Source organism: Passer montanus, unplaced genomic scaffold (genome assembly GCF_014805655.1).
Source record: "Passer montanus isolate IOZ18808 unplaced genomic scaffold, ASM1480565v1 scaffold14, whole genome shotgun sequence".
NCBI lineage: Eukaryota > Metazoa > Chordata > Aves > Passeriformes > Passeridae > Passer > Passer montanus.
The window spans coordinates 2579247-2651335 of record NW_024360941.1 but is presented as its reverse complement, the minus strand read 5'-3'; the positions used below and the strand labels follow the sequence as shown (position 1 = coordinate 2651335).

Genomic DNA, 72089 nt, shown 5'->3' with positions numbered 1-72089 from the left:
GTTTGTTCTGTTCTCCATTTTGGTGCATGAAGGAATTTTTGCTGATGAGAACGTTAAATGAGTGTTTGTTCATAATAATTGTTTTGATTGATTTAAGGCTAGACTGAGGAACATCCCTACTAAATTGTTTCTCCTTGCCCCATAACTTCCAGCTGTGCACTGGAATCTCAACGTGTTCCCTCATATCATAATTTGGCTGAAGAAAAGTACATTAGTTATTTTCTTTATATTTTTCACAACATACAGATTTGCAGAACACAGATGAAACAAGGGGGTTGCAAAACCACCAAACATACTGCTTTTCCTCCACTTACTGTCTCCTTAAACACTTTTACATTCTCTTAAATTAGGGTCTGATATAGAAAGAAGACCAAGATGCTGATGCCTGGACAGGGCTTATCATTGTGTGCCTAGGCAGCTCTTAGAATATTCCATGAGATATATTGAATCCAGAGAATCCAGTGTCACTGAATCACATACCCAAAAAAAATCCAAGTGCCAATAACCACACTGTTTTTGAATTTATTTTTTTTTCTGAAGACTTCTACTGTCTTTTTTTCACTGTTCATAGTCTTATGTGAAAGCCTTAAACATACACTATTCTGAAGCCTTGAATCTGTTACAGTAAGGTGTATACCCCACATATCACATTAGTCACTCAGCAACACAAAAAGGAAAGTACAAACATTCTGAAAAGAAACTGTTGTTGTGACAACTTACTGAAAGCCTTTGAGGCCCAGTAGGCAAACTATTAAAGCCAGCTTTGTAACATATTGCATGCTGCACAATCCAGGACCATTCAAATCCTGCATATAAGCCTGCCAGTCAAGCATTTATCACAGTTGTCACCATAGCTCACAGTTTTTTGGGGACATTCTTCTGCCCCCTTAATAAAAAACACACAGTAACCTTGGGCTAGGTTTAAACCACTTTGTCTGTCAACCTCCCTTTCCAGTGACTACTTTTATCCTAAATCAAATTTTAATATTATCAGATTAACAGAAGTGAAGACTGTACAAAGCATGCAATTTTCATCTCTCCAAAAAAAAAGCCAGAGGTGCATCCACGATGTGCAAAGTTGAAGAACCCAGCCCACATCCACGGATGCTGCACTGGGTGCCAAAGCTTCTGTGCACCAAAAAAGCTAAACTCTTTCAAATTGGAAATTATACTGTTTTCTCAATTTATCTTAAATTCAATCTGAAATTTAGGGAAACTTAAGAACTAAGAGTATCAGCAGTACTCACACCAAAAAAAAAAAAAAAAAAAAAAAAAAAAAAAAAAAAAAAAAGGCAATTAAATGAATTCAAGTGAATTTGATTTCAAAGCAGAAAAATTTTCATAAAAATATGCAGCTCAGAAAAGCATCTTACTTTAGAACTTTGCAGGTCTATTTTTTGTTAATATTGATTCTTCTTGGACAGAACTTAGAGGGTTGAAAGGCATATTTGCAACCTTTTCTACAATATGGCTCTATTTGCTTAAGTGTCATAATCCATCTGCAGTCTCAGTATTTAACTGTAAGTGGATGGTATTTATTCAGCTAGTACATTTTTTCTGACATTTATATTACCTCAAAGGACAACACTGCCTTTGGAAATTCTATTTCAGATTGAGCTAATTGAAGTTTTGAAGGCATGGTAATCATGTCATGAATCAGCAGCATGGGTTATGACTTTGAAGAGGTGACGTATCACAGAAATTGATTTTTTTTTCAGCCTCAGTGAAAGGAATCAAGTTACATAAGAAAATAAATTAACTTTAAGTGAACCAGACTGCTAGAGATACAACCTCTAAATGCCCCCCTCCCACAATGTATGTACACACAGATTTTGCAGATGGCTTGTCTTTATGAAAAGAACTAAAGTTATTCTAAATATAGGCTTAATGCTTTTATTGAGTATCTTAGGCTAAAAGTCAGAGTACCTGAAGAACAAAATATATTACAATGCATGCATTATACATTCACACTAAATAATTTACTCCAAAGTAATCATTAGCCCTGAACCTCCTCTACTGAAAAAAAAATCTGTGGAATTTAAACCAAATTACTTGTAATTGATCAAGTTTCTTATTTAGAGATCATTAACCTAAATCCAGATCATTTGAAGCAGCAAACAAAAACTAAATTCAGTTTTCTATCTAAATTGGTATTCCCAGAGGGGAACCATGAAGATGCAACAATTCTGCTTCTTCTACAGGTAATACTATGTCTGTTCTATAAATAATCCAAGGTATGTCCTAACTATCTCTAAAAAAATCCACAGTACATGAAGACAAGAAAGTTCTTATGCTGCATAGCACTATTGATGTGAATTTTCTAAAGAGGTCCACAGAGTAAAAAAAATTGAATTGATCTAGAGTAACAACTGTCTACCAGATTTTCATAAGCGATTTTGACAGGAAAGGAAGAACTTTAGTTACTGCAACAGCCCAAAATGTCTCAACCTTTTGGAGAGGGAACACAGGCAGGGGAAGAAAAGTTGAAAGGACACCTGTTCTGAAAATTGGATTTGTGCTTTCCATAAAATATCTGTCCATTTTAAATTGACTTTGTCTTGAAGAATGAGTTGAAGAGCAGACCTCTTCAGAATTTCAAAATCCCTTTAGACAGTTTTGCTTGCTTTTTTCCTGCTCAAACAATAAATTGCTTTTTCATGGCATAATGGAACAGTTTCAATAAAAGAATGGCAAGTGCCTCCAAACAAATTAGCAAAAGCCTCCAGCTCTAAAATTCACCTATATGGAAAAAGTAGGGTAAAATCCCTCACACTTGAAAGACAGCAGATCTCAGACTGCCGTACCTTTGCAAAATGGAGATACAATATTGAGCTAAGGGAATTCAAGAACATGCTTGTGGCATATCGAAGAGGCTGATTAAATGTAGCCTCTCTCAGTAAACTCTTGAAGGACCCTTTTGTGAGGATCTGGAGCAGACTTGAGCACAAAACACGTACCAGGTGAACCAACTGTGATAAAACAGAGGCAAACTCTCTGTACGTGCCTAAATGCCCAGAAAATTTTAACTGAAGGCAAGTTAGGCAGCACCATGTCAGGAAGTAATTCCATTTGGGAACTCCATTCCATAGCTGAGACCCAAGGACTTTTGAGGCTCTGGATCTAAGAAAATATGCTATTCCACTGTATATTAACAGAGATTAAACTTTCCATGGCTTGCAGCAATAATACTCACATGTTCTAACTTTACTACAAGAAAAGATTGCTTTGAAACTATTTGAGATAAAATATACAAATGTCTGCTGGGACTAAGTCCTGATTCCTAACATTTCAGGGAGAATAGCCAAAGCACAAATAATTATAAATTAAAATTCTAATTTTATGTCTCAGCCAGGTATATGAATCTATCTTTTACATTTGCTAGAAAGGCATGCATTACTAGAGGTAAATAATGTATTTTCATCAAAGATGGACATTCTGTGTAAAACAAATCTGAAACTTATATCATCAGGAGCAACCTAGGGGAAAACAAACAGAAAATCTGAAATCAATTACTACATAAACAATGAAAAGAAACTTTAAAATGTACCACAGTTTGAGTAGAAAACTTTACATTATATCCTGTTTACCAGTACATAAACCAATTCTTAATTATTTCTAGTAATCCATAATTATATAACAAGTATGACCGATTCTGTAACACATAGTTAATTTAGGATGGCAAAAATATGGAAAATCAATATGCTTTCACCACAAAGAGACATCACTCTGCAATTAACAGGTTTCTGGGAAGATATACTTGCAAGTCTAAATACAGGGTATTTCCTAGAATTTAATTGAAGCATAAGCTAACAATACTATCAAAGGGTAGGGAATAAACCACACAAAATGAAGCAGGGAAATCTACCTCTATATTAAATAAATAAACATAATCTAATCTGTACTTAAATATTTTCCTTGGTTTATCTTGAATGCCAGAGGTCAATTTAAATAAAATTTCAGGAAATTTACTTTAACATCATATATAAATGTCCATTCATTTACTGGAAACATCTGTGAGAGTAAAAAAAAACAAAAAAACAACCAAAGCCATTCTCCAAGTAAGAGAAGGAGAGGAGGCAAGCAGAGGTCATGTTTGTGACTGAAGAAATCTTATCTTTAAAATCTTCTAATTTCTTAAGCCTTTCTTGTAGGTAGAAATAAAGTTCTGTGTTCTTGCAAAGAATATTTTCTTTCCAATATTTTTGGTTACCCTTGCTTTTATGTTTAAATGGAAATTTAAAAAGATAATTAGAGTCATAGTGCATATCATATGAATATCTTTGAGTCAAAAATTATTTCCTCCTAGCTAAAATCCAAAGAAGTGATTGGATACAAAATTACAGACAAGCTCCTTATTGGTTCCGCTGTAAATACAATCTCAATTTCTGCTGCTGATCTCAGAATGGACTCCACTACTCTGAGGGAAATGTTTACTTTAGGAAAAGAAAAATGAAATAAAATCCTCTCTAAACCCCTAGTGCTAGCAGAATAAGTATTGTTTTCTATTAAATCAAGCTTTTGAAAGTTCTTTTCACAAAAAGAGAAATGAGATCATCTTGTCAACAGCAGAGCCTTTAGCAGAACAAGTTTTCACAGAAAACTATTACAAGTGAAAAACTGCAGTGCCATCATTTAAATTGGGATGCTGTATGCAATGATTCTGATATTTTCTTTTCAAAAAATCTACAACCAATACTATTCTATTTTTAGTGGACATAGAAAAGCATGCATGCTAGTTTCGCACAATATAATCCTTGCGAAGAAATCACCTATAATGTCCTGCATAGGATGAAGGTGGAAAAGAGCTACTTAATAAGCTCAGAGTATGGAAGAAAAGGTGATGGATCCTTAGTTTTCTCCTTCCTAATGGTAGAGGAGGCTTTGTCAGTTTTCTGGAGCAACTTCTTCTGAACAGCTCAATCCCTTTCTAGGTAGAAAAACCACCATCCCTTTTCCCTTAATGTTCTAATTAGCCTCCATCATCAACTCTTGCAAACTACATGGAGAGAATTTACCAAAAAGATTTCTCAGTAATTTTCTGTTTAGAGCTAATTGTCTGGGTCTAGAACATACATGTTTCCTTATCTTTAAAATTTGACTTGTTTTTTACTGAAAAATAAGAAAGAATTTCCAATAGGCTTAAGACATTCATACTCCTCCAGGGGACCTCTAGCTGGCTGCCTCATATTTAGATGTCTCTTCTAAAATATACCATCATGAAGCCTCTGTAAGAAATCCAAGGGAAGACCCTGGTGAACAACAAGATTATCTGACTGCTGACATTGGTGTGTAAGAATAGGAGAATGAAACACTTATGTTGATTTTCCAATATTTACTGAGGAAAAGGATCATAAATGGAAGATTCCATTTTAATAGTCTAAAAAAAGAAATTGAAAATCTTATTAGATTCTTCATTATTTTTAAAATACATGCCTTTATTTTGATGAAATTTTTGATAGGTGTTATCAGTAAGAGTGTTGTTTTAATCAAGAAAAAAACAAACCAGAACATAAGTGAAGCTGATTGACATTTAAGAATGTAAAAGATTTTATTGTGACATCCTACATTCCATGCAGCTAAAGTTTGTCTCAAACTCTGCCACTCCATAACTTCCTGGGGTGAGAAATTTCAGAATTTCTACATTCTGCATAAAAACATACCTATTTCATACTGATCTCATAGTGGTTTCAGGGACTGCCCCTTAACTCGAGAACCATAGAATTTTGTGAGTAACATTTCTGCTTGTCATCACTTTCCTCCTAAGCTATTACTTTTTAGACCTTGATCATATATATTTTTAAGCCTTTTCCTACCAAAATAGAGTCACCCTCATATGGGTTAGTATTCTTCCTCTCCTGAATATTTCAAGATTAAATAGCTTTATCATACTACTTTTTTTATCCCCAGCACTTGAAAACCTCATGAATTTCTGAAATATCGTCAGGTTATGTTTTAAGCAATAAACCAGGGGGATTGTTAAACTCTTGCCACTTTAATTGTATTGTGGACTTTATGATCCCAGCCAATGTTACAAAATCTGCCAGTAAACAGATATACCATATGAAATTAAATTCTGCATGTGCCTAATGAGCAAAGGTGATTCGTTTCCCCCTACACAATTTGCTCGAGTGAAAGGTATCATATATTAATAAATTTCCAGTTTGAAATGTAGTTGGACCTGCTTTTAAAATAAGTGTAACAGTGATAGACACTCAAATCATTCTGCATGTGCCAAATGAGCAAAAGTGATTCGTTTCCCCCTACACAGAGAAGAAAATTTGCTCGAGTGAAAGGTATCATATAGTAATAAATTTCCAGTTTAAAATGTAGTTGGACCTGCTTTTAAAATAAGTGTAACAGTGATAGACACTCAAATCACCAGAGATCACTTCCTCCTTGAAGTAAAATATAGGAAGTGCTTATATCCTTGTTATGCACTCTGGTTCTGTATGAATCATTGATGCAACATCTACAAAATTAGGTATTTCAATTACTTTAGGGGAGTGAGAGAATACAGCAGTTAGATGATAGAAGACAATCTTCTTTACACAGTCTTTAAACAGACTTTCAGATACCACATATGTTCATCTGAAGGAGTTTAGACAGATCTTTCCATTCATTCCATACCATAAAAGTAACTACCTCCCCTCAGAATGAATTTTAGTAGAAACTAAATTATGTAAGTATTTGAGAAGAGTTGCACTAACAGCCTGCCTATTCAGCATGCAGCATATGAATTTACAGCACATTCAGCACAACAATGAAGGACTGATACATTTTCCTAAAAGAGTAAAAGTTGCCAAACACACTGTCATAAACTGTCATTAAGACCTACAATTTTTTTTATAGTTTGTAAACAAAGAAAGCCTAAAGCTGCCAAGTAAGGCTGAAAAGGGGCTGCAAAAGCAAGATGGGGGCTGCAGAAAATTATTTTTATAGGTCTTGGGTTAAGGATCAGATGAAGACATAGAATTAAGGTTAAGAAAACCACACACCCTAGAGCTGCAGTATAAGTAAGGATAAAAGACCTGCCAAAGAAGAAGGCTGACAGAAGAAATTTCCCCTGAAACCTTTCTCTGTAAGTTATGGCTGTTGGTCCATTGTAAAAACTCATCCAATCATCTAGTTAAGGCTGTCTGGGAGAGATTTCCAAAGAGAACCCAGAGCTACAATATGCATAAATCCAGAAAAAGTCTGCCAAAGGGGATTGCCAAAGGAAATTTCCCTGACAGCTCCTTCCTCTGGGAAATGCCTGCTGGTCCCAGGTTAAGGTTCCACAAACAGTACTTATGCCACTACCTCTGTTCAAAATTCTGTTGTTAGTTTTCCAATAAGCTGTGCAGTCATAGATACTTCTGAAAGAGAATGGTCTTACCATCATGAAGGTCTTCTATAACCCATGGCACTAATCTCAGTTCTGGCAGAATTCACGGGATTTTTCTGTTGTTTCCTTCAGTCTGCAGTGCTATCTCCGTTTTGATAAAAGACCCTTCCACATGAAAATATTAAGGCCATTCATACCTGAGGGAGGGATAACCTCAGAACCACTCTCACCTTTGAAACCTCATTGTTCTCAATCCCACAGATTCTTTTTATTCCTAGAGATTTATATTTGGCCACATTCTAAGCTCAGAAAGAAAAAGAGCCCTCCAGTGAATCTGAATCAGCTGCCAATTATATAGATATATATATATATATAATTATCCAAAAGACGACGATTCTTTCAAAAGAGGATTACAGTACTATTTTTCTTTCCCTTACATCTCTGTAGACCAGGAATAATTCCCAGAGAATATGGAACTCAGATCAGGCTGAAAATAAAAGAAGCTTCTATTATACTCACATCAAGGCTAAAAACACAGAGGACAAATGAGATGAGGAAAGCAGTGCCCTGCCAGCTGGAATTTTACCCAACATGTACAGAGGGTAGCAACCTCCTTCTTGCTCATTCTTGTACCTTTTACAAGTAATTAGATTTCAAAAAAGGAATTGTAATTAGACTCATAATCAACATAAGTTTCCTCTACAGAGATTTTGATGGATCAGAGCAGACCAATGAAGCCAGTAAAATCTCTCTTATTTCCTGTAACATCTGGGCTGTCAATACCGGAAAAAGTCTTGGTAGTTCACATTTCTCATTTTCTCACAGACTTCTGTTAATTATTAAAAATACTTCTGACATTTTTAAACGCTTAAGGAAATGCTTCTTCTGGTGGGGCAGAATATTTACAGTGCATCTGCAGAGATAGGCCTAGATTCTGGACTTAGAAGGTATATTTCTTAAAATGTATGGCTATCTGATAAGAACAATAGTCCTCCTACACCTGCCTGCCTGAGCAGGCTTTTGTTTTAGATATTTATTGCAAGGCCCAATTTAGAATCTGTACAAAAAACAGATGAGAAATGTTTTGTCCATCAACCCTTCTCCATAAATTACAGTAACATAATAACTATACATATCATTCATGTTTACTCTTAGTCTGAGTGTTTATCAGACTTTTAAGCATTTTTTATGAACAGAAATTTCTAGTTTCTCCTGGCAGAAGGCTTTATTTTCATTAAAGGCCCTTTCAGCAATTGAGGAAGGATAAAATAACCTCTACTCAGGGTTAATGGCAACCATAAAGGTTCTTTACTAGCATGCTACTGAAAAATTACAGCAAATAATTTTCATGAAAATAACCTTGTTCATGTTGTGATCTATTACATATTGTCCTGTCTTCCATGATAAAAATCATACCAAAAGATTAAACTGAATCATGACCCAGAATAAGGTCACATTCTCTCAGTAAATAACATGGAAAGGGGGAGTTGCAGGGAAACACACATCAAAACTCTCATTAAAAGAACAGCACTCAGTGGCTCAATGAACAAAGTACAAAAATGTATTTTTTAAAAAACTGATTATTCAAAGTGAATGACAGATTCAACATAACATAGTTTTAATTCCTCAGAAAAACCAAGCAAACAAATAAAAAACCTGTATTCATGATCTAGCTGAACTTTCTTACTAATAAAAAAAAAATTCATTACAATCATGCCTGCTTACTTTACTGTAATTTTTCTTATAAGGTCTTACTCACAGGAGTTTAATTTTCATTTTTAGTAATGTCTGATTTTGAATAAAGGGCTTGGATTTGGGTCATTTAAACCACATCATTTTAAGATATATAAGCAGGCAGCATGTGTCATATGTTTCAAAGTCATCTACTTTTATGGGGGCAAATTTGTCCATTCATCTCGATAGGAGCCTTTCTTTTACACTCATCCCTATGCCCATGACTTCCTCTGCTCAAGTTTGCCAGTTTTCTGCCTTTGAAAAAAAAAGTTTTGCTATGGGCTCTGTGCAGTTAGTTTTTTATAGGAAGAGAGGGTTATCCTCACAGAAGTAGTGATCCCTGTATACCTGGCCACTGCACTAGAGATCTAGACTGATGGAACAGCCACTGAGCTCTTCATTTACCACTAGAAGAACTTGAATACACTTAATTTATGGTTGGCAAGGTAACAGGTGCTCTGGGGCCATCTCAACAAATCTTCTGAAGAGAAGTGGCAAAACCAATTCAGAGACTAGCCTTGCTATTTTTTTTCAAGTTCCTTCTCCCTGTTTCCCTGGAAAGAGATTGTGCAAAAAACCAGTATCTTGAGAAAAGACAGCATAGCAGAGGGAATGGATCTAATAAAGTACCAGTGGTCACATCAGTTAAGCATTTGGGGGGTTTGTTTTATTTTAAGAGAACATAGTTTCTTCTTTCATGAGGAAAAATAAAGATCAGTGTATGCATTTGTAGTCTTGAATGCTACAGATGATTTCTGCTCCATAATCCAATATGTAAGTACAAATACATACTTTTTTTTTTTTATTTCTGGTATCTCTTGCTAATAGCTATGGACTGACAGGACACTTCTGTTTCTCTAACAATGTAATTGTAACCTTGGAATTTAGCCAGAAGTTAGCAAGAAACAGCATGGGGCTGGGGGGAAATAGGTACTAAGATGACAACTAGGGCTCTTCTTTCTGGTTCATTTCAGGTACCTTTGAAATGTAAAGAGTGATATAATACAAAATTCAATTATTAAAAAGACCAGAATAAAATAATTATCTGGATCTGAGAACAATTTTATATTACTTGAATTACCTTTTTACAGCTTATTTTTTAACAGTCTTTTTTCTCCATGAGTTAAAAATCAAGCCTTAAGGCTGCTCAAATGTTTATTATTAATGATGGATCATTAGACATAACTCTACGAAGTCATAAGTTTAGTCCTAAAGAAGTTAAAGAACTTCAAATACTATTTTGTATTGTAACATCGATGTGGCAGAGGATTATGCAAACCATAATCACCCTTTTCCTTGTTCAAATACATTCATTTGTACAGAAAAAAATAGAGGCTCTCAAATTTTCAACTTCTAGCCCAATTTTTTACACACAAAAAAAAAGTAATTTCAAGAACCATATAAGCCACTCATTCTCATTCTTTAAATCTTGAGGAGAGAACCAAATAAAAACAATTAATATAAGCAAGCATTGTGTGATGAACGTCTGACTACAATACCCAAACAGCTTGGTAACTGAAAACCCTGTTGACTTGGTAATTTATCTGGCTTTGTTCAGAAGTATGTTTTTGTGGGTTTTTTGTGTATTAGCTCCAGAATTCATTGCACTCTTGAAACGGACTGGTGAAATCAAAAGCCAACTAAATATGTTAAAGCTAAAATTGGCAAGACACATAAAAAGTGGAGTTACAGTTGTGAAAATGCATTCTTAGGAATATGCCCCACAGGCAGCATTTCAGGGTCTTGTAAGATATATTAGGCACAGTAACAACATTGCCACCAGCCTGTAACTCCTATATTCTTCAGTTATTTCATTTAACTGCATAATGGGCAAACTCCACTGTCCAAAATGGGATGGGAGAATTCATACTCAATCAAAATATAGAATCATGATATAAACACTTCTCATTAAGCATCTACAAAATATGGTTTATACACTCTATTTTCTATGAAATATAAATTCTTTCTATAAACTGGAAGCATTTTTATTGGTGTAATAAAACTTAGCTCATTAACTACATGTTAATGAATGAAGGTTGACTCCAGGAGTCACTTTTTTATCACAGTTATCACTACTATACTACACTACATTAGAAATAATCTTATTTTTGGTTAGTTGTTCTTTAATGCATCCAACAAATACAATTTTCAGCTAGAGTGAAAAATAAACACTTAAGCACTTCTGGTTACATAGAATTGATTTGGCAGCTACAATAGATCTACTATATTTAAACCTTCTATGTCCCACATTTTTTTCAGATTTTATTTAGACTAATTTAACATTTATGGAATATTTAAATCAAATGGAAAAGAAATAGACTTATTAAAGTTCTTGTGCTGAATAATTTCTCTATTCAAGATTGCCTCAGCATTTACCACAGATCATTCCTTTACCTTCTTTCTCATTTCTGACAATAGCTAACAGAATCCATTGCCAAATAGGTCTTAAAATTAATTTATTTTCATTAATTCCTTCCTTAAACATATTTAAAAAATTAGTTCTACCTATGGGCCACATATCTCAGACAGTCAGGCTGTAAAGTACATCAACATTCAGCTCTGGAGTGGGTGTCTGTCCCATTTGAGACATGAGGCCTGAACAATCTGACTAGAAAACAGAATATGTCACTGTTGGAGTTTGGGTCTAGTCATGTCATATCATGTCATGTTGGCCTGTGTCATAAAACCACAAGGAATAGGAAAGAATGTGACATTCAAAATAGGATAGTGAAAGTTTTGTACTGTTAAGCAACTCTAATATTTCCTCTAATATAAACTTACTGACAGCTGATTAAATGGAGATACTCACTGAAGTACTGCTACATTTACAGTCAACGGCTTCTTGCTTAACAGCAAAGAAGGTTCGCACTTTTAGATAGGCTTATCAGTTGCACAACCATGAATTTCTTAAAATATCCATTATTTTTACTGCAGTACCAAGTAAAATATTTTCAGCGGCTCAGAGACATTTCAGAATGACAAAACACTGACAGAAATTTTAGAACTAACTACAAAAAAAAAAAAGTATTCACATTCTGAAGTAAGAAAAAAAATACTATAAAATTTTTTTTCACTTTCCCTTGTGCCCAGGACTTTATACAGCAGAAGCAGAAATTAAATGCAAAGACATGGAGAAACTATGAATCTCAGATAAAGGATACAAGGTCAATAGTACCCACCAGACCTTTAAAATGTTTCCATTTGTGTTTCCAACGCACACCAAGGTTCCTCTGAAATTACTCGCTAGGATAATGGCTTAACAAATCTGTCACATTTCATGCACTTGAGAAGTTATTTAGCCTTCATATTGCTTAGTACGTGCCAAGCTTGGTGATTGAGAAGAGCCAGCATGGATTTACTAAGGATAAATCATGCCTGACCAGCCTGATGTTTTTTCCCTGTAACAGGCTGCCCAAAGGGGCTGTGCAGTTTCCAGCCTTGGAGGTTTTCAGGATCCAGCTGGATCAAGCCCTGAGCAGCCCAGGCTGACCTGAGGACTGACCCTGCTTTGAACAGTGGGTTGTACTAGAAACCTCCTGAGACCCCTTCCAAACGGAATTCCCCACAATTCTGTTAAATCAACATTCAGTGGATCATTTGTATGCATTTTCCACTGCATGGGACAGCATATAAAATGACCTATAGGTAAATATGAATAAATTATCTGTATGAATATAAACCAGGAATCAATACTACTAGGAATAACAGACACAAAACACACCTCAGAACACTTCACATTTTTTAGATTCTATCATGAAAAAGAACAAGAGAAACCAGAAAAGAGACTGCCAAAGGGTGAATTTTTCCAACTCCTGCCTTTCCATATCCATTCATTTCTAATGAGTCACTGTGAAAAATTAAAAAAGGTGCTTAAATTTTATATTCTACATTCTACTGTTTAATGAAATGAATTTTCCCCTTTTTAACTGGAAAATAAAGGTTGATAGCTACTATAAAAACTTAGTTTTGTAATCTAACCATATACCGTTATAATACACTAAATGCCTGATGGGAAGTACTAGACTATCCAAGAGACTGAAACAATCACAAGTCAGCTTGGCCCTCCTTCCTGTACTCCTTCCCCACCAAATCATTATCCACACATCACTGAAGGATTCTCCAAGAGATTAGTTAAACTTTTTTCTTAAATAAAGGCTATTGGGGTAGCATGGAAGGTCTCACATGCTGGGTCTTTTTGCAAATACCTGACACAGGAGCTCAATGCCATACTTCAGATAGGGAATGCAGGATATCCACAGGAGCCTTCCTCCAGGAAAAGTCCATAAACTCAAAGCTGTTTGATGAGAAAATAATTTTTTTCTGAAATAGCAATATAACCAGTATATCCCATAACAAAAACACACAGAAGACTCCTACAGATCTCATCATCAGTATGACAATTCTGTATCAATTGTTTTTCTTATCAGTTTTAGCTGGATTAATATAGTAGTAGCAACCTGTAGAGATTTTTAAAGTTCTGTATTTATACAACATACAAAAGGCATTTACTTGAATTATGTTAAAGGGACATATCCCCTAATAACAAAAAAAAAATTAAAAAATGAACAAAGAAAATATTAAATTGAAGAAAACTTTGCAAAAAAATACATTCTCCAAAACAATATCATGATCAAGGCAAATCTTTCTTGTTAATTACAAAAACAGAACCTCAACCAAATTAACTGAGGCTTCTTTGCACATTACTAAAATGGGACTGTTTGCATTTTAAAGCTCTTACCTTGACAGAAGCTCCAGACCACACAGAGGTGAAATCCACCCTGTAGAAGGTGGATGAAGAGTCAGGTTCCTGCTGATCCGTTGTCATTCTGCTAAATCACACTGCAAGGACACAAATATGCATAGAACACTTACGTACTCTTGGTTACAAGTCAACCAGGTTCTGTACATACAAAAAAACAAAAACAAAACAAAACAAAAACCCTCAAAGGTGGTTACATTTCATAGAGCTTGAAGAGAACTGGCTTTCATGACTCGTCACGCCTATTTAGAATGTAAGAACTTCCTACATTGTTCCATAATGGACCTAAGACATTTTGAGATTTTCATGCAGAAAACAAAAAGAGCAGACAGACAGAAACAACTCCTCATCAGTCTCTCTGTCCATTTCAGTCTCATTTATAAAAATAACTGTCAAGGTAACTGCCTAGACAGGCTACCTTATTTTGACTTTCAGATACTTCTTACAGGTCATTTATGTGAGAAATTAACCTTGAATAGGTCAACATGATTCCTGAGTTGGAATAATATTTCCAGATAAATTTTTACAGGCTGCTCTATTTCCCCACAAGTTCTGTGCATTTTTGAGTTTAAAAAAAAAAATCAAAACCACACCTTTAGCAGTTCAAATAATTTATTATCTGGTGCATAGAAAGGGTAAGTGAAGCTTAAAGAACAAAATAGGTATATAAAATAAAAAAAAAAATATCTAAGACCCCTAATTTTATATTCTGCAAGGATTGAGAATACAATGGATTCATTCTCTAGAAATATAAAAGAAAAGGTAAAGAATGACCAAATGAAAATGACCTTTAACTACTGACTTAGAAAACTCTTTTACCTTTAATACAAAGTTCTTATGTGATGCTTTGAAAATCATTTATATATTCTTTGTGTTGCACCACTGCCTGTGAAGTACAATGCCATAAAAATTATAACAACTGTAATAGTTTTAAGATTTGCATATGACTCAACTCTTTTTTTTTTAGTTTTAGAACAAAAGAGGACAAAAATAAGTACATTTTCAGTCACATAATTTCAGTAATTTCAGTCTATCACATAAAGAAAATAATGTAAAGAATTCCTTCCAATTAAGTATTTGAGAAAAATATTGAACAACATTTTAGAGGGCAAAATCTATATCACCTGGACAGCCATATGGAGCTCACTCTGTGGTCCACACGCAAACTCTGAGCTTAACAGAATTTGCCTACAGGATAAGCAACCATATTCTCAGTAACTTATAAAAGGCATTCCCAAAAAGATCTGAGGATTTGTTTTTGCAAGCCTGTGCAAAATTACGGTAATGAAAGGTATGTCTCCACATGCTAGCTGAAATGTCAAGATTTCCAATACTTGACTGCTGCATTTCCATTAAGACTCATCTAAGAACTTGATGGAAATTTTCCCATTTCAGTGGTATTGATTCAGACCTTCAAGTTTTTATTTGCCTTTACTCATCCTGTGCTCATCATAAACTTGAATAAATTATTGCATGCTCACTATTCTTCACCAGATATACAGGGTGAACTTCTACCAAGCTGCACAAGTGATACCTGAATTGCCCATACTATTTTCTCTTACACATAAGCCTTCAAAATTTTTAACGAAATAATTTTTACACTGCAAATTATACCAAATTATAGCAAAATTATACCAAGTGAGGTAAAATAAAGTTACTGTTATTGACACCAGCAGAAATAAAACAGGACACAACACAAGAAGGATGAATTAGTGAGTCAGCCTCAATGAAATCACGGAGTAAAACATGAAATATGCCAATATATCTTTGAAGAAAAAACCTCTACCACAACATATCATTCAAAATAGTAATAAACCATTCAAAAACAGTAATAAATTATGGTACAATTAATAATTTGAAAAATGGGATGAAAAAGTAATCATTTATGATAAAACACATTCAAGGTATTAAGGTTGGCATACATTCACTGCAATAAAGTAATAAAGATTCCTAAACCTTATAAAATATACAGTGCATTACAATTTCAAAAAATGTGGAAACACAGATTAAATCCTTATGGCCAAGGATTCTCCCTCCCTGCTGTAAAAACTATACATCTCCCTAAGAGAACATACTTATCTATTCTTTTATGTAGATATTTCTCAAAAAAATCAAGATTATACCTATACCCCTGGTAGAGAATGTTTTCAAGAAAAGAGAAAGAATGTGTGAATATTGACACCCATTTTCTCCTACTGAACAACAGCAAGCAAAAAAGTCTGTATTTAGTAAAAGAAATTTTTAAAAAAGTAAAAAGAAAGCCAAAGCAAAGTTTTATATTTGATGCCACATCACAATTAAAAGTTGTTGAAATAAAGCAAAACTAATTACCTGAAAACTGGGAGTGGTACTCTCAGAATGACATCCTAAATTAAGGCAGTAAATGCTGCAAAATTTAAATACCAATGTTCAAATTCATAATTGAATAATAATTAAGAAAGTTTTAAAAAATAAAAATTTATCACAGAAATATTTATGGACACATATATGGAATTACTCTATTTTCTCAGCAAACTCGAGGAATTATAAATAACTGTTGTTCATTCAAACAACATTTTTATGACTTCTTATACAATATTGGTTTAAAAAAAACCCAAACCAACAAAATTAGAAGTATCCTTTGTCACTAAATTATTTCAGAGTATATTCAGTCGATGTATCTTGAATAGTTAACAGCACCTCCATGCATATTGTTCATTCTATAACCCCTGCAACATTTCTATTTCATAAAAGCTCGTATGACTAGAACTAGATGCATATGTTTTCACTTGATGTCTGGTGGAGCTATCAGCTCATTACCATCACTACTTCCCTTAAATCATTCTTTTAGGAATAAAACCTATCAGACTTATTACCATTCAAAACTGCAAGTAATATAAGTCACAGTTCTAGAAATCCTTGAAAGGAGAGAGGGAGCTTGCCTTTAATCTGTAATTGTAGCAAGGACTGTGAATATGAACTATGAGACACTTGGAAGGAATACTGCCTTATAGATATCAATTCTTAGTGTTACTGGCTGCAGGAAACAAAAGTTCAGCATTCCAGGGAAGGAGTAGGAGGTAGGCTGGGGAGTTAAACATGCAAGAGTTTCTTCTCCATGGTACTCTGGACAACAATAAAGTTTGCAGTTTATTTACAACAAAACACGTGATTTTCAATCCTTATGTATACAAAGTTTGACTTCATATTAAGGTAAGGTGAATAGGCCGCAAAACACACCTTAAAAACATATTTCCTGTAAAGTCTGCCAATGCTTAAACACTACAACAAAACAGAAACTCCTAATTGCACAGCTTAAGGAAAATACATTGTGTTTTGGCAGATTTATCTTTGAATGCTTGAAAGATTATATGATGCTCAACCCACTGAAGTATTGAGGCACTTTATTCATATGTCGAAAATTTATCTCAACACTTTCAATTAGATTTTCTACATATGAATAATCTCATGCTTATTCTACAGAGCTTGTGAGTTCTCACAAATAAAATATTGAAAAATGCTTAATTCTATGAATTTGAACTTTGGGACTGCAAACAAGATAGTGTGTCTTGTATGCCCAAATGGCACTGAACCTTTTCCCAAATAATTAGTATTACTACCCCAAATAATTAGTAGAGAATCACAAAGGTTTGGGTTGGAAGACACCTTAATGATCACCTAGCTCCAAACCCCTGCTGTGGGCAGGGATGCAACTCACTAGACCCAGCTATTCAGAGCCTTGAACACTTCCAGGGATTGGTATCCCAAACTTCTCTGGGCAACATGTTACAGTATCTCATGGCAATCAATACAATATCTCATTTTTTTACCCTCATGGTAAAAAAATTTCTTCCTGACATCTGACTAAAGCTGTCCCCTTTCAGTTTAAAACCACTGTCCCTTGTCCTGTCACTGGGTATCCCTAACTTCTCTGGGCAACATGTTACAATATCTCAATAACCTCATGGTAAAAAAATTTCTCCGTAACATCTGACTAAACCTGTCCCCTTTCAGTTTAAAACCACTGTCCCTTGTCCTGTCACTATCTGCCTGCATACAAATGCCCTCTCTCTTTCCCTTTTATAAGCCCCCTCAAGACACTGCAAGACTGCTGCAAGGTCTCCCAAAGCTAATTCTTTGTGCAGCTGAAAAACCCCAGGTCTTTCATCCTGTCTTCAAGGAGAGGTACTCCATACCTCTCGCCATCTCCATGCCCTCCTCCATGGACCTCCTCTAACAGGTCCAGGTGGCTCTTGTGTTGAAGACCCCATACCTGGGCACAGTAATGCAGGTGGGGTTTCACGAGGGAGTTTCGTCCAATCTGTATAGCCCTACAGTCACTAAAAGGGCCACAGACACAGGTCACATGCAGAAGTCGCCATTTGCTGTGGCCTTTGTCAGGGGAGTCAGAGCACTGGGAAATCACTGAGAGCACAAAAGCAGTCCTAGGAGTGACCGGAGTGGCAGCTTAGGTGAACATGAGAGACATGTCTGCATGTCAGACATGCTGCAAAGACAGCATATCACTAAGAACAGACTTGAGAAACATGCCAGAAGACTTACAGTCACATACTTAGAATTCTAAAATGCAAAGGTGATATTTTGCAATGGTTTTACAAACTTGCTCTAAGCTTTGTACTGACACTTTATATGATCATTGCACTTGACACGGGTACAACCATCTTTACTAGATTTCCCTGACAGGTAAAAAAAGATAAATGACTAAAAATACGCATTACAGAGAGGCATCAGGCCAGCACGTGCTTGAAAAATCCAGGGCTAGTTGGGCTGCTGTAACCTCTGCTTTCAGTTTTAAGGTAAGATACAAATACACACGTACTATGTAAACAAGTCTTTATCTTGATCCATATTAACACTTACCAGATGCAAGGAGATCAAGAAAACTTTCTAAGGCTACTGCTGTGGCCAAGTCTAATCTCCCAAGAGACTGCCTGGAAAATCAAATACTTATGTTCATAAAACAAGTGAGCATGTGTGAACCTGTTCCTGGCAGATGAGGAACGTAACTGCTGTGCAACTCTGAGCCACTCATACTACAACTACTGAGTAGTTGCAACACCTTTAATTTTCACCCTTAAGACAATATGCACTTTTTCCTATGGCTACTTAAATTAAAAAACATATACGTTTGGCATATTTATGATGCATTAATGTATTTACTAAGAATAATAGAACAATATAGCGTTTTCTGAATGTTTATTTCCCCTGTTTCAGAAGTCTCTGCAGTGAGATAAAAAAAAAAAAAAAAGAAAACAACACCAAAATCCCCACCACTCTCCAATTTTCAAACCTCCACTGACTTCCACACCAGTTCCATAAGCCAGCATTGACACACAGACTTAACCAGAGTCACATGCTCTGGCTTGCCTGGCGGCCAACAGAGAACAACATGCCAGTATTCAGGGCATTGAAACTCATCCTGTTCAAATAAGGGATAAAAGCTAACCAATGTTCTTGAGGCCCTGTAAATTGTAAACCATGAAAACAAGGAGACTGATGCATTAGAGGCCTGACACTTGTCATGCCATAATATGAACTAAAGGGCACAATTCCTCCCTATCAGTTCAATTCATGTTTTATTTCTTAGCTACACTGCTGCAGCTGTCCTATCAAATACCTTTGAAACGTTCTATTTCAATACAGAATTATTTTACACTTAATGTACTTTACTGGATAATAAAGCAGAATTCTGAACTTCCATCAAAAAGAGAAAATCATGCACTAGAATGATTATCCAGGACTCCCACTGCAGAAGACCAGCCACTGAATAGAAAACCAGCACTTTCCTGATGCAGCCTTCTGGCTTCTCAGCATGCCTGTTTATAATAGCAATTGGCAGACAAAAGTCAGAGGTTTTTTCTGTGCAGATTTGATCATGGAACTTTCATTTGAGGTTTGTTCCAGCGGGTCTGGATTTACAGGAGAAAATAGCAATAGCACATCTAGTTCATTTACTGAGGAATTTTGTGCCCACTGCACACATAGAATATTTTCCCAGAGAGTAAACAATAATGACCAATAAACTGCCTATATGCTGATATATTGGATGACCACGAAAAAGGAGAAAGTAGTGGCCTAAGGATAAAAAAACCTCATTTCCAGAGGAAAAAAAAAGACCCAAAAACAAAAAAATCAGGCCGGTGTGATTCATGTGATGAATAAATGCACAATTATAGATCAAGTATTATTCATGGGTGTCTGTGTTGTCCTGATCTGTGCAAAGATCCTAATGACAAAATAAATTGAGGACATTTTTCACTTGAAGGAATAAATAACGAAAATTAACTGCTTACCCCTTAATTGCATATCTTGCCATAAAAGCCTATTTTTTAATTTTCAATACACCAAGAGAAGAATGAAAATATACTAATCCCCAGATAGGTCAGAACAAAACAATTTACCATTGAAACAAAGATGCTTTTCACAAATATCCAAAAATCTCAGAGGCTAGATTCCACAAAGCAAAACTAAGAAAAAGAAATAAAATTCACCCTGAAAGGCACAAGCATTTCTGCATGAACAGCTGGATAAGAGAGTTTAAAGGAACAGAGATAATACAGAGATCCTAAATAGTCCCATAATCTCACAACATCAGAGTAAATTGGGGAGACTCTGTAATTAAAACAGACATGATATTTAAGTGATACGTTAAGCCTCTCCAATTTGCAGATTGCAGTTAGGATGTTTGAGCTCCAAAACTCCAAACAAATGCAAATGTTCCCTGCAATCAGATTCACCAGCAAGTATACTAATCGAAATCAGGAACTGTGGATGGTTTTTAGAATAATCAGTATGTGTACATTAGTCTGTGTAAGACATTGCCCAGCATGATAATGAACCATTTCTGTTCTATTAAATTTACTGTAAGAAGGAGGATATATACACTGGAAGAAATTTAGTAAGGCACGAAACGACATTTTAAGTTAAATCTTTTTTTCTCTTTAATCTTACTTCCCAAGAAATGGAAATATCTTCCACATTTTTGTATAAATTTCTGAGCTTTTCTCAGTCAAAAACACTTACATTTACTTAGAAAAAGAGGTCAGTCAATCAGAAAATATAGTTTTAATAGGACTGCAGAAGCATCTGAGACTCCAGTTGAGACCAGCACGGCAGTGTTTATTCAACAGAACAATGCCAATTCCACAGATCCTGTAGGAGATCTTCTTCTCATACAGTTCAAACCTAAACATTAGAAGCTTTGCAGGCAGCTTATTGAGCATTTCTTGTTTGTAGACCTATATCCTCAGGACGGCATTTTTCACCCTATATCCTTCAGGTTTGGCCTAGGAACTTAACTTTATCGATCAAAAACCAGCAATCCACCTGGCTAGTCTTTCATCCCACTGTTGATCCTTTCCTTACGTATTATTCTGCAGAGAACCATTGCCAGAATTTAGTTCTAAACCAACAATCCCCCACCCCTTCCTCCCAAAAGCAGACTGTTATTCACAGGTGCTGAGACAGTCATGCTCAGTGGCTCCAAATGCACTGAAACCTCAGATCTCGACTTGTCTCCCTCTGCTGCCCCAGGTTTCTTTTCTCCCTTCCCAATGAAGACTCACACCTACCAGTATCAGTTCCCTGCTTTTTTTCCTGATTTTATTCCCTTTTTCTCCAAACATATTTCCATATTTGAGATGCTTACTGCAACATTTTAAAAGCTTCCACCACTGCTTCCAAATTATTGATCTTGCCTGAAATCTGAAACACAATTATATTTTGCTAAAGTGCACTCTTAGAAGAAATCCACAATGCATCATTATGTAGGAAAGTAGAAAAATACTGCTCATAACTATTTCACATGAAATCATAAAGATACTATTACAGAAAGATTTCTTTCTATATTACAAAACAGCTGTATGCAGAAATCATTCCCAGTGAGTGTATAGAAGTGACCACAGAAAAGTAGTACATATAAAAAAGTCCAAGTCCTGATATTTTGAAACCATTTTTCCTGTAATTTAAAAATGGTGGATACCATTTTTGGGGTTTTTTTCTTTTCTTTTTTTTTTTTTTCTTCTCTTTTTAAAGCAGATAGATTCTTTCAGCACACCATAACAGACCAATAATGCATGTTGCATTGGCATGAAGCTCTGAGCCAGAGTAAGAAATGTTTAGGTGGCTTAAGGCTAGTAAGGGATTAGATGGAAGTTTGGCCTCTGGAACACCATCTCTGCACTCCATCAAGAGAGTTTACTGCCATCTTTGAAGATGAGAAGGCTGTAAACTGAAATCTAAGACCATGCTAACAGGACATGTTTCTGGCTGGAGAGCAAACACTCTGCTAGGGGGCCAGGAGCTGTCACATCAGCAGTGGTTGAACAGTGCACTGCCACGAGTATGAATTCTGAGGAATTGTCACTGTGAGCCCTGACATAGCCAATCACCACACATCCTATGGCAGCCCACTGCAATCGGATGCAGAGAATGACCAACCTCTTCCTGTTCACTTTTGTGCTTTCCAGGCTGTTCTTAGATTCACAGATATATCACACTGCTTCCACCTGCATTTAACAGTACCAGATAAAGCCTTTCCACACAAGATATTCAAGCACCAGAAATGATCATTACCTGACATGAAACCAACAGTGAAGAGTTAAAAAAGAATCTCACTGACCAAACAAAATGTATCCAATTCTAAGTTTTGACTGTAACACTGGGTGAACCAGCAAAATCAGGACAACACAAAAATTAGCAAAAAACATTACTTAGCAACAAGCCAAATCATAACCAGCAAGCCAAAACCTCAGCTACAGCCAAGGTACACAAATGTCCCAGTTCAGTGTACGGTTTCAAACAAGGAGCCCAGACACAGCCACCATGAGGGAAGAATCCCTAGGAAAGGCATCCCGAGGGAAGGTGTGCCCTAGTTCTCCTACAGGTTTCCTATGGCTCTGAAAGTTAATTAAATAAAAAATAATGTCCAATTTTCATAGGACTATCTTTATCACAAAATAGCCTAGTCTTAAAAAAATGTATTAAATTAGCTTAGAAATACTCATTGACCACTTGACTTAAAAACTCATTTCTTCTGCTTTTGGGATCTCATTATTTGGGTGTATAACAAAGCACAGCCCAGCCTAGCACACATCTGCAGAACTAAAACAGACCTGTGGAACTTATGTCAATGACAGACCTATCAATGCAACTTAAAAAAATAGACAATTGAGACAACATGTGCCAGGCATACCCGAAGAAAGAAAACGTGCAGCTCTAAAGTCCTGCATGGAATATCTGCAGTCATTGTTAAGTGGTCTCCGTGTTCACGAAGGAGAGAAGATGGGGCACCACCACCTGAAAGTTCTTGATTTATAATGCACTACTGTTCACAGCTTTGCACAAAGGAGATGTTTTCTCTTTCAGACAAACATCACTTCCATATCCTCCTTTGGTCAGGAGCGTTTGAGTGGTACATTCTTTTTATCAGAATCTTTTACAAAGTTATGCTCGTAACTCTGCCTGTAAATACTGAATTCCAGGAATCTATGACTGGCTATGTACAACTCTTTTCTAACCTGACCTTGAGGCAAAGTTTCGAAGTCACAAAAGCAGCAGAGTAATAACAAACAAAAAAATCATAATTTACAGGTATGAATTGCTAGTTTACATTTAAATTTCAAAATCTTGCATTTAGAACTCTTACACAAGAATTCTGCCTAAGAGATATGTTTCTGAAATGCTACCACAAAGATTTTTTTTCCATTTTAGCTGATAACTGCTTAAGAGAAAAAATAAATATTTCATACTATGGGTTGCTCAGAAATGGAAATATTAGATATCTTTAGAGTCACATTAAAATCTTCTTACTTTCCTTGCAGCATTTTTGTGAGATTTCATAAGGCAGCCATTTTTTATATTTAGAGCCTTTAATTTTGGGTGACAGTAGTCAATTTTTTCTAAAACTTATGAAAGCAGAAGCTTCAGTTTTGAAATGTGTCTGTGCAAGTGGAGAGAGGGGAATGGAGATAAATTGCAAACTTCTGGTGGGTCCCTGTCCTCTGAATTGAGAGAATAAATTATTCTTGCACTTTTTATTTTCTTCAAGCAAATAGAAAAATACAGTGTAATACAGTACAGAGAAAAATACAAGTGAGAAAAATAAAAGGGCAAACATGAAAAGCCATACACTTTTGCATAGAAACAGAAGCCTTGATCCTGAAAATGCAGAGTACCCTACCTGCAATTGAAGAGATGAGAGGTAGACAGAGTAGAAACAGTGACCAGTCACAGCCCACTACAGGACACTCACATCAAGCATGTTCTGCTGCAGTTGTGACTCACTGCACTTCTTTAATAACTCCCTACATGCTTAAACTTGAATGACAAAAAGGATTTCAAACGGTGGAGCATAAAAATCTGTGCTAATATCTGAGTCTTTACATATATATATATATATATATATATATATAAAATATCTAACAGACAGTTTTCTATAACTATTTCTGTTTCTAGAGTTCATTTCTTACAGTGATTCCACATATTTTAAGTTTCACACCCCTGAACATCAAGCCTTCTGCTCCCCAGCTGTGGAAAAGCAGGTCCTTGCACTGCTGGGCTGTGCTGCCAGGCAGCAGCAAGTTCACACACAGGCAGCTGCCTTTTCCCACTTAAAACCTAACCCTGCACAGGCACTGCAGAGTGTATCTGCCCTTGCCTAGGCTGTGTAGAATATGGTCACCACAGCAAAGCTAACAGGGGCAGGAAAGGCCTGTGGAGAGCCCCAGAAGCCAGAGCTCTGAGCACTCACTGACACCTCTGAATATGCAGAGTATTTCAGATTAATTTGACTAGTCCCATAGTTCTTGAGTTATTGAAAAGGAAAATATTAAACCAATTTGTCTCAGAGCTTGAAAGGTTAGGTCCAATAAGTAAAACAGAGCACAGATGATGAATAGCAAAGGATATATAAGATACCAGAGATATTATTTTTATAATAAATAGGTTTGTCAACCTCTTTTATAATAGCCTCTGTCCTAAATCAAATTTAGACAAAGGAATGCAAATCAGAGAATGTTCTTAATCAGTTCTTTAACTACAAGATTAATGATTCATTTAAAACAAATGTCTACTTTGATAAAATAAAATCTCATTATTTTAAGAAACTGCCTTAGTCTACTTGATTACTCCATCTAATAGGAACGTAAATTAAATAACAAAACATAAATTCCATTTCTCTTATAATTTTTACATTTAAAATAATCTTTTTGTAAGCTGCTGCTGAGTAAACTAGTAATAAAACAGCAACACAACAGTTCCAGTTAAAAATCAGCAGCAACTTGGTTTACAACAAAAAAAGATAACAAAATACGGCTTGCATATCAATTGCATTTTTCAGAAAATCACACAAATATTAAAATGCTGGCCAGGATTACAACACTGGATTGAAACCTTTCTAGTCATAAGAGACAGGCCAGTGGAGTCATTTAATGCAGCAACCATGGTATTTTATCACTGCATGAACACCCGACTGCAAGAAGTAACACCAGTGCTTTCCCTCGAACAGCAGCTTTTTGCACATATGAAAATACTTGTACAAAGGCTTTTGCCAATTTAGCTAATATTTCAGCGGGAAAGGAAATTACATTCTTAATGATGTTGCCATTACAGAAATTTCAGTTCACTGAAAAGCAGGCTGGGGAGTCAATGGAAGGTCAAACCAGTTAGAAGTCAAGTTCCTTCAAAGAAAGGGTTCTGAAGTTGAATTGTTTTCAGGGAGAAGCCTGCTGATATGTCAATAGCTTGAGTTTTATAGCTGACAACATTCATGGAAAAAAATAACTTCCAAGGCTGAAATCGCTATGGACCACTGAACAACAAGATTGGGGAAAAAAGTAGCTCTACAAGTCACAATGTATTTAAGCTCCCCATTTACCAGCTTTTTAAAGAATGCTACTTGCATGACTGATAAGTAAAGCTGGGTAATGTATGTCTCAGAATCTGCTGAAATACAAAACAAAAATACAATGTTTTACAAGCCAATATAGAAATCTTAAGATCATATAAAAGTTGCTTGATGTTCTAAGAGATCACAACATTTCTTAAGTTGAAAAGATTTTAAAGACCATCTAACTTCTTTGCCATGGACAGGGACATCATTCATTTGCAATTTACCAGTCCAACTATTAACACAGAATTAAAAATTAGGAGAAAGACAAGAAAACAGCAAGTGGAATTTTCAGATTTCAGACTCATCCATATGGATTCTTTAAATGCTAGCAAAACTTACAGCAATTAGGAAGCAAGAATTATTTCCAGTGTTATAAACTCGGTGATCTTCTCTGGAATATGTGAGCCTATGTGGGCACCTCCACATAACATCCACAAAAATTCTTCTTTTCCCTAAGGAAAGTGAAAGACAGAAATGGGAAAAATCTTTGAAAGTGCTCTGAAAGTATTGAAAGTATTCATACCATTCACTTGCTCCTCAGTAAGTGATAAGACTCTTGCAGATAAAGTTTAAAAATAAAAATTGGGAAGTGGAGTTGGAGTGAGTCCACAGCCAATTTTTACTTTCTCAACTATCTTCCACATATGAATAAATTAGCAAGTCCTTTCAAAGTACTAATGAAAAAACCCTGTTTCCTCCACTTTCACAATCATAGGAGATATATTAATAACTTTTCACTCCAACTGAGTAGGGCTCCCCATCTGCAGCTTCACAGCCCTTGATTGAATTCACAAGGTATTATTTGTGTATTCAGATCAGAAATCTGATTGCCATCTGTATGCACTGATTAGTTAGTGATCAAATAAGGTGCAAAATATATTCAAGTATGCAAATCAACTCTTTGCCCAAATACCAAAGGCTCAGTTATGCATGGCCACCTGAAATGTGTCCTTTTATATTCCAAAATTTGCATAGCTTTAATATTAGTTTTCATCATCATCTCAGGGAACTGCACTACTAGTACAAAGTTACACACTGATGTTGGAAAAACACTGCACTAGCTTTGTTAGAACCCAAAAAGGGCTGTTATTAGCAAAATAAGACATTTTAGCTGTTTTAGGTTTCCATGCAACAGTCTGGCTAGAGGTAGGTTTGCCTTAAATTTCTTCCTTCTCACAGAGGCAGAAAACTGCAGCAGACAAACTCAGAAAATAAGAAAAACCAGGCAAGAAATGAATACTGAAGTCAACAATATTGCACCAGATAGAGCCTCTGCTTGATTTCTATACCTGATTCTACAAAATCAGGCAAAACTCACTGCTGAAACTGCCAAATGTTTTAGTGATATGGGAAAGTGTGTTTGTGGGAACTGAGAGGGACTAAGAACACTCTAAGAGTCTATTTTCTGTGTTATGGCCATTACATCACCAGGATGACAACTTTTTTTCCAGGTCTTTCTAAAAACATCTGACTTGGCCTCACTTTTGAGAGCACAAAATATCCACAAGCATGAGAAGTGACTGTGCATCAACAGAAGTCACGCATGGCAACCTCCTGCCAGGCCTTAAGTGCAGTTAGCTCAGAAAGCATTCTAAGTCAAAGCTATATACATCCCTGACCTTTCCTGCTCCTGCAAACCAAGCTAAATTCATTCTACCATAAAGTGGATGTTCGAATAAAAACAAAACTTTATGCACAGAAGCACAGCATTTGATCTATCATTTTCTCCCTTCTCCTCCTCTGCTGCTAGTGCTGACATAAAGTCAGAAATTTCTCAGTGGGCTGGTTTAAGGAAAACACTTATTAACCAATTGTTTCTTTTTTTTTCTTTTTAACCTTCATCTGTTATTTTGAGAAATACTATACAAATTGGTGTAATATTAGATACAATCAGAAATTACCTGAAGGCAATTCAGAATGTGAAATGTATGTCTATAAAATACACTAATTAATCATTGACAACTAATATTGATTTTGATGTAAAAAGTGAAAAACAGCAAGGCTGAAAATGATGTAAGTTCCTTAATATTGGCACAGTCACAGAGCTCAAAACAATCCATCAATTTTTTATTTCTTTAATAAATACATATAAGTTTGTACAGTTCCCTTCTTTTAACTAAGCAAAAAAGAAGCAGAGTTTTAGGCAGACATTATAAGCTATATACCTTGCTATTTTTTTTCACTAATAACTTTACTACAGGAAGAGGGAAAGCAACCTATTCCTCTGAATAAATGCTGCCTTCCCTTGTGTGCTGGGTCTGGCTGGGATGGAATTAATCCTGGAGCACAGCCCATATCACGGTGTATTTTGGACTTGTGATTAAACCAGTGTTATAAACACACCAGTGTTGTGACTTTCATAGCACCATTTTTTTTTTTCACTACTCTGCCCATCTCAGCAAGTAGGCCAGAGGTGTGACATGAGGTTGGAAGGGGATACAAGTGGGTCACTGTTAGGACAGTGGACCCAAACTGACCAAAGGAACATTTCCTACAATGCATATGCCATTATACTCTGCAATAAAAGCTCAGGGAAAGGAGGAGAATGACAGGTTATGGCTTTCATTTTCCCAAACAACAATTGTGCATGCTTGCTTTTCAGGAATTGGATGGACATTGGCCTGCCAACAGGAAATAGTGAATATATTTCTGATTTTCTGTTCTGCTTGCACATGCAGCAGCTTTGCTGCTTCATCTCAGCCCAGAGGTTGCCAGCCTTTGTTCTTCTGTGAGTGGCTGGGTGGGTGCTCAGCTGCTGGCTATTTAACCCATGGCACCTGGGCACACTCAAAGACACTGTTCTCACCTCCCTTCTACTCACATTTGAGAATTCTGAATAAAGAAGACAGATTGTGACATTTCTATTCCTTTTAATCTAACATACTCATTGCTGTTTAAAGGGCATGGATGCAAATCCAATTTAGAATCTGCAAAAACCAGATAAATATCTCTAGGAACCATGAAACGTTGATAACGCCTACTCTTAGCAACTTAAAGGCAACACTGTAAAGTAATCGTGCCCAACAACTGATTAAGATTGCTGATGGAAATCATCTAGTGCAGATAGTATGAATACCTCTGAGGCATACAGTCCTTTATACATTATGAAACCTTTAGGATTTAACTGAATTATTAACAAACAACTGAGAAAAAATGAATTTAGGTAAGTGATGAGTTACAAAACCAGGCCTAAGACTGTGAAGCTGTGATCTAAAGCTTCCTACGTGTTTGACAAATATTGTAGAAAATACTAAAGCAAAAGCAAGATATATATATATATATATATATAAATATTTTTTGCATCCCTTGTTGAAGCAGGGGTTATCTGGTAGCTACATAGACACATAACTGGGGACAGAGGCAGCACCCAAGTATAAAACAGGCTCTTAGTGAAACCATGCAAGGAAACAAACAAATACAACAGGAGGGCGGAGTCACTAGAACAACACACAATTCATATATAACAATTCTACAGCTGTCCAAACAGCTCAAATTGAAAAGTTCCCCTTTAATAAAAATTACTTTCTCTTTTTCTGTCAAAACAAACAAGGACAAACAGAATAAAGTACCATCTTGATCACGACAAATTGTTCATTACATCAGATCATACAGTGATAACCTGTTCACTAAAACAAGTTGAATTATTCTGCTAAGATAAGTTAACGACTTTTGTCCCTTTTCACATTTAGTTTTCCTCATCTTTACTGGATCTCCCATGTACAAATGATATGGACATGACTCTCATCTCTATCACTAATACCGCTACTTTTGACTCTCCTCAGAAAATTATGTAAGCAAATAACTAGGTAAAAAAAATCCGTGCCCTGATTTTTACTGGTGTAAAAAAATAAACAATCCAGATGATTTAATCTCTATAGCCTTAAACAACAATTTAAATAATCCTGTTATTGTCAAAATTACATGGATTATTATTCAGATGAGCATTAAAAAATATCACATTTACTTTGTATGCAAGAAATTCATTACTTTAAGATAGGAACCAGGTATTTTTTTCATTGAGACTGGGGTCTTCACCAAAAGTGGCACCAGCATAAAAGCTCTCCTTTCCTTTGAGAAGCAGCAGTAATCAAGAGGAGAAGCTTCTGATGGGCTCAAGCACAGTGTCCATGTGAAACATGACAGTTTTTACCATAAGCCTATGTGTATTATGCACCTCTTGGTGAATAAATCCACAGAAAGTGTGATTTTCTTCTGTTCTTGCCAGTCTTAAAAGGACAAATAACCCACATATTCCAATTCAAACCCTATATTTTAATGCACATAATGGAAAAAAGGTTTCAAGAACTCTACTTTTTTTCAAGTGCTCCTAATACCTTATTACCTAAAAAAAGCCCCCCTAAAAAACCCAACAAAACACTAACAAATAAAACAGCTTACTTAATGGAAGAGACTATAATAAATTTTAGGGCAAAACATAGCAATAAAATTCAATTGCTCTGTACTACAGTATACCTAGTATAAAATGTCAGCTTCAACACAAGGGCAAGTGAACCCACTTAGTTCTGGTGAAAGCTGAAGTTTGAAGGCATACACTGAGATGTACAGTAGACCTCTCTAATATATCCATTGGTGGAAAGTCATTATCTTTTAGCTGTCTGGAGAGAGACAGAGCTGTTGGCTCAAACAACAGTGACTGAACATTTTTTCACTCTAGTGCACTCTGCTAAATAAAGGCTACATTCAACTGAGGCAGGAATGAGCTTCCACAATCAGTACCTCAGTTTGCTTTGAAATATTCCCTTTCAAACTCAAGGCAAACCTTTTGTTGAATAATATCTATGCGTAAAATTTTCTACCACTTCTGGCAGACTACAAAATAAGAATCAGAAATAAGAATCAGAATAAGAACAGATTGAAAAGCTCTCATGAGATCTGAATATCTCTGAAGGTGGAGATTACACAATCACTCAGATTTAATGTCTGACCATCCTCACGGTAAAATTTTTTTCTACTAACTAATTGTATTTACCTCATTGCAACTTCTCTCTGATGCCTCTTGTTCTGTCATTTTGCACCTTCCAGAAGTGTTTGGCTTCATCTTCCCTGTAACTACCCACCAGACAGTTTAGGACAGCAACAACCACTTTTCTTCTTTAAGCTAAACCATGTCAGCTCTCTCAGCCTCTCCTTGTATATGATTTGTTCTAGCATCCCAGTGGCCTTTCTCTGGACTCACTCCAGTATAGCTACGTATTTTTTGTACTGGGGAGCCCAGGGCTGAACACAGTATTTCAGATGCAGCCTCACAAACACCAAACAGAGGAAAATAATCACTTCCCTCCACCTGCTCTCCATGCCCTTGCTTTTAGTCTAGTATGCAGTTGGCCTTCTTTATTGAGAGGATACATCACTTTCACATGTTCAGCTTGTCCACAGGGTCACCTAAATTATTTTCTGCAGTTCCACGTCTCCAGACTGGACTGTTATAGCTTGATTCCTGTAGATAGTAAACTCATCTTCATTGCTTATGTTTTTAAGAGCATCTGGGCTACAATATCTCATCTTTGAGCACTTCACACTGTCATAACTCTTCACAGCAAACCAGACAAGCTCTGTTTATTGCTCTACTCCAGCATAGCATGTAAGCACTAAAGGGAAACAAAACCTTTTCATTAGCCAAAAAAGAACTTGGATTTTCAACCAAGGCCAAGACAGCGCTGGCAAAAAGCAAAGTTATTGCGTATCACCTCATAAATCCTGGACTCGGCTCACATTCATCTGGAGCTAGGAAAAGGCTGCTATGAGTCATCTCTCAAATGCTGTAAGGTTACACCAACCTGAGTGTCCCCATAGCATCCCCTTACAGACACAAAATAAGTATTTAGGACTTTGTGAACATACTATCATTTACTTCCTCTTCATTGTCTTGGTCCTTTGATATGTGATGTACAGAAAGCAGTATTTCTTAGTTTTCATTTGGCTCAGAAAAACAATCTCTGTCATGCCACTGGGTGTCTGACCACTAAATTATGTCATTCATTCTGTGGAGGAGGGGTTGGAAGTAGTACTTCATTATGAGCAGACACCAAATCTCAGTCTCATTTTCTTTGCATTGTTTACCTCAATATAAAGATCAATGGATTTGTAAGCAGAAGTTAGAATGATATATAACATCATGTACTGAAAATTTTGCTTTGGAAAAACAAATGTAAGCTGCAAAGCATTTGATGTTGTGATTTCCTGGTGTAGCTTACCAGGAGCAGAATGATCTTACCAGCCCAGTATCAAAACTGAATGCCTAATTCTTTACTCCTTTACAGCCTGTGTTCCTATACATTTGTAAACAATTTGAGTAAAATGCTACCATTTTAGCTAGACATGTTTTCTGCTTTTAGCAAAGAGTGAAATCTGTCAAACATCCCAAAGAGATTTTGCCAAGATCACAATCTCTATTCATTGCACCCCTTACACCTGAAACAGATTTTTACTGCTAAAACACAACTTTTGAGACCATAGTTGAGCTTCCATAAAAATTTAGTAAAATAATCCTAAGGCAGCACTGAGGAATAATTGCTACAATTAAGTATGGACACATCAGCTATCAAAAAATAATGGAATGGTCATAGAGTGCTGATTCCTACTTCTTACCTCCTCTTCTACTAATGCATTTAAAAAGGAAAAAAATATATGCCTCTCTTTCTTGCCATCTTATAGACAAGTGCATGAGTCAACAAAAGTTGTCTATTATGATATGTCCTAGAGTCACAAATAGGACAGCAGAATACCCCTGCATTGAATACTATGAAATGTATTACAGACTGGTGATAATATAAAAGGATTTGAGAAGACAAGAGATCCAGAAGAAAATTCAACAGTTTGCACATGTAGAACTATAGAATATCCTGAGTTGGATTGTGCACACACTATTTTAAAAATTATGTAACACCTACCTAATGTCAGCTGTTCCTAGTTCAATATCTGCTTTAGCTAACAGGATTCTACAGATTTCAAAGAAATAAAATACTTGTAATCTCCATGGTTTTCTTGCTATTTTCACATTTTGTTAACTTACTTAGCTATTTCAGAACACTCTAAATATGTATTTCTATACCAACGGCAAGAACACTTAATGAGGTTATGGCAGTGGTTAAGGCACCCATTACCATGATGTTGACTTAATAAAAGGAATCCATTTTAAGAACTGCAGCATTGTAATGATAATGTTACAGTAATGTAATGAAATTTTTTTTTTTTTTGGCGCTGCAGTACTGTCAGCCTGAGACAGTTGCCCCTATACCTGTCAGGCAGGTATGGAATCAGGAATTCTCTTCACAGCCTCATTAGAACAGGAAAGACTGAATGAAACAGAAGAATACAGAAAGGGATAAGAGAGCAGCACATGAGACATAATACTACAGCCTGTGGAGCCAGGAGAGCCTTCATTCTCCTGACCCACACAGAACTCTGTGCTCTGTGCATCAGCAGGGGGCACAGGGAATAACAAAAGCAGAAGTCACAGCTGAAAGCTCTTGGGACACAGCAGATAAAGAAGCCACAATGTTAGATGAATCTCTGAAGTAACCATGCTTACCTGCAAAAGGAAGTGCAACTGGAAATGGTACCTTCTGGACATTCTTGGCCTGTACATCTTTGCAGGTGCAGCACTCTCTTTGAAATCTATACCTATTTCACAGGGAGGAAAATTTCAGTTGCCACTCTTAATATGTTTCTTCTTGAAACAGGTATAATGTAGACTTGGGATGGAAAAGAACAAGCCATTTTAGTTAAATCTGAAATTCAGATATGAAGCATGACACAACAGAAGAAACACTGTAACAAAAGCTCACTTCCTGATCACAAAAAGTGGATAAAATCAACTTTTGAAGCATTGAGGGGAGAAAAGATAACTGCACAGGATCAGAATAAAATAAAAACCAAAACTTGGGGGTTTAGTGTGTTTGTGGATTATTTGTTTCTTTTTGGTTTTTTTCTGATTACCCAAGCAAAGCTTTTAAAACAAATACATTTTCAGTGTGTAAAAGTAGCCTACAAGAAAGCTAGAGAGGGACTTTTTACAAGGCTATGTAGGGATAGGACAAAAAAAGAGGTTTGCTTTAGACTAAAAATAAGGCACAGAAACCCTGACTGGTTTTGCTTTCTGGTTAGGCAGCTTTTTATTCAGGGAAGCTAGCATGTAACAGCACAAGAATAACAAAACCTTTTTGTTGATGTTTTCACAGCTACCCATTGTAACCACCCTTTAAATGGCTACATTCTCACACAGTGCATCAAATTATCATTGAAGAAAAAGTACTGGGAAATAATACTTATATACTATGTATAATACTACTATTCCCTGATATTAAATAATGTTTGAGTGCAATTGATTCTCTGTCACAGCAGCTGCACAGAGATGTATTTCAACCAGCACCTCTATCCTGCATACCATATTCCAGAATATGATTTTCATCCCTGCTACTGCCTGAGTGAATACACAGGCATATACATCAGACCAGACATACTTTCAAATGGTAATATGGTACAAGACTGAGGTTTAAACTAACCCCTGAAACTCTAAGAGCAGATACATGTCACTGTGGTACAGTTTATTCAATATCTTTTATTGATGCATTTTGTGTCTGACTTCCTGTTCTGTACAAAAAGACCACTTGACTCTTGCTGTGAAATACACTTAGAAATAGTTTGCAGACAACCAAAAAGTTCATATCACCTCTATCACCTCACTTGATTGTGATATTATATTCCAGCTACAGACTTTTAAAAAATGTGCTCACATGTTGCACATTTTAAAAAATATTGCTCACCTACACTGCACTGAGATATTTTTAGGCATTCATTCTTTTCCCCACAGACTGACAGGGTTTGACAGATAAAACCAGGATGCCACAAAAAGCCATGCACCCTTTTAAATACTTTTACAGCCAGTGGTGGTTCTGCTATTAAAATAATGGGTACTCAGTGAAAATTGATTATGACCCTCTCCGTTTTGGTAAATGCAAGCTGGAAAATGTACATCTTTACCACCAGAACCCAGAATCTCTTGGGAAAAAAAACCTGTCATCTGTTGAAAGACACTCTGAATAATATTTAACTAAAATACTTTCTTTTTTAAATAACTGTGAAAATAATTGTATTGTTTAAAAACATTTCAATTGCTACATTTAAACTGTTAAATGCCCTTTTTATAAATAATATGCACCTCAAACTTACATTAATTCAAGCATATAACTTTACACAACATAGTTTTGTAAACAAAGTAGGTTTGTATTCTATAATAAAAAAAAATCATTTGTTTTTAAGACTGCACTGTGTTAATTACATACAGGTATACATTTCTTCGATTACTACATTATTATTATCATCATAATCATCAAATTGTCTGTAATTAGTTTACATTTTAGATTGTGAATGGAATATCATGGAGCCAGGATAAGCTGGCATGGATCAGGCTGAAGGAGGAATGACAGCATCTCAACCATGCCCTCTCCTCTGTCTCTGTCTTTCCTGGAAGAGTCCTCTCCTTGCTCACAGCAGGAACACACAGGGATGTCTCCACAATACCCCAAATACCACGCTATTAGCTGGGGCACCTCAGTTTTGCTACAGTTTAATGAGAATTAGCTGAGAGTTGATGAAATATATTGTTCAGGTCCTTTACTTTTGATCCTTCTGGGTTTATAGTTAATCAATAGTAAACTAACTCCACAGTAAAGCATTAGTTGGATTTAGTGTTTAGAAAAGGTGTGAGAGGCTTCAGGACTAGAAATTGGTGATAGAGGTTCTCCACAGGCTTTATACCATTAAAGGAAAAATTGGAAAAAAAATAACTATTTAACACAAGGAAACTTGTGCTTTAAATTCCTGACTATTGCTAAGTACTTCCAGCGCAGAAAAGTAAAACTTCTTAGAGTATTTTCAAAGGTGGTAACCTAAATACTATATATAGTTCTTTAAATATCTTTTATTCAGATTAAAACTATTCAGCAAATGAATGCCTTTTGTCCATAACTCATTGAATCAAAAGTATCAATTGTTTGTCTTCCTGAAATAATATCACAAGAAAGTTGAACTTAAGTCATGGCCTAAGACCTCAAAGAGTGAGGAGAAGATAAATCACTTACAGACAGCATTTATATTATCAGTACTAGTGAGGCTTCTTTGTTTATTGAAAGACTGTTAGAAAATGTATTAATAACTTTTAATTTGATAGACTGAACTTGCCCAAAATAAATCTAAGCCATTTTTAGACCACCACAATTCATCACTTTAACTTATTACATGGGGAAAAATTCTTAATTGCCTCCAGAGTAATTTATTTTAAATGAAAGTGAAAAGAATTCATAAATTAATCATCGTTTTCAATTATTCTTTCCCAAAGCAGTGGGACCACTTATTTTCAAGAATATTTTTCCTACTCACAGAACATAAGACTGCTCAGTAAAACTCACTGAGCACCCAATTTTGAGCTGCATTTTGGTTAGTGACACAGCGGCTGCCCTGCATTTTCACTTTTCAGAGTGGTTACAAGAATAAAAGGGAAGCAGGCAAGGACTAAGTTGAAGTCAAAATTGGAGCAATCTCTGATGACTAATCAGTATTTAAGAGCTAAACTTGTGTTTAAAACAGTTTATCTTCTCTACAATTACCAACCAAACTTCAATATGGAGTTTGGTATTTCAATGAATCAAGTGCATTGGTAGGGATATTTCATTTGGCAAGCCATGGACAAAATTCTTTAGATTTTTATCATGTTATAACACTCTCTTCCTAGTCCCCAGAGGTGGTAACTCAATAACTGCAGGATAAGTCCAGACAAAAAAGCAGTCACAGGCTAAAATCCACTTGAGAGCTTTTCAATAAATTTAAGGAAGGCTAATCAGGCATGCCAGAGGGGTGTGAAACTTACCAATGACCTATCACGTTTTCATGGTGCAGCACTTCCTGCAATTCTAGTTAGGCATTATATCTACACTTTAGGAGAGAACTATGCTTGTATTAATAGCAGACAGAGCAACTGCTGATCTTTGTCTTCTTTCTTATTTTGATTTGCAAAAGGTTGGAAAACAATCTTCACTTTCCAAGAGGATTAGACTAAAGGAGTGATCAAAACAATACAGTCTGATGGGATACTCTTCTGCCTAACAAGGAAAAGACAGTGCATGGCATACTTGGCTTTCAAATGAGATGTCATAGACTCAAGTCTTAATTTTGTGGTCCTTGAAATGGTCAACACCTTTATCAAAAGGAAAATGAGACAGTACCAGCCATTTGTCCCAACATCCAAATAAGACAATGAGTGTCTCCATTTGTGTCTGCATGTCACCTGGTATCTTGAGCATGGGATGGCTGCACCAGCTGCTCACCAGGAACATGGGTGGCTGCCAAGCCTGCAGTCAGCCCTGGCTGCTGCAGGATATAACTGGGAATCTTGGAGGGGACCCATTCTCACTGTGAAGGCAGAAGTTGCTCTCTCTCCAATATACTTGACTCCAACAAGAATGTATTTTTTAATACTATGAAAGGGTAAAGTCACCCCACCCTAGTGGGTTTACTTCCTTTCCTGAAATGCACTGAAAACACAGCCAGGCCAGGCCTATCTGCAAATCATCACTCTCTGGTCATTTCCCTGGTGGTGCTTTCCTGTACTGCCTCCCAGCTGGCTACTTGTGCTGCTCTCTATCTGCTGCACAACCCAGAGGATACCTTCGACTGGGCAGAACCACACTCAATGGAACACAAGAATGAGAAATATTAAATTCCCTTTAATAAAATTCTAACAAAGGAGCAAAATTAACTCAAGTCTATTCATATTCAAAACAAAGGATCTCTGAGTAGAGTCTTCCCACAGCTATAAGACCAGTCTTAAGGAAAAGTGCACTCCCAGCACTTGCTTCCCTGATAAGCACATTATTTCTGCAAAGATGAGTTCACAGGCTGCAGCTAGTGCAGGATGGTTGCACACTCCAAAGAAATATACTCTTTATAAAGAAAAAGTCCTGTGGTAATTCAAGCTCAGCACTGTTTAAGGCAGCCTGCCCATGTAATTAGCAAGGGCAGACTGTAATATGGCAGGCCTGCTGGGGAAAATGAGTTCCTGAAAGCTCTGGAAGCTGGGCTTAGGTAAACACCTCTTGCCACAGCATTTAGTGTCCATTTTAATTGCACACGTCTTTAGCCCTGAATTACAACAAATTGTTAACACAAATAACATCTCAGTTATTTAACTGTTAGGGCCAGCCAGCCTGTGCTGTAAATGGATGACATCTCAGGTAATGAATATTCTTTCCAAAACTGGACCACAAAGGTATATAATAAAAATGTTCTAAGCACTCATTAGTGCTCATTTCCTTCTGCAGTCTACAAATGTTAAATCTAATTTTGTAGGTCTTTATATTCTCTTTGCATTCACTTTGGCTGGAAATGAATGGTGGTGTTAACTAAAAATATCTTCTCAACATTGAAATTAAGTACATTGTGTTAAAAATCATAGTCCAAACATCTGCAGTTCTTCTCAGCTCAAATTACACATAATTTAATTTCACTAAGTTCTCCATTATTTCAAAATACTTAAGCATGACTAACTTAACAGGAAAAACTGTTTTGAGCACAGAAAATATTAACCTTATTGTATATTCACGGTCAACCAAAAGAAGCAGCATGTCTGATGTTGACGCTAGGTAGCCTGTAAGAGATTTTACAACTTTTTTAACCACCCCAAAGAGAAATTATGTTAAGTTCAAAAGAAACATAATCCTCTCAGTCTCAGAAAAAAAAAATACCAAACCAAAACAAAACAAACAAATGCTGTCTGCATAGAAACATACATGGTAACCTGTCAATAAAGAGCAGTGCTGAAAGAAACATAATTCTCTCAGTCTCAGAAAAAAAAAAATTAAAAAAAAAAAAAAACCAAACAAATGCTGTCTGCATAGAAACATACATGGTAACCTGTCAATAAAGAGCAGTGCTCTACCCAGAGCAATGGGCAACAGACCCTGAAGACCTAGCAGAGATAATTGCTTCTCTTAGAGAAGCCAGAGCATATACCAATCTCAGCCACACATCCACATCTGGCCATGAATATTATGTTTACATTCCACAGAACCACACAAAGACAAAAAAAAAATGCATAGTTTGACACAATGTTTCTCCATCAGCATTAAAACCAGTGACACGCTGGTAACTCAGCCCAGACATCTGGGTGGGGCTGACAGGATCAAAGCCTGAAAACCTTTTGCACAATTTTAACATATCCTATATACATGTACCATTCTTCAGACAAAATGTTCCCTCAAGAATTACCTCAAGCTATTTGAAACTGTTGCTTAAAAATATTACTGTAATGTTGTAAATTTTAAGTGACACTTATATATAGATGTTAAATTAGATATTAAATCCTTCTCATGGAATACCAAATATCTATTAGCTTCCCTCGGCCAAAATGCTCCCTCAAGAATTACTTCAAGCTATTTGAAAACTGTTGCTTAAAAAAATATTACTGTAATGTTGTTAATTTTAAGTGACACTTATATATAGATGTTAAATTAGATATTAAATCCTTCTCATGGAATACCAAATATCTATTAGCTTCCCTCAAATTCTACCATGTGGTGCATTCGTAGCCTTTGGATACTGAGCTATCACAACAAACACTCTGTACATGGCTAGCCTGGTTATTAAACACATCTAAAGGAAAAAAAAACCAACTATGAGAAAAACCCTCAAAAGTAGAATTTTTTGTAAAAGCAGAACATATTTCTTGTGTCCTTTTGAAAGAATGTTCCCAACAATCTCTAGTATGAAGGGCTTCAACTTGAATGAGCTCTCAATATGCCAAGGAAAAGCTGAGATACAATAAAGTTTTGCTTTTTAAAAGGTAACATGTAACACTTGCCACGATCAGGATTTTCAAACGAAATTGCCTCTCCAGTTCTCCTTTGTCTTCAGCTGTACATGAGGAGCTGTGGGGTGCAGAACAGAGAATGCTAACCCCATCATTAACAATCTGCCCTATATTACATATAAAGCCTCTGCTTCCTGGGAAAATTAGAAGAGCAGCTCAGTATTCTCATGAACCAAAATAAGTCAGTCCTTAAGACCCAAAACCTGGCACTACCCTTTTAAAACCACAATTAACTTTTGCTAACAGAGAAAGCGAAGTAAGCTGTCATTATGTTTTAAATCAACCCAAACACAATAAATACTTGAGTAATTAATGAAACTTTTTTTTTTTTTTTTTGGTGCAACAGTTCCTGACATCATCTAATTTTTCCAAAACAATGTAATTTAATCATCTGGGAAACTAAGTGCACTGCCATGTACGGTCTTACACAGGAGGCCAACTGTAGTGGTTTGTAAGAAGAAAACTGGAAGCTGTAATAGGATTTCTCCCTTCCCCCTGACAAGCTGTAGACACAAGTTCAAAATTTGTAACTAAGACAATATACAAGGCTCAGTTGTGCCCACCATAACATTAATTTCATATCACTATAATTACACACTCAGACAAAGCTTCTCCTGGTTTATACCATCTAAAACTACCACTAGGACCACAGAATGGTGACATTAAACTTTTGTTTACAGTCATAAAACAGCATAAGCTCACTGGAAAAGTCAACATTTATTTGAAATTATATTAAAATAACAATTTAAGTCCAAAATTCACATGAAGTACAAACAACTGCAAGCCCAGAGTTTTCCTGACTTTTCCTTTATATACACCTAATAAATTATCCTGTGATCCTCCAACTTCAAAATACATTCAAATTCTAATTTATGATTATATTAAGCCAAGTGAAAGGACACTTTTAATCCTGAGGCACCATTCCTTTCTGCATAACAAAATAAATTTTACCTTTTCTTTTCTCCAAACTTTTATTAGTGTAAGTATCTATGACACACTCCTACTGCACTTTTTTATTACTAAAAAGAAGAATCAGTACTTGCAACTGAACAAGAGATCTGTCCAAAATTTACCAAAGGCAACTGTGGGTCCTGCATTTGGAGTGGAACAACCCCATGCTCCAGGACAGGCTGGGGGTGACCTGCTGGAAAGCAACTCAGCAGAGAAGGATCTGGGGGTCCTGCTGGACAACTTGTCCGTGAACAAGTAGGGCCCTTGTGGCCAGAAAGGCTGATGGTGTCCTTGGGTGCATTAGGAAGAACACTCCAGCAGGATGAGGGAGCTGATCCTGCTCCTCTGCTCAGACCTGGTGAGGCACATCTCGAGTGTTGTGTCCAGTTCTGGGCTCCTCAGGACAAGAGAGACAATGAGCTCCTGGAACTGGTTCACTAGGAAGGCTACAAAAAATTATGAAGGGTCTGGATTAGCCCTCCTATGAGAAAAGGCAGAGAGAGCTGGGCCTGTTCAGCCTTGAGAAGAGACAACTGAGAGGGGAACACATCAATGTCTGTCAGTATCTGCAGGGAGGGTGACAGGACAGTCTGGTTTGTCTCAGTGGTGCCAACTAACAGGACAAGAGGCAGTGGGCAGAACCTGATGCACAGGAGGTTCCACCTGCACATGAGGAAAAACTCTACTGTGCAGGTGACCAAGCACTGGTACAGATTGCCCAGAGAGGTTGTGGAGTCTCCTTCTGTGTAGATATTCAGTCATCTGGACACAAGTCTCAGTAAACATGGTCTAGGGGACTCTGCTTGAGCAGTGAGGGTGGACTAGATGACTGCCAGTGGCTGCTTCCAACCTCATCCATTCTGTGATTAAAATACCAGGGTAATGACATGGCACTCTTATACCAACCATAGATGCAGAGTGAAGATGACAACCATGGCAGGATTTGTGCTTCCTGTGACAACAAAACAGGTAAACGAGGGCATAGTCCTACACCTCTTTCTCTAAATCTATTTTCCTGCATACTAATCCTCCCATTTTAAACAGGCACCTGGGTCCTGATACCCTCCTAGCACGTCAGAGCTGCCAGACTTCAGGAAAGCTCATCCTCTTCAGCAGCATGTATGGAAAAGGTGGCAATGTGGAGGTGCATTGCACACAAGCAGCAGCAGGGAAGGCAGGACTCTTGCACGAAAGCCTTTGAAACCAAAGTCTAAAGTAACAAAACAAGTTAACCTTCCAGCAAAACTTTATACAATAAAAAACTCAACCACTGATGTAAAACAGACCCTCTATTTCTGTGCACAGGTTAGTCATGGACATAGACCTCATGCCTGAGGTGCAAATTTGACCTTGGTTTTACATTGCTGACCTTCCTACAAAAGGGCATTGGAGTTCTATGGATAAAAAGCACTAGAGGGACAAAGTATATCTTCAATAGTATTATAATCACAGCAGAAAGTCACAACTGATTCACACCAACGTGACTGTAAAATCCATTATTTTAAGTTCCACAGTAAAACAAAAGAGGAAGGTATTGCATATGAAACAGAAAGAATAATGAAACAGAAAGAATATAAAGTTGGGATGATTCAACAGCATTTTTGAATGATAATTATCCATGGAAAAAGTCAGCAAGCACATCCTCCAAAAAGGAGAACAAAAATCTATGTAGGATAAAAATACCTTGATTCCTAAATGGTGCTTTTTTTTCTTCAATTTTTTTTTCTCCCTTCAGGTGAATTTTGAAAGCCCTCTTAATCTCCTGCTGGATTCCTCTACCAACAAAGTCACTGATGAGGAATTCATGAAGGGTATACAAACAAACTAACTGGAGCATTTACAGAAATCTGCAAAGTAGATTCTGTAAAACAGTATTACTTCTACATATAAGCCCTTTGTCCAAATCCCATGGTCAAAAAGTTTGATGGAAGAAATCAGAACAATTAGAGTGAAAAAACGTTCATCTGTACTTGTGCTCTTGAGCCAAGCTGTATCAAATATTGCCTGAAATTCTTCCTGAAAAGCTGACCACTTAACCCACTTTCTGAAAAGACTGAAAACAAACAAGCAAAAATCCAACAAGAAAATCAGACTTGAATGAACTGGATATGAGAAATTTTCTCAGCTGACAATATTTAATGTGAATTTGTACACACTGGCAAGTGGGACTGGCAATGAAGACAGAGCAAATCAGATTTCTCGGAGAAAAGCCAATTCTCAGATTCCTAAAACTGACAAGACTTCTTACTTCCTTCTCTCTCAGAACAGGTGCTGCTCCTTTCTGCATTTTTATTTTTTGCTTCACTGTTTGATTTTGAATATTAGCACACTGCCAGCCTTCTTCATTCATAATTCATCCCTTACTGACAAGACTGAAGTAAAACCTTTTTAAAGGAGCTAGAGACTTACTGGTGTTTAGGATATTCAGCTGAGATAAAGTCAGGTTTGAGAAGCAGCTCCTACAGTTATTTCATTATTTGCAAAGGAAGATCATTCTACCAGGACAGACTTCATGGTCAACACAGATGTTTGCCATGATCTACCTAAGGCAGCCCCTGGCACGGTTTGGTTATTCCTGCAAACCCAAGTGCTCCCTTGTATAAATGTCTTTGCTTCTCACAAATTTTAAAAAGTCCATCTTGGGGCTCAGAAAAGACAACTTCTGAACATTGGCTACATCAACACCACTCATTTACCCTCACAGGAATACATTTCACCTCAAGATTGCAATTCTCACTTGCTTTGCTTACCTTTAATAATTGTAACCAGTACTACAGTATTAGCAAACAACACCTCTGCAAGGTCTTAAAACAAGCAAATCCTTGAACACATTTTTTCCACACATGCCTTTTTAAGCAAGGGCACTTAGCTCCATCTGCTGGATTTAGACAATTTCTCTCTGAGGCTGAAGAACACAAATGGATTTATTTTCCTTATATGCCTAAAACAGAAGTCCAAACTGCTGCTAAGTAAATACCTCCCCAAGTGCTATAAAGGCATCACTCCTACCTGAAGGTCCATTAACACATCTCATTAATGCCTGCCCCTAGGAGCAGCAACACCCATCCTTGGCACACCTGTCTCTAACTCACAGGTAATTTCTTGTATTTTGCCCTGTTTGCTATGTTAATTATAAACACAGAAGCCAGGAGCCACTAAGGGTAGGCTGTCCAACCAGATTTAATTAACTATTTCAAACAGCTAAGCAAAAATCACTGGAGGAAAAATAAAAGCCTGACTAGTAAATATTAACATAATCTTTCAATCTGAACCTGTAATACTATAAAAACCCACTCACTAATAATACTGCTGTGTCATGAGAAATTTTAGAAATGGGTGTTTTGCAGCTGATGGAAATCAAATTGTCTAAATAAAGGAATATCCTTATTTAAAGAAAACATCTTACAATGAGTTTAGAGGTTCCTAAATACATATTCATCATTGCTTCTTCCTTTGGTATGCACTGTTTCAGCTCATCAAATACTTCTAATAGCCAGAATGGGATAAAGATATGCAAAATTTCATTAAAATATATATATTTTTAACTATTTACAATTGTAAAATTCTAAATCAGAGTTTCTGGGGAAAAAAAAAACTATAAAAATATTTTTATCATCTGTCTGTGATAACTAGTGTAACTAATATATGGCTTACCTGTGTCAATGAACCAATAAGAACTGTACCAATAAAGTCTTTTAAAAAACTCAAGCAAATAAAAATCCCAAAACAACACACCAACCAAACACCTCTATACCCCATTCTTTTTATAGGCCTTATTCTTACATTATTTTTACAAGTGTATTTTCTTTTATCTTAATTAAGCATGGCTAAATTTACACTGGAGTAATTGAAAGCAGAGCAGGGACTGCATGCCTGCAGACTGAGCTCTCTGTGTACTTTGGTGGGATTTTGTTCATCTGAGCACAGGCACAAAATGTTTTTATGGCACAGTAGGTATTTCAGTGGAAAAAGAAAACCTTCTGAAATACTTTGGCTGTCAGCCACCTACCTTTGGCTGTTTGTTACACTTTCTTTCCCCTGAGCCAGTCACCAGGACACTGTTTTTGACACTGACTTTTCTTACAATCTCTCCTCCTGAAGATATATTGAAACAGCTATTTAGTACACAGAGAGCAAATCCAGGGGAAACAAACCTTTTCCTCTTCCTATACTACACAGAATTTTTAATGCAAATCAATCTGAAGTACATCTATTTTCCAAAATACGGCGGGATTTTTTTGCTTGTTTGTTGGGGGTTATTTGTTTTAATTAAAATAAAAATGAAAGCCGTGTGGTTTGTAACTACGTTTCAGAAGCCCTTTGCTGCCCTCATGTGTTTCATGAGCAAAGTAATCCTTGAAGTCTACATATAAAACAAAGCAAAACGGATTCTCCAATCAAGATTACTTCTGTTTGAAACCAGCATAGTCTATACAAATAATAAGGAAAAATAGCTGAAAGTTTATCTCTTTTTTCTGTTAAAGCTAGGCTGGCTTGTTTAAAATTTAACGACTATATATTAAAATTAAGTATTTCACTTGAGATAATCATAATCCTGGAAAAACAGATTTCAAGGGCAGCAGGCCAATTTAGAGAGTGTTGATCATGTTAGACTGATGGCAAATCTTAAATTTTTAATGAAAAGTATGTTTTTAAATAACGCATAATGTCAGCATATTTCTGTTGCTTACACTAACTGGCAAAGTAACTTCTTTCCTGTTCCATTCTACTGTACCACAGAGAATAAAAACCCGTGACTGCTGCATTAAGGCTGCTGCTCCTCCCACAACCAGTACATCCAAAGCTATAATGACCACAGCAAGCTGTCCTTTGACACTCCCACGACACACTACTCACGAGGGCCTCAGTGCTCAGTCACAGTTTGATGGAATTTGCCTCTGAATTTGGTTGCTGAGGTTCAAACCATCCTTAAAAAGGTTTCACTATTCAGTTCTTATGTCATCCTATTCCGTCCCTACGCTGATCCCAGACCTCAATCTGTCAGTACGAGTTTGTAATAAATAGTAATAACATCTCCAACGCCAATCCTGTGTTTACAGTGATGAACCGTGTCAGAATAACCAATAAAACCTGCCCTGCTAACAAGCTCTTCCATACACTGGCTATAAGCCATAAATAGCCTTCCTTGTAACAAAACCGGTGGCAGTTCAGCCAATTCCCCAACTATTCCATGGAGGAGGGCAAAGGCAAAGCGGGATCGTGACCCCCACAGGTTTGTTCCCCAAGCACAGCGCTACCAGGTGTGCTGCTGGCACCACAGGACAGGACACCTGTGCTAACAAGAGGGCACATGAGGGGAAAGCAGCAGAGAGAGCTGGAACATACAGCAGGTTTAAAACATACAAATATCCTATTTACATGCGTAAAAATGCCTGGTGATGGAAATTAACTAAGAGGGGTCCATTAAGTCGAAATGGCCTAATGGGGCTTTTAAACGCTGAACACTGGCCTGCTCACCCAAGTACCAGCATGACCAGTCTCTGAGGAAAGTCATGGTTTCTCTCCGGTGTTCCTTCAGCACAAGCTCTCTCACTGGGACGCAGGGGCTGCGGGCAGCGCTGTGCAGCACCGGGCAGCTCTGCCCTGCCCTGCCCGCCCGTGCCTTCCCGGGCTGAAGCCTGGAACCTGCCTTCCTGCTGCTTCCCTCTCCTGCCGGCAGCCCAGCCTGCAGGTGCCAGCTAACTCTCCCCTCGGAGAAGGGTTTGCACGAGTTTATAACCTGGCAGACACCTGAACGCTCAGCATCCCTTCGCCCCTCCCTGGCAGCCGTGCGCGCCCGGCGCGCGTCTCCCACATGGAAAACCCCGCTGGAAACACGGCTCTGCCCAGGCGCCGCTGAGCGCTCTCCAACACAGCTCAGACTGGGCGGCATCCCCCAAGAGCCCGCAGGAGAAGGATCCGCAGGAGCGCTCCCAGCCCGGTGCGGCCGTGCGGGAGCTGCGGGGCGGGGCGGGCGCTCCTTGCTGCCCCGCCCGGCCCGGCCCCGCCCGCCCGGCCCGCGGGGAGCGGCGGCGGGGCCGTGGCGCCCGGCCGGCCCCGCGGGTCACCGCCGGCCAGAGCGGCTGTCCGGCCACAGCGGGCCGCTAGAGGAGGCGGGGAGGCCTCCGGGTCGTGATGCTGTTCGTTGGCTGCGTGAAGTGATGGGGTTAACTCGTATCTGCAGACGTTTTTGCATATCTCTCAACCACAAGGTCTGTTGTGCTGTCAAAGAAGGACATCAGATGAGTTTGACGCAACTTGTTCTCAGGGTGGCTGTTTTGTCTGTTTCATGTCAATTTTTTTGCACTTAACAAATGTTGTTTTGTTGTCTGTTGGAATTGAAATTAGTGTAATCGTTTTCCTATTGATAGGGATGAAGGATGAATTTCAGGTGAACAGTTTTTATTATCTAATTTCATGTTTACTGTTACTAAACCTTTTCTTTTTCTGATCTTACATTTTTGTCCCTGCTGCTAACTTAACAATGCACATAATTTTTTTATTCCTTCAGGAAAGTGCTAAAAGAATTAGATTATTGAATTCATTATCAAAAGATAATACGACTGCTGTCTATGGAATCAATCAGTTTTCTCACCTGTTTCCTGAAGAGTTCAAAGGTACATTTTCTGGTTTTCTAAAGCCTTTTCTGTTATTTTTTTAATTCTTTCCCAGAACCTTGTGTCTTTCACACTTACAGATTCTTCCTGTGCTGATAGTCAGCTAATTTACAATGGCTGGTACCAAACTGTAAGTACTTCTGGAGGATACAACAATCCTCTTTGTGTTCTGTAGTCTTGCAAGGTTGGATTACCCACAGCCTGAATGTTTCTGTATTCGGGCAGTTCTGATTTTCCTTCTTTCTTCTCACTGCCCTTTAAAGTTTTCATCAGTTGCAGTAGAAGAAAGGAAGATAGACAAGGTTCTTCCTTTTTGAAAAAGGAAGATGCATATGGTTCTGCAGTAAGTTCATATTCCCTTCCCCAGCACAAAATTGACTATAGTCCAAACAATGCTTGGAGGTCCATGGCTGCATAATGACAGCTGGAGCTTTCTCAAGCAATATGACATACTTATTTTTCCCTAGAAAACTTGTATGATACCTTCACTTCTTGCTGTTAATGTCTGTTACATTTTCTGTCCACCAGAGCATTTAACATCTTGCTTTAATTTTAAATAATTAAACAACATTTTTTTGTGGAAACCCAACTTGAAGGTGTTTCACAATCTTTATTCTCCTCTTATTTTCCCCTTGTACATGCCTAAAACAAAGTATTTTTTAAGTACAATGTTTTGAAAATTTTCAAGTAAAATTTGTTTTATGGAGTGGTTATGGTTATTGTTCAACTTCAGAAAATCTTCACACTTTCTACCCATATTCCCACTCAGAGTATTTCTGTTCTTTCTGAAACTGTAGAAATACTTACATTCATTCTGGAGCATAACAGTTGTTTTAAAATACGTTATTTTTCTATGGATTTTAGAATGAGATACAATCTTGTGTTTGTAACTGTAGATCCAAGTTACCTGTGAATTCTCGTAAAGTAGTTGTTTGTGGGATTTTTTGTTGTTGTTGTTGTTGTTGTCCATAGATTTAAATATGTTTGTGTTCTGTATTTAGCTATTTACTTGAGAAGCATGCCTCACAAAGTTCCCAAATATATAAAAGTGCCAAAGGGGAAGGAAAAGCCTCTGCCAGTGAAGTTTGACTGGAGGGACAAGAAAGTCATTGCAGGAGTGAGAAATCAGCAGACAGTAAGTCCTGGTGTTTTCCCTTCCTGGTTCTCAGCAGGTAGGCTGTAGAGCACAGGGGAGGTTTTGCAGGGACCAGCTCTGCCTGAAGGCTCCTTGGAGCACTGGCACAAGAGTGGCCAGCTGAACATACACAAAGTCATGTAGCATTTTATGCAAAGTGGTATTAGACTTAAAAGAATGAGGTGTAGAAGCTGTGCATTTAGAAACTGTAATATACCTTTTTATCTAGTTAAGTGAATCTCCAAATACTTTGCACCATGTGTGTTTTGTATTTTTCTGAAGAAACCCAAGATAAGTTCAGTACTTGACCTCATCCCACCTGGAGAGATGTAGATCCTTTCCTGTTGTTTTTCTCCTGTGACTGAATCCTCTTGGCTGGTCAATACCCAAATCCTTACCAGTGAATTCCTCAGGGATGCATTCAAAGTAACCAGACCCCATACAATTGCAGTTTATCCCAAAGTGGTTATGATCCCTGGTAAGAAACAAGCTGCTCAGTCTCACTGTCTCCTTTATATGCTTCATGTAGGACCTCATGAGGAATAAATTCTGCTGCTTATTTTAAATGTCACAGTTCAAAGAGCCTAGAATTGCAGTATAGATTGTTATTGTCTCAGATTTTTTGTATTCTGTTTAATTTCACTTTACCATTTCTTAAACTATAATTGTTTCTACAAAATTCTAGAAAAACTTACTAATGTGGTTAAAAACTAATTGCATCCTGAGGCCTCTTTTTTTTTTGGAAAGTAGATACCTCACAGTAAAAGCACCCTCAGTCCTATCATCAAGAACAAAAATTCATGAAGAAACAGTCCTTAAAAAAACACCCATAATGCATTTCTAGAATTCAGAGAGCAATATAGGGGGAAAAAACAGTTCAGCATTTTAAAAGGATGCTAACATTTCTTTATTATTGCCTTAAAAACAGAGTTCAAAGATGATGTATTAAATGAAGAACATTGGAAGATTCTTTTGCCTTTTTTTTCCGTATCAGGCTTCAGAAACAAAGCTGACATCTGCTTTCTCTGCCATTTCCCGTTTGTCTCTATCAGTGTGGAGGCTGCTGGGCTTTCAGCGTGGTAGGTGGCATAGAATCTGCCTATGCAATTAAAAGAAGCACCCTGGAAGAGCTCAGTGTGCAGCAAGTTATTGACTGCTCATACAATAACTACGGCTGCAGCGGGGGATCCACTGTTAGCGCTCTGAGCTGGCTGAACCAGGTTTGAAACTCTTTGTAAAAATCCCAAACTACTTCATCTGCTTCTCTAGTAGCATTTTTATTTATTGGGGAAAAAAATTGGTGGGGAAGGTGAAAGGTACAGGGGTTTTATTTAATCAGGGGTTTTATTTAATCATATGTGTGTGTACATATATGCATACACATATGTGTTTGTGCATATGTATATATGCTTATTTATTTAGTTTGGAACCAAGAGATAATTAGTTCAAGCAGAATTGAAATTTGATTGGAACTTTATGGTCCATGCATGTTCTTGTGAATGTAACAAATCAGCCCACAGGGGCTGAAAATAATGTTCCTGAATTCATTTGCAGGCATACAGTACCATTGTACACAGAGCCACCTCTGCATATGGCATTTGGTGGTATTAAAGTGCCAGCATCTAGGGAAAAGGAAAGATGTTGACATTTTCTGTTTTCAAATTTCAGTAGTTTCTATTGCAAACACTGTAAAATTATGAACAAGTGTGTGTGGAAAACCTCAAAATAAAATTAACTGCATTTACCTTTGCAGATCAAAACATTGAAAATGCATTCAAAGTTTTCTCCTTCAGTTGTTGCTAACACATTTAATTTAGTTAAAAGCTCAAAATGTGTGTTAATAACCTAGGTAAACAGACACATTTTAATATCTTTGAAATAAAAAGTACTCTCTCAGATTGAAATACAAAAATATAAAAATAATTATTTTGTTTTTTGAATTAAAAAAACCCCAGAATTTAAGAGAGTGTAATTCTACCCCTGAAGAGTAAGATACCCATGGCTAATAACACTATAGATAACTGTATAAGTTTGAATATCAAGAACAACAGAGGATACTCACCTTTATTCCTCTGAAGGAAAATTCCCTCTTGGCAGCAGAGGAACCACAAATGAATTAGGCTGAAGAAGTCCCTGTCTTAAATATGCTATATTCCAGAAGACATGAAAAATATAAAAGGCTGATGCGTCCATCATGTACTAGCATTAGAATTACATGCTATGAACAGAATTGGACTTTACAGCATTTTATACAACTTTTTGGGATACTTTTTCTTCTTGAACTGTCCCAATGATAGTGTAATTTTGTGTGTGGAAGTCATTTGAAGAGAATGAATTGTTCATGAAAGAACTGAATGAATATCTGTCTTGAAATTGACAGGACTGCTTATGAGGATAGTTTAAATCAGATTCCTTTTAAATTTAGTTTCTTATTTAAAGATTCCTGAATCTCTTCTGAAGCTCAATGAACAAGGAAACTAGAGATAGTAAGTCATTATTTCACAATGTGACATTCTTACTTCTAATCTTGCCCACTGCGCACTGAAGTTTGAGTGGGTTATGTGGTCATTCTCCTTACGTTTTGAGGTGCATAGTAGTAAAGTCAAATGCTTTAATTTCTTACTCAATTACCTTCTTGCAGACCAAAGTAAAACTCGTGAGAGATTCAGAATACACTTTCAAAGCTCAGACAGGACTGTGCCATTATTTTGAGCGCTCAGATTTTGGAGTTTCAATAACAGGATTTGCTGCATATGACTTCAGGTAGCTATTACTCATTCTTTTCTTTCACTGTACTTTTCCTTCCGGGTTCAGCACTCATGGAGTTAGGTGGAGTGAACAGTGCACTGACCAGGCAAAGGAGGTTGATTGCATCCATTCTGTAGCTGTGTGCTGGATTAATGCGTAACATCTTTGAGAGTTAAGGCTTGCCACAATGAATCCACTCAACACTGCCATCACTAAGCCTGTTGCAATGAGAAGGCTTGTATCTTGAAATTAGGTCTTTTAAATTGGCTATAAACTGGAACATAGAGTCAGTTACAGTTTTAATATATGAACGTTACAGTGCTATTGTCAGAAACAGTAAATCCTACCAACAATAACTGGAATTTATTGAAAAAATAGGAAGCATTCAACTACTTCAGTATTCATGCATTTACATATCTACCCACATCCTTTCTAGCCCATGACTTTAGAAACACTGTTGTCAACTGAACACTGTAAAAACTTCAGCTTTTTAGGTTTCTATGTGAAGAAACTTCATTTCTAGTTTTTAACAGTACAGTACATCTACTGAATAAAGACAAGAAGTATTATTCTGACTAGGAATTGTGTTACTTCTAGATATAAGTAACCAAAATCAATCATATCTTTGCCAGTCTGTATTTGCCAAATTTAGTTAATGAACATGTTTTCAGTGATGAAAATTTCCTGCTCCAGATAAATAAAACTGTATGAGGTTGCTAATGATAAATGTCTGATAGTGGAAATGTCCTGTGTTTTGACATGTTTAAGACACATGCTTTAGTGTGTTTTTATGTTAAAAGGGTACTTCTGTAAATTTAAAACACAGTGGGAAATTCTAAAACAGAATAGTGGTTTGTTCAAAGCTGGTTTTGATTTAGAAGAGTGATGTACAAAAAGTATGAAGTGCTCTCCACTGCTCACTGGCTTGACCTAGAAATCTTCTGCTATTTAATAGCATTGTGTGTTTAGATCTACACCTGTCCCATAGTTTGTGTGTCCTATATTTGTATCACTGTGCTGTAGTATATAGAATACATAATTACTGATGTGCAATACATAGAACTTGGAGGAAAGACTTTAATTATTAGATTTTTAAACTGTTCTTAACAAGTAGATTACAATCACTCTAATCACTTTAGTGTGCTAACTTAAGTAACTTGGTATTTTTACTCACTTCTTTTGCAGTGGTCAAGAAGAGGAAATGATGAGGATGCTTGTCAGCTGGGGCCCTTTGGCAGTGACAGTCGATGCCATTAGCTGGCAGGATTATCTCGGTGGAATCATACAATATCACTGCTCCAGTGGAAGACCAAATCATGCTGTTCTTATCACTGGTTTTGACAGAACAGGTGCGTTTCCACCAGCTGAGCTTCAGCACAGTAGGTTTCTTTTACTTGCAACTTGCCTTTTGTGGGATAAGTGATTAAAATCAGAACTCAGTTTTCTGCTGGAAGCTGTTGGTTTGATGTCGTGTCAGTTCTGGAAGTTCTCGGAAGATCACATCATCTTCACATCAGCCAGAAGAAAAACTCTTTTTGTCATTGCTTCTTAAGTTCTGTGGGGACTTCATCCTTGTAAAGTCAAGACCATGGCTGTGCGTGTCTTTATGCTACAAGAGCCCATATCCAGTCTTCCCATACCAGAATATTAGCTGTGTTATCTATGTGAACAACAATAGGTTTCCCTGGCCTGTATCATCCATCCATCAGAAACTGAGATACTGAAATGCTAATTAACTCTGTGAAGTGTTAGCAGGCTAAAGCTTCCCAAGTCTCATGTTGTCTCCTGTTCATGAAATGTCTCTTCCAGGTAGCATTCCTTACTGGATTGTACAGAACTCTTGGGGGCCGACATGGGGAATAGATGGATACGTTCGTGTTAAGATGGGCGGCAATGTCTGTGGTAAGTCTGACAAAAAGTAAGTTGTAAAGGCCATGGGCTGGGATATGTTTCTCAGTGGCTATAACAAATTAATATCACTGTAATATAATATAATAATATAATAAAGATATAATGGGATCTTCAGAGAGGCAGTACAAATCATTGCTATGCTTTAAAAGAGGTTAAATGAGTCCAGATGGAAAAATAAATGAAGTGGTTGCTAGTTCAACCAAGGCATGTGGTTAAATGATTGAAAAGCCCCATGTAAAGACAAAGCTGTGTAAGACAAAACAAATAATCAAAGTACTGTTGTCCCTTACCATGCAGAGGTAATGGCACTGTAAAACATCCAGCCATGTGTGATGGTTGTAGGTGGGTGCCATCGCTGTACTCCCTGTAGGTGAAACAGCTGTTGTGCTTCTCTGGTGGGTGCCAGTATCTCTGGGCGCAGTTTAACAAACAAATATGAAAAGCAAATATACCTGGGAATTGTGTACCCTGCTTGTCCTTTTTCTTGGAGGACAGAGATACATCCTTTCAGTGCTAGTTCAATCTCCTGCCCTATTGTTGTTGCATGGTGTTTTTCTTTGTGTTTGAAGGATTCCTGTAGCATTAAATACCCAGTTTCTGCTAAGATATGGAGTTAAGGCAAGTCAAGCTCTGGTCTATAGGAAGTGTTGTAATTTTATGTGTTAGAGTAACCCATTGGCTTTCCCTTCCATGTGCGTTTCACAGCAGCTCTCAGTCATTGCAGGAGGTATTAGATTACCCGAGTCTTCTGCACATAAAGAATAGACAATACTCAGCTTTCACACGTTACTGAATCTTTGTTCTTACTGTTGTTGTATAAACAGTTTCGAAAGAGAAATTTAGAAGTAGTGATACAGCAAGTCAACTATAGAGAAGTCAGGGAGAACAGATGTGTTATTTTCCAAAAGCAGGATCTTTCACTTTTTCTGTAGTGTACCATGCAAGAACAATCCAGCAAAGGATAGCAGTTGCTGATGTTCCCACAGAGATGTTGTCTTCTGATTAAGACGTGCTCTGAGACCACCAGGGTATAAAATTTTGAATATAAAATCAGATGAAGGAGGAGATTAGGTTTCAGTACCAGGAAAGGAAAAAATAAAAGGGTTGCAGATGATTCCCTGGATTCCTACTGTCATGGCATGAAGGGGAGAGGGCATTATATGAATATGAATTCTGGGAAGTCTCCACTTCAATATTTATTAAACTGAAATATTATGTCATTTCTAGGTATTGCAGATACAGTTTCAGCAGTATTTGTTTGACATTCCTCTGGGCCTCTACAACTGGTCAAAGACCACAATTATCATGAGGACAGACACTGTATATGAAGATGGAATTCAAAACACCATTTTCAAATATAAGAAATGGCTGTAAGGGCAATTCCTGCAACTCCTGGCTGAAGTTTTTAAAAATGTTTTTATTTTGAATTTCTGTTGAATGCTAAATTTCTCATGGATTAAGACGACTCATCTGAAGAGTGCACAAATAGAAGCTACAAAGATGGACTGAAGCCTCAAATGTGAGCTTTATCCAGGTGTTGGATACTACTCCATAGAAAAACCTTGAAAGAAATTATGACAAATAAGAAGGAATTTGAATCAAAAAATCAATACTATAAGAGTATATTTGAAATCATTTGAGTATAAGCAGAATCATGAGTGACAGTTTAGAAAGTCAGCAATTACAGAATATATCCAATAGAGTCAGTATTGAATTTCCCTCATTAATTGAATTCAGAGGTGGGACTTGCTGGTAATAAAAAGGTGTTCCAGCTTTGCTGAGCTGTGAAACTGCAGCTGTGGGCAAATGTAACTAGAACTCACAATGAAACATGTAATTCTAAAATGCTCTGAATTTTTCACCTCAAATGCTTTACCTGTATCTTTTAAGAAAGCCTACTATGAAAAGTATTGAAGCACTTCTGTAATTTTGCATTCAACTACTGTACCATGTTTTTAGTTTTTTATAACTTTTAATGACAAATGCAACAAGTATTTATAATTGTCTATTGTTAAGTGTTGTTGTTTTATTCCTAATTTTAATTCCTTTTAGTTCCTTCTAATTTTAATTCCTTCTATTTTTTTAATATTTTAAATGAAAGGAAGACCAAGTGTGATGTTTCTTTACTTCAGGTTTTGCTACTTACTGAATTTACTTGGCTGAAAACTTCAGTTTTATAAAATGTGAAGTCTTCTGTACTCTTGAGTGTTGTGTAGTGTGGCCTTCCCTGAGTGGCTTACAAACAGATAGCACACTTCCATAACTGGAAAACAAAGTCCCTAATGGGAACAGATACGAGTAATGTAGTCATAGCAATATGAAACACAGATGTGCCTCCAGTGTTTTTGAGGTGCTACTGCCAGGTATTAGTACTTGAAGTGCTGTGGTAGAGGGAACTTACCAGAAATTCCAGCCTACAGTGTTTTTGACTTTCCAAAGGAAGCACTTAAAAAGACAAAAGTCCATTTAATGAGAAGATGGCACTGCTTTATCAATATTCTATAGCCAAAGTTGCCTTTTTTTGTATACCAATATGAATAAAAATCACTTGGAATGCCTGTCATACTCTTGTTTGAATTTTATAATTTGCTTTAGAAGAAGACGTAACAAAAGATGAGCTTTAATACTGCTTTATTTGGAATGCAAAGTACTTATATCTGCTATTTTTAACAGTATTTCTACATAAGGGATTTACATTCACATGTAAAGAGATAGCAACATGATTCTTGTTGTATTATAAGTTCAGGATGGTTTGGTTTCTGTAGATTCAGGACTTACTTTTTTGAATCTAGCTTTTGAAACTTTTAACCCAAAATCCCTTTTGAAATTGCACTAGAGCTCAGAAACTAATATTCTTCTGATGATTATATCCTCAACTAGACATAAATTAGTAGCAGCCATCAGGCAAACAAGCAAATACAAAAATATGTACAAATAAGTCATGATCATAATAACTGTGTGTAATTTTGTCTCTTTCTCTAGTTTCAGGCTTTAAGAAGCCAGCCAAGAGCTAAATTGGTCATTGGGCTGAATTGGGGTATCATCTTACTCTTAATACAGGCTAACTCAATACAGATTTATTTTTTCTACAAGCAATTAATTTCTTCCACAGGCCAATTGTACTATTCACAAAGCTGTCATACATAAATACATATTTACACACCCACACTCTTTGCTGGGAACACCACTGAAGGTGAAAGTCAGGAAGTTCTTTACAGCAACAGCCTAGAAAGGCAGGCTAGTCAGAGTCATCACTGCTGAAGTAGGAGCTGTCACAGTATTCTGCTGTGTAAAGGAATTTATGAATGCTGGGGTTCATCTTTGGTATCCAGTGTCGAGGGACTAGAAATGTTGAAAGATTGAACAAATCCACAAACACCTTGTATCTGTCACTGAAAAAGACAATAGGAACAATAATTCCATCAGCAGAGAAGGCCATAGTTTCTAAATCCTCAGTAATCAGTCCTTCTCGTGCAAATAACAAGATTCCTTGCACTAACCCTCCTGAATATTGCAGAGCAGGAATCCAGTCCTGACTTCCTAAGGTATAGCAGATTAGGCATAATAGGGATCTATAGTAACATTTTTCTTCTGAAAATGCAGTGTCCGTAGGGTATGATCTCTAGCAGAATTTATCTAGGAACAATAATGTTAACCTGACATAAAGGTAGAGTGGGAGAGCTTTCTAAGAAAGACAGTGGGCGTTCAACCCTCAGTATCAGCCTAATCATCTGCTTTCTGTCCTGCCCTCTGTTCCAGTGGTTGTGATAGTAGTTGCTCACTGCTCTTTTGAGAGCAAACCTCAAAGATTCTTTTTTCAGGATGTTGTGCAGTTAGAGGTCATGCTAAGGAATAAAGAAACTGTCACACAGTAGCTGGGGCTCACTTCCAGCCTGTGTCACCTCATTGACTTGGGCTAGCTGGCACACCAACTGAACAATTCAGGGTTCATATTATTGCTATCACTGTAATGCCTGCACTCCCTAACTGAGAATTACGGATGGCACTTTGCATGAATGATCAAAAGGAGTTCTTTTTGCCCTAGAAAGCTTGAAATTTACATGTCACTGATAAATAAATGTACAACAACCAAGGAGAGGTAGAGTCCCAGAAGAGAGTCAGCAGCCCTTTGGCCTCCAGTGAGCCATCTGAATTTTATCTCCCAGTATCAAAGTATTTATGCACTGCACTGTTGCTGGTAACAGGGGAAACACATTATTTCTACCTCACTGTTGAGCGCAAGTAGTGGTAGCCTGATGAGCCTCCAGTGCCAGCCTTGCCACCAATCATTCTGTGCACCAAACAGACATGGTTATCTAATGATAAAACAGGAGAAAATAGCACACGTTCAGTATTTCAATATAACTAAAGGGTCACACTTACTGAAGGTCATTCAGAGATCTTTACAGGGATACAGAACTATTAGGTCTTCAGCAATGCAGGAGTTAATTCTGCCATTCTTCAGTCAATTAATATAAAATTATTGTTAATTCAGAATGAATACGCTAATTATTACACATTACTGTGCTCTGTTAATACAGAATTATGCATTCATTTACATATGTCTAGATAGGGAAGGAGGCAGAAGGAATGTTTGGATATAAAGACATGACATTATGACTTTTGGGATACATTGAAAATTAGATACCTGTCCCTTAAATAAGATAGTACACTTAAATCAGGTCAGAGAAGTGGTAGCTCTACCCATGTACATAATGATCACAGAAGCAGCTCTTTCTCTTTCCTCCTGAAGTACAAACTAAAGTAATTCCTAAAGCATGAACTCCAAAGCTCAATTCTAAGACTGGGTGTAACTCAGAACAATTTATTTGCGTCTAGAAGAGGGAGTGTCACAGTCAAAAAAGTCAAACTTACATCTCCATTTAGTCATGAGCACATCAAGATCCATAAGGGAGGTGAGGAGCTGAAAGGGAACCTGGAAACGAGGCTCCTCCCTTGGAAAATGAAAGAGAAGACAGTGAGACCTCTCAGCATAAGCTGTATTTTTCAAAGTTGCATTTCATCAGTGCTTAGTGACTTAAAGCATGCTTTTCATAAACTGGTACTGGAATATCACTAGATATTTTAACAAATGCTTCTGCTGTGTAAGTCCTGATCTGCCCCTTTATTTTTGAACCTGAAAAAGGATTCCAGATCTTTCTAGGACAGGTAGAACAAGGCATTTACTTGTTACAATCTGAGAAGCAGCATCTGGTCAAGCTGCCCGGAGGGGATGTGCAACCTCCCATCCCTGAGATACTCAGAACTCATCAGGACATGGTAGTGAGCAGCCTGGTCTGACCTTCAAGCTGTGTCTGACTAATCAGGGTTCCTGTGGAGGGCTGAAATAGATGGATTCCCACAGCTTATTCCAGCCTAACTAAACCTGTGCTGCTGTTCTTAACCTCTCCTCCTGGCAGTCTCCATCAAAGACACATCTTACAACATCACCTGTAAAAGTAGATCATCAAGGCCCCCTTCAGTGCTTTGTAGGACAGCCGTCTGTCTCCTGCAAAATACAAGTGTCCTCAGTTTGCTGCTCACTCTCCTGCAACTTTAGTGCTATAACAAACATTTATAAACAACATGTATAAAACATACAAAGTGCATATTCACATGTGGTAATAAAATCTACCTTTACTGAGCAGATGTTCATGGCGTTTTTCATCAAATAATGAAAGCAACACGTCTCTCTGTTTTTGGAATTCAGACAATAAGTCATCTTTTTCTTCTGATTCTGCTTTGGCCTTTGGTATTTAAAATAAAGACAAGCTTTAGAATTCAACAGGGAAAATTAAGCACTTGAATGACTCATTTTGCAATTTTTATTTAACTCTGAAGTTTGAATCTTAGATGTAAGAACTGTATTTTCAAATAGGATACATGAGTCACTGTCCTTTGAAAAGTACAATTACCAAGAAATGTACAATTAAATAGATTCCAACACAACTCAGATAAATGACTATTCAAACAAACTGGCAATTTATCGTATTTCTTGGCCTTAAAAAAGTTAATCATAATTTGTTTGAAATCTGATTTATTTGTTTTCAAGGCAAAAAAATTACATCCTTGCAGAGGGCAAGAAAATTGTAAATAAAAAAGTTCAGATAAGTTAGAAAGTCATAAACAGATATTCCAAGGAAGTTTATAAATTCTTATTATTTTTTCATTAAAAATTAAAATATTAAAAAATATTATTTAAAGCTGCAGATATTAAAATAGCAGGGATTTTCTGGTGCTTATTTGCCAGTGCGATTCAAGTGATCACATAGCAGCAAATTTCCATATACTGTTAAAACAGAAATGGGCTGTTAATAGTGACATTCCATATCTACAGCTCAGGAGCCCAAACTTCGTATTTGCTCTAGATTGTAGATGCAAGTACTAACTAAAGGTGAAGTTGTAGTTTCAGTAAAATCAACTTCAGCCCTTCCATTGATACTAATCCATGCCTTCTGCAATCCAAATCACCCATGTATCTCATGCTTTAAATAGTCTTAGATGTCAAATTAAAAAAATGTTCCTATTTCCTGAAGAATTTGCAATTTTTTCTGCTTCTTGCACACAAAGACTTATGAAGATTAAGTGAAGTGAGTGAGAAACTTTGAGTAAGCCAAAAGTTAAATTTATGTCAAAATATCATTTTACCAGATGTCTTTGCTTATAGGTAGTTCAAGAGTAAAGTAAATACCTGTATCAAGGCAAACTCCTCTTCTAGGCCTTTTAAAACATTCTCTTCAAATTGTCCCCAGAAATCAAATTCTTCTGAATCAAGTCCCGGAGTTCTTTCCAGCCATGCCTTTAATAATAATAATAGCAGTAGTAATAGTAGTAGTAGTAATAATAAATTCAAACAATAACAATGCAACTGCATTATCCTAGAAGTACAAGTTATAGCAACATAAATTCTACTTCTACAATTCTGGTTTAGCAGCCTGTAGAAGTGCTTATTGCTAAATTCAGCATGTCCATGTGGATGATTTACACCTGCATAATAGTGCCACACCAACCCACTCAGGTTCCAGGTTGCATGGCCAATGTTGGAAGACAGAAGCTGTCTCATTCTAAGGATGTCTTTAAAACAAACTACAGAAAAACAAATCTTATTCCACATATATATAGGATAAGAATAATGATAAATCTCAGAAGGAAGACACAGAGCCATCTATAGTCTTTAGCCTAATAGCCACCAAACAGTGGGACTATTTTTAAAGTTTTTCTCCCAAAAGGGCTTACAGTCATGAAAACAATGCAAATGAAACAGTGCATTAACATTCTTAGCTCACACTTCCACTATGCTATTTACCAGTTAAACAGCCAGAATTTTCAGATGAAAGGGAGACACTGTGGAAAATCGGTTGGTTTGCTAATGACTAAGTCACTTTTATGCCAAATTTGTCAAGAATCCAAAACACACTTGAGAGAGAATTTGCCAACATGCTTGTTCCTCTTGAGGTAGGAGGATATGTCACTGACACTAATGAAGGACATTCTTGGCAGAGGGGGAAAATGAACCAAGGTCCAAGACAGACTTTGTTACCTCCACAAGTTGCAGCAGTGTTGGTTCTTGCTCTGATTGAAGCAGCAGCTCATGATCCTGTCCCTTGAAGTTATCACGGTAATGCCTTCTGTTATAAGGGACTCTCAGGCTTTGGGGAACACCAATCTTGTTCTCTAGCAGGCGAAACTGCAGGCTCTGAAAACCTGAGGCTGGGCTTAGGTAGTATCTTTGGGAACAGAAGGAAAGATACAAAAATGCAGGATGTTATTTACATTGGTGGATTTCTCTTGTTCTCTAAAAAACCCCCATATTTCATATCTAAAGAATATCAAATAGCTATCTGATCTGGGGACTTTTTCACATCTGAAGAATATCAAATAGCTATCTGATCTAGGGACTTTTTTATATGACTGCACATAGGAAAAGGAAAAAAAAACCAAGCAATTTTAATGCAACTACAGTGTACATATAATCGAATTTTCTAGTTCTCTATTGTTTGTACAGGTAGTGCAAATGTAAACATGTGAATTTGTGCTTTAAAAAGGCAGTTTTGTGCATATGATGTACAGGAGGCAATGTTAGTGAATAAAATTTCCTTTCCAAACAGACTAAGCAGCTGCAACCCAAAAAGCTGTTACAAAAATTTTCACAGCAATAAAATGCCAATGAATGCATTTTAAACAGTCTTGATACACAGACTTCCTATATATTATTTTGTAGTATTATTATAATAATAATAATAATAATAATAATAAATAATTATTATAATATATACATGCAATATTGTATATTGCCTTATTCTATAGAGTAGAACAATGCTCAGAAAAACTCCAGTGGTTTTGTTGGGTTTTTTTCAGGGATTCATTAATTAATTCCTTTTTCTTTTAGGGATTCATTAATGGGAATCTTAAAAGTTAAATCATCTGACCATGCTGAAAAACAATTATTAGTAAAAGCCTGAAAATCCCACATTGCTAGGTAATTGTAATGCATTTTGAATTGCGAGCACAAGATTTGACAGAGACACATCATGGATTTAATCTTATGTTTACTTATCAAATGAGTATGTGCTTGAAAAGCTGAAGCAGGTACAGATCAAGATGGATGATTAGCCCATGGATTTCCCCTGCTTTAGGGTAATGCTCGATTCAAACAAGGGAAGAAAAATCATAGTTTCCTGCTCTTTTCAATAGGGAATATTAAAAGATAGAAGGGAAAGGGTACCAAAATACAAAAGGGATGCTAGATGGCACTGAGGTCACAAGGCAGACAGAGATGCACAATTGACAGAAGCCGGAGAAGAACAGGGAAGGAAGACAGTGGATGAAGCTGTAACACATGAGAGTGTGGTGGAAGGGCCTAGATGTAGAGAGGGAAGAGAAAGAAATGTGAGAGGTGAGATAAGCCAAAGGATCCAGAGAAAGGCTGAGCAGAAGGCAGAAGAGCTCAGCCCAGCCCAGCATCCAGCCCAGCAATGCACCGAGCTGCTACTGGACAGCAGAAGTTATCAGGGAAAAAGGAAAAGGGATAGCAGTGCTTCCTTCAGCCTCCAGCACTGCAGGCCCAAGGCAACACCATGCAAACCAAGACAGCTGAAATACCTGTTTGATACTCTAGAGAGAGTGCATGTCTCTCCCCCAAGCACTCCTATGATTTGCCATAGAACAAGGCTTCAATCTGCAGTGCCAAATTCCAACTAAATTGCTAGCAGAACCATGAACTAATTCTGTTGTTTCTGCTGTTTTAACTTTTGACCCTGAAACCAGTCAGCAGCACCCTACACAAAAGAGTCAGCAATTCACTTGTACTTCTTTGCGGAACATACTGGACTCACAGTCAGGGTCAATTTCATAACTGACCCTTGCACTTTAATGTCATGTTTGCCTCTCCAAGGTGAGCTCTCAGCTTGCTGACAGACACCAGCACACATGCAAAATTCACAGTCAGTGCTAAGGATGAGAATTACCAGCTTGTGGGTTGCTGTAGAGGAATAATAAGTCTTTACCTGAAATCAAAGAAGTCCAGTGCAGTCATAGTTTCCAAAACTGAGAACTGTTCCACAAGTAATTTCAGAATCAGTGAAATTCTGTTCATTCGAGTAATAACCTTCAGCATGTTCCTCTCATCTCTTACCTATTAAAAAAATAAAGATCATAACCAGAATGGTGTTTTCTCTAGATTCTACCTAGTTATTTCATGTCTTTTCACTGTTGTACATCACTGTAGTTCCCAAGTCCTTCCCATGTGAAATCCATAGAGGCAGAATCTCATATGGAATAGAGCATTCTGGTTCCAAATTAAAACTGAAACGCTATATTTCAAAGATTGAAATCCATTTTATTCTGACTGATGCTACATTATAGGTAGGCTTATTATACAGGTTGTTTTTTTTTTCTTTTCTATGTTTTGATTAAAATAAAAGTCAAAGAAATTAAATTATTAAAATAATTTATCTTTTCCAATAATTACAATATTATTGTAACTTAATATTATATATATGAAAATTACATTTCTGTTATAATTACTTCTAGAATAATTTCTATTTTTGCTCCATTCTGCAAGCCGTAAGGCAGGTAAGGAAATTACTTAGAAGTTGAGAAGCAAAATAATCTGACAACTACGTCAGGAGAGCACATCTAAAACATGTTCATCAGAAATGTGCATTAGCAAGCAGAGAAAAGAAAATACTCCATCTGGTGGGAAATAGATAATATTAAATGGAATAATAGATAATATTAAACAGAAAACACTGAAGTTCTTTTTTTCACTAAATTAAACACTCTGCCTGCAGAGGAGTCTGCTAAAATTCCTTTCAGTTTCAATGGGATTAAATTTCTCTCTAAAATCTGGGCATGCAACCAGGACATATCAGACTACAAAAAATGGCAGATGATATTCATTTCACTAATTGCTTGGCTTTGTATTTGACCTTATGTCAAATTGACATTTCAAATTCTGATCACAAGCAAGCCTTCATTTTTCACCAAAAAAACAATTCATCTTAAGAACTGATTCTGGTCAATTATAATTTGATAAAATAGTAAAATAAAAAGCAAACAAAAATAGGAATATAGTGGAAAATGGACAACAGAGAACATTTTCATTGGACCTTATGAAAACAAAGTTCCTTTTTTCCATCTGGTCTAGTTTCATATTTGCTGCTTAGACACATGCTAATGACGTACTCAAGGTATTTCTCAAACTGCACGAAGTCAGATTTTTCTGTGGATGTAGTATCCATTAAAGAGTTTTCCATTCTTACCTACCGTTATAACGTGTGTTTAGCTTTGGACAAATGTGAAGATGTGCTTATATTTGTAATTTTCAGAAATTCTTGCACAGTATTACACTGCTTTGAATTCTTGCTTCTCTATTGGATTTATCACCACACAATCACAAAAATGAGTTCTCACAGCAGATATTGGATGGAAGGAGATAGAATGTAGACTTCAGAAACTGAATAAAGGCAGAAATTACTTTTCAACATAAAAATACCTGTGAGACTTCTGCTTTTCAGTTTTGCCTCTGAGCCTGCTTTTTCTGCAGTAGATATTTCCAACTTAAGTTTATGTAGTTACCCAGCACTAGTAGGAGAGTATGAGAGCATTTTGGCCAATGAAATTTGCCTTGGAAGGTGATCTACACAAAAGGCATACTTCAGAAGGAGGTAAGATTTTCCTGATCAAAAAACTGTACTGTCGGGATATAAGAGCCATTCAGCCAAATTTTATTTGGTCTTTCGAAGCTGTTTCTAAAAAGAGCATATGCTGCTTTAGTAAACCCAGCTATATCAGACTGAGAGGCAGAAAGCGAGATAAAATCAGGGCTGAATTTTCCCAAAATTAAAATTTGTTTTAACTTACATGACCATTTTGAAAGATCTCTCGCACAGAGTCCATTTCCCACAAAATCTGCTTAAACCAAAGTTCATATCAACAAGAAAGACAGTTAGCATCACCTTCAAGGTTAGTTTGTTCTTATTAGCACCAAGAAAGAAGAATTCTTACATGTTGATTTGAAATTAATAGCTTACATTGACACTACCAGTGCAAAAGAAGATACTGACACATGAACTTATTACTTGTTACAGCATTCTTTCCTTTACCTAAAGTATTAGACAAAATAATCTAGAGTCAAAAATACTGACAGAATTTTTTAAAATATGTTTTACACATCAGCTGTTTGATCTGCAGATTGTTCATTACAAAAGGAGGAAAGAGAAATCTAGATCTGATACTTCAATAAAATCTAACTCCACACCTGCTTACAAACTAAGTGTTTTCTGACAATAACAAAACCTATCATCAGGCCAGGATGTGGAAAACAGGAAGATATGGGCATTAGGGAGTGCCTAGCTGGTGTGCTGATTTCTAGACAGATTCTAAATGGCTAAAACTGGAATTTCAGAGAAGGCACAAGGCAACACACAAGATTTGCCTACAATAACCTGCATAGGTTTTCTGTCAATAACAGAACATATTATCAGATATGGAAAACAGGAAGATATGGGCATTAGGGAGTGCCTAGCTGGTGTGCTGATTTCTAGACAGATTCTAAATGGCTAAAACTGGAATTTCAGAGAAGGCACAAGGCAACACACAAAAATTTCCCTACAATAACCTGCATTGAGGCCTGTTGCTTGGATGACACCAAGGTTTTCACCACTTTAATTTCTCTAAGAATAGAACAGTCCATATCTTATTCTACCAAATCCAAAAGCTGTACTTAGGCTTCACAAGCAAAGAGTTGATTACTGCTTTACAATTTATATATGAATATATGCATATATAAAAACAGATAAAAGATAAAAACAGATATTGCTGTGAGAGTGTCTAAAATGAAAAGTGTATTGCATGTGTCAGCACGAAACATGGCAAATATGTTGATCAACCACCACTGCACTCCTCCACTTACCTTGATGTGTCACAATGAAAAGATGCTCATCATGGAGATTTGCCTACAATAACCTGCATAGCAGCCTGTTGGTTGGTTGACACCAAGGTTTTCACCAACTTAATTTCTCTAAGAATAGAACCATCCATATCTTGGTTTACCAAATCCAAAGGTTATACTTACGACTTCAGAAGCAAAGAGTTGACTACTGCCTTACAATTTATATATGAATATATGCTTATATAAAAACAGATAAAAGACACAGATATTGCTGTGCTAGTGTCTAAAATGAAAACAAATAGTGTACTGCATGTGTCAGCACCAAATGTGGCAAATATGTTGGTCCTCCACTTACCTTGATGTGTCACAATGAAAAGATGCTCATCATGGATTCTTTTCCCTTTCTTCTCACTCTCAAGTTCTTGAGCATTCAATATTTTGTTCAGCTTAAAAATAAAGGTAAGAACTGTTCTGTAAAGCTCTCAATTCTGCTATTAGTAATGGCATCTTACTGCATACAGCTAATTTTTAAAAATAATATTTTTTCAAAATACACATACAGACTTCACACTCTAGGTTATATGAGAAGTTTGACTAAATTTTCTCAGGTATGAATTTTACTTTTTAATTAAGAAAAAATCTTGCCTGAAATGGAACATTTAGGTACCTCAAGTAATCAAGTTTTGAAAATAATTTTAAGGGTAATTTTAGTTATATAAATATATATATGTATAGTTAGAAAAATAGAGGAAACAAAATATCCAGTATGTTTTCCAGATTTTAGATTTATACTGTTGTGACCCATGAAAACAAAGTTTGTATCTCTGTAAAACTCTCAATTCTGCTATTAGTAATGGCAGTCTTACTGCATACAGCTAATTTTTAAGAATAATATTTTTTAAAAATATACATGCAGACCTCACACTCTAGGTATATGAGAAGTTTGACTAACTTGTCTCTAACTTGTCTCAGGTATGACTTTACTTTTTAATTAGGAAAAATCTTGCCTGAAATGGAACATTTAGGTACCTCAAGTAATCAAGTTTTGAAAATAATTTTAAGGGTAATTTTAGTTATATAAATATATATATGTATAGTTAGAAAAATAGAGGAAACAAAATATCCAGTATGTTTTCCAGATTTTAGATTTATACTGTTGTGACCCATGAAAACAAAGTTTGTATAGTAAAATTCTGAGTAATCATACAACAATATCAGCATAAGAGCTCTGAGTTGAGGCAGTAATAATAATTTCAGTTCTGATATTACTAAATTTTTTTCTTAGTCAAATTTACAATCTAATCATAGCTGTTTTCAAATTAATTTTTGCAAAATTCTAAAGAGTATGTCAACAAATCAAAGCTGACATACTCTTACTTTAGTTCAAAAGCAGAGTCCAATCATAGCTGTTTTCAAATTAATCTTTACAAAATTTAAAGAGTATGTCAACAAATCAAAGTTGACATACTCTTACTTTAGTTCAAAAGCAGAGTCATTCCCTTCAGTTCATGCTGTCTGAAAAAAAAACAAAAAAAAACCTCAAAATAACTTCTGGTTTCTTGTACTATCTATGGTATTTTATTTTTACTTATTTCTTAATTACTTCTACCTTTGCAGCTTTTGTTTGGGTTTTTTTTATGTTGCCCCCTAGTCATCATCCTACCCCCTAGATTTCTGAAATAGGTTTTTCCAGCCAAGAATTCTGGAATTTCAAGGACATTGCACTGAGCCTGCTGACATGCAGAAATTGCTGAGTGATTATTGTCAGACCAAAGAAAGCTTTAGTGGTGGGTCAATTTAAGTTTGGGCTTACCATCATGGACAATTCCCTACCATCCCCCCCAAAATATCCATATTCCTTGCAGTTTGAGAAGTGTTCCCACAGCCCACCTTGAGGTCCCAGCTGAGACAGGCACCTGTGCCTGTTACACCTGGAGATCTGTCCCACTAACTGAGTGGGAGAAGTGTCAGTCTCAGGGGTTGCCTCAAGTGCAACCAGCAAACATGAAATCATTAAACTTACTTGTAGGTATTCTCCATAGATAAGCCCACCTTTGCTGGCTTTATTTACTCCTTCTTGAGATTTGTCATCATTGTCATCTTCCAAAGATAGCTTGCTAAAATTAAATCTAAGAAGAAAATGAAGTAAATATGTAAACTGTTTAATTAAAGAATTATGAATATACCTGCCTTTTTACTAACAGATGCATCTACAATTCAAACAATGCTTTGTTTTGATAAATTGAACCAGTAAAGCATGCTTTTGATAAAAACTAAAATTCCTCTTGCCACAGTAACAGCTGGTAACATCACATAAAATAACAAGTGCTCAGACAAGTCCTTGCATGATCTCTACTCATTTAGCAACAGCTAAATGATAGCTACAGCTGTCTATTTGTTGATAATGAGTAATTCCTCTCTGAGATTTCATATTTTGCACTAACACCTTATCATTTGAATTGAATTTATAAGGCAAAACAGAAAGAGGAAGGACTCACAGGTAATTCTTCCCCGCGAAGGGGCACTGGCTCATGATTTCAGGATCCAAACTCACTGAGCTGCGCACCGGGGAAAACACCCTGTTAGTGTTCCCAAACCTGCTGCAGCTCCCTTATATGTAGCCTTATCTCACTGCCAAGGCCAACCCCCAAATTCCCCTCCTTAGCCCTCAGCCCATCCCCACTATTCAATAATGACAGAAACTATCACAGCACAAAGGTCAGGAGGTTCATGTGTTGTTGGCTCTCCAGGACTGTGTTTTAAATCTGCCAGTTAAAAAATGAATGGATGACATGCTTGTTTCGTCCTATGGCACAAGATTTTTGTGCTTTTCACTGAGAGGTTTCCACCAGTTGCTTCTTTGGAGGCGGTTGTATGGTGTAGTGTGTAAGGTATAAGTCAATGAGAGATCTGTGTGTGATGAAAAGGCAATATTTAATAAAAGCACAAAGTGTTAGAATAGGTTTTTAACCTGCAGCCTTTTGTATCAGGATACTATTAAGTTTAAAAAATCAGACATATGGAAAGAGAAAAGAGGGGAGAAATGGAAAAACATGTTTCCATGGCAGACTAAAGAGTGCTTATTCAAAGAGATTTCACATAATATATATAATTTTTTTAAATGTACACACATTAAGTAAAGTACTAAAAGCATCACTAAACTCTCATGCGGGTTTTCCAAGTATTTAACTCAGAATATTTCTTAATTTTACCTCCTTGCACAAAAGTTTCAGTCTCATTTATTGACAAATGTTACTCAACTCTATCTGGTCATCAACTTAACACACAATGAAGTAACATGTAACTAGCATACACTTCTTTTCTGCCTGCCAGCCCTTTCTGAAAAAAAAGTTAATGCTCAGTTTCACTGCAAACAAAGCTACAGGACCTCTGTGACCGTGGATATTTGCTGTCTGCAAGACTTACTCTGCTTAGTAGTGTCTGTGTGGTGGTTTCAGCTGTTCCAATCACTTAAAAGTAGTTTTTTTCATTAAAAAAATGCAGGCGTAGGATGTGGTGATGGGATGGATACCCTGTTCAGCCAGATGTCATTTGTCAGGCTTTATACAAATAAGCTTAAAATTAAGTTGAGTGACAAGAAATGTAGGACTTCACTGAAGCAACTCACCCAGCAAGGTCAAGGAGCTCTTCCTTCGTGATATAAAACCTGACAGAAGAAAATAATCCTCTCCTTACACACACCTACACATGTGCTCAGCGATGCGGACACTTAGAGATGAAAGTGAGGACATCAGAAATCAAATGTTGAAAGCCACTTTTCACATATTTGCACTCAAACAGTTTGATTTACAAAATCTTGCACATTCTTATATCTCAAAAGAAAAAAAAAGTTTATCTTGTCATTCCTCTATATCTTCACCTGAAACATCCAGACTGAACCTGCATAATGAAATCAAGCTGTTATCTTTTCTCATGGCACAAAGAAAGAAAAAATGTGAAACTAGTAAAAATAAGGACAGCTGGAAAATATTGAACTTTTAACCTCACAAAATACGCTAATGTGTGTTTTCGTGTGCAGTTTTATTTTCTTCTCTGAAATACAGAGAATTATAAACTTCCGGTGCAACGATCTCTGACAGGCAACCTTTACATTGCCTACAAAGGCAAAGACTTTGAAGTATCAGAGCCCTTTTACACACTGAAGTTAACAAAACATTAACTCCCTATTTGGGAAGTAATAGTACCATTAATTCACTCAGGGTTAGCAAAGTCATTTGAAATTTAGCTGGAGATATTGTCTAATCAACAACTACACAAACACCCCTTCCAATTCAGCAGCAGACAGGCTTCAGTCTATCAAGTAAATCAGCCAGATAAGAGGAATTTAGAAAGTTTTTTCCAGTGTTTCCAACATGTCAAAATCCTTGTTTAAGGACCTCATTGTTCCCGAAGCTGTAAATTGACCAATTCCTAAAAACTGGGTAATATTATGGATAATATTTGCATCCATTCATTTAAGAAAATTTAATCTCACACTAGCTGAATTCAGCTCTCTAACCATTGCAACTACAATAGATCTCAAACTCCACAAGATCAGTGGAAAAAGATATCTTGATGAGGACTTGAAAACCCCTGAAATAAAACCATAGACAATGGTTTTCAGACATAGACAAGGTCATTCCTCTCACTGGCCGCCTTCATCTGATCTTGATAAGGCTTCAAAGTATGTAATGAACTTGGTAGTAAAATAATTTAAGTGGCTTGTATGACCTGATTATGAAACTGTCAGCTGGCAGTGTAGATGACAGCACAGCTCACAAGAGCCCTCAGGTTTGGATCAGCTCAGAGCCTTGAACTCTGGCATGGCTGCAAATACCCTTAGAAATAAATGTGCTTCTGCCATGCTGTTCAAATTTGGGGCTTACTGTAGGGACCTGATTTTTATTTGAGTGTCCTTTACACCTTGACAGAGATTTATAGCCACTTTTTCATCTCTCCCTACTAGCCTAATCATAAGCAAGTCTTGCTGAAAAAAAGCTCTTCAATGTGAATGTATCTGAAAGCAAAACATAACCTTAATTTTAAATTATGGTATTTCTCAAAACATACCTTCATTTCCCTTTTTCATGTTGAACTCTCAGAACCACAAAGAAGCAGATCTAACCACACACATTACTTGCTGTTCCTGCTACAGATGATTGAGCAAGGCTGTGAAAACCAAGAGTGTGTGTGCCCTTGAGCTTTTATTTAGTTATTTGTTAATTTACTTTTAACACACGAAAGGCAGATGAAAAGCCTTCTTTTCATCACAGAAGACTCTAATCTTCAGGAGACAGTGAGAATGTTCTGTTTTGTGACTGGGCTGAATACAAGACAAACAGTTACATACAGCAGGAAAAAAAAAAACAACCGACCCCCCCCCCCCCCCCAAAAAAAAAAAAAAAAAACCAAAAAAAACCCAACAAACAAACCACCAGAGCTTCCCAGAACTGTTCTTTGTGGCCTTCAAATGAACTGTCATGGCCTTCATGACAAAGCACGGGAATTATTAAGCATCCCTCTTAATTCCCCCTGGCCCCCTTTCCATTTGTCTCCCCTTCCCCAGGTGGATGCAGGGTGGCTGGACTGGCTGCAATAGGGCTGCAGAGCAAAATGAACTTGGACTGAGAGAAGGGATTCATATGGACAAAAGGGGAGCCTCTCTCCAGCCTGGCCGAGGCAGGTTCACTGTAAGGCAGAGGTGGCCTGCAGCATGATTTATGGGATTTATGGATACAGCCAGAGCCAGGAGTTTGCATGTTCTCACTGTGGGGCTCTCTGTCTGAAACATTAAGGTCTGATGAGGACAGGTAAGTAAGACTGACCTTCTACATACTATCATGAATCCAAAAAAGTATGAATTGGAAGTGACCTGTTCACCCAAGCCAAATTTCAAGTTTTCCTACATGAAATCACGTATGGAGAAGAAAAAGTACACACACAAGTGGTTTGGACAGTGTCACCCATCCTACTGCTCAATCTCTCATCCTGATTACAAAATCACTACAAATCAATTTGTTTGTCTAGGGTTTGCTAACTTGAAGAAAGAGCTCAGAGAGCTTCTGACTGCAAACAAATGACGCTTGAAGCTTCCCAACACTCTTGTTACCAGTTGCAGACTAGGAGCTACCCAGCACACATGGCTTCTACCTATGTAACAATGCTTGCAGTGGGTCAAAGAGCCAAGTAGGTCATGCCATGCTGAAAAGTTTCAAAGAGAAAGTAAAAGATTTCTTGGGAAGAGCTATTAGAACTAAAGAAACAAACACTAAAAAAACCCCAAAACACTATCAGCAAAAAACCCAAACCAAAACACAACCCAAATTAAAAAGCAAGCTTACAGTGCAATCATTTCCCCAGTTACATATTCATGTAAGTTTCCAATTTTGATAGCCTAGCACTTCCTAAGATATCTGTGTTCTTGCATTTAATAACCTTTTTGTGGATTCTGTGAATTCACAACCTGCAGCAAAGAGTTCCATAACTGAAGCACATACCATGTGAAGGAGTATTTCCATGTGCATGTTTCAAATTCCCTGCCAAGTAATAAAGTAATTTTCATTTCTGTTTGGTATTAATTCATGGCTAATGAGAAATAGGTGCATTAAACTTTGTAGTCCCAGCCACCCTGTTCTGCATTTGTGCAGATTCTTCTGGGACCTTTGTAAGATGAAGCACTCAGAAGGAAAATATATTTTCTACTTACAGACGTTGCATTGTAATTTCATAAAATTATAGTGA

General features: G+C 36.8%; 2 protein-coding genes across 3 annotated transcripts; one reads left to right on the top strand and one right to left on the bottom strand.

Moving 5' to 3' along the window:
* The first annotated feature begins 46759 nt into the window (after positions 1 to 46759).
* Positions 46760 to 55517, top strand: CTSO (cathepsin O). 2 transcript variants are annotated; one of them, XM_039700219.1, is made up of 8 exons: positions 47049 to 47160; positions 47241 to 47290; positions 48162 to 48295; positions 49348 to 49515; positions 50937 to 51058; positions 52229 to 52392; positions 52853 to 52945; positions 54182 to 55517. In XM_039700219.1, exons 3-8 carry the CDS (start codon positions 48179 to 48181, stop codon positions 54214 to 54216), a joined length of 699 nt encoding a protein of 232 aa, XP_039556153.1. In that variant the 5' UTR covers positions 47049 to 47160; positions 47241 to 47290; positions 48162 to 48178; the 3' UTR covers positions 54217 to 55517. The 2 variants fall into 2 exon arrangements, with proteins under 2 accessions (XP_039556152.1, XP_039556153.1); XM_039700218.1 differs by lacking the exon at positions 47241 to 47290 and having other exon boundaries at positions 46760 to 47160.
* Positions 55518 to 55568: 51 nt separating this feature from the next.
* TDO2 (tryptophan 2,3-dioxygenase) lies at positions 55569 to 67980 on the bottom strand. The gene is made up of 12 exons (XM_039700217.1): positions 67847 to 67980; positions 67372 to 67477; positions 65704 to 65794; positions 64319 to 64389; positions 62461 to 62588; positions 60495 to 60681; positions 59646 to 59753; positions 58590 to 58701; positions 58406 to 58463; positions 57830 to 57909; positions 57180 to 57270; positions 55569 to 56346 (listed from the first exon to the last, which is right to left on the bottom strand). Exons 1-12 carry the CDS (start codon positions 67879 to 67881, stop codon positions 56193 to 56195), a joined length of 1221 nt encoding a protein of 406 aa, XP_039556151.1. The 5' UTR covers positions 67882 to 67980; the 3' UTR covers positions 55569 to 56192.
* Between the last annotated feature and the right edge of the window lie 4109 nt (positions 67981 to 72089).

Excerpts from the sequence above, each read along its gene's own strand:
- CTSO (XM_039700218.1), top strand. The coding sequence starts at position 47,028 with ATGCACATAATTTTTTTATTCCTTCAGGAAAGTGCTAAAAGAATTAGA. Across the intron at positions 47,161-48,161 it reads GTTTCCTGAAGAGTTCAAAG|CTATTTACTTGAGAAGCATG; the intron begins GTACATTTTCTG and ends TTCTGTATTTAG. Across the intron at positions 49,516-50,936 it reads CTCTGAGCTGGCTGAACCAG|ACCAAAGTAAAACTCGTGAG; the intron begins GTTTGAAACTCT and ends ACCTTCTTGCAG.
- TDO2 (XM_039700217.1), bottom strand. The coding sequence starts at position 67,881 with ATGAGCCAGTGCCCCTTCGCGGGGAAGAATTACCT. Across the intron at positions 59,754-60,494 it reads CACTGCTGCAACTTGTGGAG|GCATGGCTGGAAAGAACTCC; the intron begins GTAACAAAGTCT and ends TTATTATTAAAG. Across the intron at positions 57,271-57,829 it reads GCTCATGACTAAATGGAGAT|ATAACCATGTCTGTTTGGTG; the intron begins GTAAGTTTGACT and ends TTTTATCATTAG.